Raw genomic sequence first — 72,089 nt, forward strand, 5'->3', positions numbered from 1 at the left:
AATTCTTACAGCGAAAACATTGTAAAGTTACCTAAAATTAATGCAAAGTAGCATTTTCCACTACATTTTCCACTACTTTGTGCTACTTTGCATCAATGGACAATCCTGAGCATGGTACATGGACATTCCCAACCAGCTATACTGTTTGACACAAAGCCCTTATCTACTTATATTTGTAGAGGGGACGTTGTGCCAAAACAATATGCAGATGGCATATTGAGGCAGGTGCAAAGTAGAAGGTTTATGTTCGCCAAACTTTTCCCAATTTGCTTTTGTGCTGCACTGTACAGCACACATACTAAGTGGGAAAGGTTTTTAAGTGAGTTTAGCCATAGCTTTTTGCGCTGAAATTCCATCCTTCTAGTACAAGTTCCAGTCAAAATCCCCACACACACCTTTGCACTATGGTGCAAAAATGCGTGCATGGTTAAAGGCAGCCCAACTGTGTGCCAGCACTTTAGAAGAGAGCAGCAACATCATTTTTTTTTTTCTGCAAGGAAAAACAGCGTATACAAATCAAATATTTCCATGACACAGTAAGTAATTTCGTCAAAACAAAAAATCATGAGAATAAAGAAAGTACATATACAAATAATAGCATTATCATTTCCTAAATCCATTCCATAATGGGTGCCCATATCTTTGCTCCCATAACCCTTTCCTTGTCCCTTTAATTTTATACACAGCAAGTTCAAAATTATACATCAACAATAATTTATCACGCCAACTGAAAAAAGAGGGTGGCTCGGGATTAATTCAGTCTCTTATAATACAGGACCGTATTACAGCCATACAAATAAAAAGAAAACAAATCGTAGCTTTTGGTCTTAATTGACCCACAATGTCTGAAGCGCGTCCTGTTAGAACCAGCTCACCTGTTATACTAATAGTACGTCCCAAAATTACAGCTAAAAATTGTTCAATACGAACAAAAAATTCAGAAATTTTAGGACATTAAAAAACATATGTACCGTGTTAGCGGCAAATTTGCCACATCTGTTACATTTGGTCCCTGTAATTAAGCTTCATTTAGAGACCTTCCTCTGGGTATATATAAATAATGTATAGCCATGTAATACTATGACCTCATCATCCCCGTGATAAGAACTCGGTTTGCCAACATAATAGATTCACGAATATTGACTCCAGATATCCCAAGCTTAGTTTCCCATTTTGTTTGACAGTTTTCTAAATCACCCGGGAGTTCTTGAATCAGACAAGAATAGAAAAGGCCAATTTATGTCTTTTTCATCATGCTTTCAATAAGGGGAATTTTAATCATTTGAGACTGTGATGCTGATCCTGAAGTCTGTAAAAAACTACGAATTTGAAGGTATTTAAAAAAATAATTTTTCGATACACCAAAATCAATTTGTAAATCTGTGAAAGAAATTAAATGCCCCTCTTTAAACAAGTCCCCTATACAGCATATTCCTTTACTACTCCACCTAGTGGCAATTGGGTCCCGAAAGATGTAGGGCAGTAAATTAGATGCAGTAAATGGTGTGTATATATTAAGTTTTAAGATTACCAAATGGCGCCTAACCATTTTCCAAACCATATAAGCAGCTTTAAGGGTCTTAAATTTGGGTTTCTTAAAGTAGCTCGGTTCGACAACCCTCAACAAACATCCCTTTATCTCCTCACCCATTGCAAGCTCATAAATAGATGGGGCATTACACAGAGGAATTGGCGCTTTATCTCCGACCACAAGTGGACTAATGAATTGTAAAGAAGCGGCTAAATAATAAATAAAAAAATAAGGGATGCTCCACCCCCACGCTCTTTAGGTAGAATCATTTTTTTATGAGCTCTGCGTTGTCGTTTATAACCCCACAAAAATCTAGTGGTTGCCCTCTCTAATTATTTTAAACATGCAAGAGGAAATTCAATGGGGATTGTACGAAACATATATAAGAATTTTGGTAGTATCAAAAAATTCTGCACGTTGGCTCTGCCGTATAAAGATAAGTGAGGGTGGTTTAGTCTTTCTAATGTCAAATTGACTTTGGCCACTGCAGGGTTCATATTTAATTCAGGAATGTTGGATACGGGAAGTGAGATCTTAATTCCCAAATATGTGACTTCAGGAACTCTTGCTATAGTAGAAGGAGGATTATCCCCAACGTACAAAATCTGAGTTTTAGATAGATTCAGCTTATACCCTGAAAAGGATCCAAACTGTATCGCTAAGTCATTGATGGCAGGTATTGTAGCCTCTATATCAGTTGAAACCACAACTATATCGTCCGCATATGCTAGGGCTCGATAGTCTGTATGGGCTAAGTGAATTGGTTTAATATTTATGTTACAGTTTAAGCGGTTTAAAAAAGGATCTATGTAAAAGGCAAAAAGTAAAGGTGAGCACGGGCACCCTTGCCGGGTAACACGAGTAATTGGAAACGGGGAAGATGTTTGGCCACCCAAACGTATTGAAGCACATGGAGAATGATACATAGCTTTTAAGGCTGTTAAGATACCTGGACCAAGTCCCTTGCTAGTTAGGGAGTCCCACATATATGCCCAAGCAACCCTGTCGAATGCTTTCTCAGCATCCAACAGGGTTACTCCAATAGTAGAGCTAGTTGCTTGCGCCCAATCTACAATTGTGATTAGGCGACGTATATGGTCAGCTATGTCCCGTGAGGGAATAAACCCATGCTGGAATTTCAAAACAAGCGGTGAAATAATACTAGAAAGACGTGACGCTAGGATTTTAGACTATACCTTGCTGTCCGCGTTGATCAGCGAGATGGGCCTAAATGAAGAGGGTAACAAAGGAGGATTGTCTTTTTTAAGAAAAACAGAGATTACTGATTCCTGCCAAGAAGGTGATATCTTCCCTTTTTGAACCTCCCAAAAAAGTACAATCAGTTCTTTTTTAAGAACATTTCGGAAGGCCCTATAAAATTCCAAAGCAATGGCATCAGGTCCCACAGCTTTACCTGAAGCCAATGATGATATAGACGATTCAATTTCTTTCCAAGTGATTGGGGCGTCCAGCTGCTCAGATTCCTCTCGTGATAGACTAGTGTTGGGTAAGGGATGACTAAAGTCTGTTACACTTCTTTTAATATCACCAGTGATATCCTCTGTATACAATTTATGATAAAATTCACGAAAGACCCAGAATATCTCTGATGGACTGTCATGAAGCTGCCCTGAGTCATCCCTAATCTTATCTATTATTGCAAAGACCTCCTTCTGTCGAAGTCTTTTAGCTAAAAGTCTCCCTGAATTTTCTCCTACCTCATACATTTCAGATCTAAAAGCTGCAATTTGTTGAGCTAATTTTGTGACAAAACTTTGATGTATTCTTCCTTTCTGTGTGGCTAATTTTTTTAAAATTTGATATATATTTATCCCTCTACTACATGCGGTCATCAACTCAATTTCAATATCTTGCAATTTAGTTATCTCCATATCTACTGTCTTCCTGATTTCACGCTGTTTATTAATTGAGTAACTTACAGTTTCTCCCCAAAACCATCTGAATTGATGCTGAGCCTTGATTAATTTCGAAAAATTCAGGGATCCACTTCCCATATACTCAATATAAAGAGGATCGGATAGTAACTTCCGCTCAAAAGTCCAAGGCCTAGGGGGTGGTCGAGGGTTAACATCCAAATCGAGAACAATGGGGTTGTGGTCGGAAATTATTTTGGGGAGTATTTTGAACCTGATATTTCTAGCAGTATTGAAGAATCCAGTAGTTACAAAAAATTGTCTAAATAACCTACATCTGTTAACCCAAATTCACCCATGATCCCTTTAGAAGCCTTAAATACATTTTTCTTCTTGTCAGTGTAGATATAATTGCTGGAGCTGTCAACTTTCCCATCCACATGCAAATTAAAATCCCCGCATAAAAGTAAGGGAGATGGCCACGATGCAAGCTCTACACTTTACTGATCCAGCATATCAGAATCGTCTGAGTTAGGGCCATATATAGTGCAAATCGTCAATATTGTAGCCTCGAAACAAAATTCACTAATTACCCAACGTCCCAGAGGATCCTTTTTGACACGCCTGCACGCCCCCAGCCCATGTCTTTTTAATATAGCAACACCTCTTGTGGTTACCCTGTCGGGTGCAGCCGACTAATTCGAGACCTAGGTCTTTAAGACAATTCCTGTTTTTCCAAATTATATGAGTTTCTTGAATACACAAGACATCGATTTTCAAATGTTTCAAGATTTGAGCCATTATACCCCTTTTCCTTTTGTCATTTAGGCACAGATGTTCCAAGAGCATATTTTAAGTCTACCCATTTTCAAAACAGAATGTATCATAGAGAATCAAACCAACAGTACTCACATCGATTAATGCAACAAAAAAATAGTATAAATTGACAAGATCTAGAATTCGATTTACACAAAATATTCCTTTACTGTTTTTCCTTGCCCCACACTCCCAGCCCCCCCCCCCTCCCCCCTCCCCCCCAGAAAAGGCATAACTTAGATTGGGAAAGTAACATCTTTATAGGTGGCTTGGAGTTTATTTAAAGTAAATGTGATGTTACATGTCTCAGAGGCCTTGTTGCATTTTCACATGATTATTGTTTCTGTACGAAAGGTCAGCTTTATCAACGCTTTGCTCCAATGCAATATTACACAAAGCAACCCAAAGTAGTGCAAAGTGTTGATTTGGGAAATTCTTACAGCGAAAACATTGTAAAGTTGCCTAAAATTAATGCAAAGTAGCATTTTCCACTACATTTTCCACTACTTTGTGCTACTTTACATCAATGGAAAATCCTGAGCATGGAAGAGAGCAGCAACATCACATTTTAGTAGATATAGTACTGTCCTCCTCGCTAACTTTGATGCAGTGCAGAGCAGAATTTTTAGTGGTTGTGCGGCACTATGTAAAACAATAGTATATTTGTCCCATGATGTATAGGGATGGGTGTAACTCGCAAAGTTTGCTTTAGCATAATTATGCTAAATTATAGCAAAATTAGGCAAGATTATGGAGAAGTATGCAATATTTTCTTAGAACAAAAAATACACCCTGGCATCCAAAATTAACCAGATGATGCATTTTGCGCAAATAAAATATCTCTAAATGTAACATAACAGGAACAGAAGCAGCCAGCAACTGTTATTGATCTGTATGTGTGCTCTTGGGTGGGTGTTTAGCCACTAATTAATGCAAATTACGTGAATGAGGGTAAATCACACAGGGGCATACTATCAAGAACAGCGATAAAATTATCGCCGCTTTAGCGGCAGGAAACTGCCGCTAAAATGGCGATAATGGGCTTGATAATATGTCCTTGTGATTTCCCATAGCAGCCTAGGTTCTGGTGTTAACCTGGGCATCTATGGGAATTCACAAGGGCATATTATCAAGCCCATTATCGCCGCTTTAGCGGCAGTTTTCTGCCGCTAAATCGGCGATAATTTTAACTCCGTGCTTGATAATATGCCCCACAGTTTTCAGTAATTTTGTGTCACAAAAATCACACAAAATCTCCAAAAGTACTCCAATTACTCTGGCGTAATAAAAACTTTGCCCAGGCCTAGTAGTGTATTAAAATCTATGACAGTAGCTTAGGACTGAGAAGACAGGCATGTTTAATATTAAGATGAGACTTGCATGATATACTCTTTTGTCTTTTATAATTATTTATGCTCAGTTGTCATGTATTTTTGCACTTTTCAAGTAGTTCATATTAAAAAGGCAGAGAATGGTTTCTTCCAGGCTCTGTAGTGGTTATTTTTCAGTGTGGTTCAGGAGCTATAAACAGACCTGCTCAGTTCTGTATCAGAGGAACTGACAGGATACAGTAGCAGTATCCTCTGAATACTTCCTGAAATATCAAGAGAAAGCCTGTTCATCATTCGGTGTAACTGAAACAAGTACAGCATGAGATAATTGGCCCAGGAAACAATCAGTCTCTTCCGAAAGCAATGGGAGCAGCAAGTGAGCGTGCTGGCTGATGCAGTGGATGATATAGGGCCCATCGATGACAACTTGGCTGTTTTAGAGAACCACACCCTTAAGGATGCGAATAAGTTTGTCATTACCCTGCAGGACAGGGATGTTGATGGTCTGGACTGAACAGCTAGTGCAATCTGTGGGTGGAGCAGCTGGCACTCATATTCTCTGTGTCATTAACAATCAGGGCAACTATTCTTAGTTATATTATTTGTAAGATAATAATATACCAATTTGTTGTAAAATATCGTGTGAATGTACTGATTTTGGAGTAAAGGGTGGGGCTCCTCAATGTACCTGTTGATGAGAGAATCTCTGACATTTTTGTTTAGCTCTTGACACGCTCCTTCACATGGAGGGACGAGAGATACCTGCCAATTTACCTTTTCGCTGAAAAAGTCAGTTTCCTTTTTTGTCTTAGGTAATTTTCCAGGTGTGACCCCAATAATTTAGAGGCACTCAACGATACTGTACTTCATCCTTCTGATTTAATATCCCATTTGTACAGGATTACCTCCCAAAATACAGGGCACCTCAGAATAGCGACCATAATTAATTCATGGACTGGAAAGCAGGTGCAAGAGAACCCAAAATTTGGCAAACATTGATCACTTAACTAGAAAACTCTGACAGTGAACCACTTCCATTGCCCTTCTGTGACAACACTTCAATAGCTGACTTGGTGGGAGAGAAGGCCTCATGAACCAGACACCCACTGTGGACCTCATTAACAAGACATCCACTGTGAACCACCATGCAGAGAGACAAAACACTACACGTTTATCATTCAGATGTGTTGTGCTGGAAGTTGTAAGAACACCTCTGTGAGGGCAACCCGCTCCCTCCAAACAACTCATCCACACCAAAGTGGTTCGGGGACAAAATCCCTAAATAGGGAATCTCAACTGGATGAATCACAATCACAAACCGATGTCTGTACAAAGCTTCTCGAGGCTAAGTATTGGAAAAACGCCTAGCAAATAAATATAAATTAATGTAATATAAAATAATCTATGCTGCTTGAATATCTTATCTATTCACTTGTGCCTAAATACAGCACTCAAATAAAATAGAGACATGTCTATTACAAAATTATATTTATTTCAGAGCTATGTCCTATCTACCAACACAATAGTTTGCACTCAGGCACATATGACCTTGAAACACTCATTTCTCCACTTGAACCTGAATCAAATTGTGGGAGAATAAAGGTGGTTCTCTTAGTGGATACTGTCTTATTGACCGATTACAAATGGGTCAGTGATTTCTGGCCCCTCCGTAAACCCTTGTTTCACTGGGAATGGAATTATGCGTTGGATCAGGGCTTTAAGTGGGCCGAGTCCTACCGGTGCTCAGATCCCTATTGGGTTTTCCATTTTTTCCCTCACAATCAGGCTGAAAGAAATCTTAACTCTGCAGCAGTTCCAACCTTCACTGCCTTTGATGTAATTCCAAAGAGACTTGTTATAGTAATTTTAGTCTCAACATTTCAGAACAGAAGCATTTTAAGCAATATACACAACAAATCTATAGTTGTTGGTTATGTAACTTATGGAACTAACAACCATTGACAAAGCCAATAGTCCTTCCTGGCTTGTTGAAGTTGTAATGTTACTTGTATTATAACTCTGATTGCAATGACAATAGCAGCAACATATCAGTCGGGCAGCACATATTTTTAGGTTTTGTGTTTTAAAGCCACTCCCTTAACTGTCTTGGCCATGCCTGCTTTGAGAAAAAAAGGGGTTTTGAAAGAGGTATTGAAGAGTTAAGGGTACATATCAAATCAGGTGATAGTGGAGAAAATATTTAAGAATAAGAAAGAAAAAGAAAGAAAAATAGCAAAAAGAGGAAAAGAAAACATGAAGAGAAGAGGAGAGAGGAGGGGGACGGGGAGAAAATGAGATAAGTAATTAAGGTACAGATGGGTGTGAAGATAGGAAATTAGTAAAGGGAATCCAAAATAAGTCAGATTTGCTTTTCTGAGATAACATTGATGATGAGACAGTACAGATTCTATGTTCATTGCAAATAAGATTCCACCAAATTAAAGAACAGACTTTAGCGTTATATTTCCAACAAGTTAAAATAGCTTTAAATGCAAGAGAAATAAAAGGATCAAACAGTTTCAACTTTGGTGAGGTGTCGGAAAAAACATTGGACATGGATCCATGAAATACATTTTGAATTGATTATGGGATATGACAATGAAATATCTAAGCGGACGTAGACCAAATGGACTTCCAGAGTTTAAAAACATTGAGACAATAATATATTAAGTGTAACAATGTGCCATCCAAGGAAAGACAAGACCAACAAAGGGGAGATGAAGAGGAATTATTCTTATGAATATGAACCGGAGGGGGAACAGCGTTTACAATGCAATTTTTACCACGCAGTGCCTTTACGACGCAACTTTTACAACGCAAACCATTACAACGCATTGCGCTTGGGGCGCTCTAGGATAGGGAATAGGTTTAATTTACTATCCAACACCTTCCCTACTATCCACGGGGACTGGAGTTGGAATAGTAAATTAAACAATTCACTATCCAGCGCCCCAAAGCACTATGGGTTGTAAAGGCTTGCGTTGTAAAAACCGCGTTGTAAAGGCATGCATGGTAAAAGCATGCGTTGTAATGTCATACATCCGAACCGGAGTGCAAAACAAAGGGGAGAGGAAGAGGGATTATTCTTATGAATATGAATCGGAGTGCAAACCGCTCTGTTGTAGAGAAAAAATAAAGATTGAGTAACGTTAGCAGCTCTTGAGGTAGTGAAATTTTTTTGCCATAGTTTGTTCTATCTGTTAGTGGAAAGGGATATGGAGAGGTCTTGTTCCCAAGCTAATTCTATGGTAGATTTTGGTCTATCAGATATGGGAGTAGACAAAAGCTTTTACATAACAGAAGCTTTGGGAGTGGAGTCAGGGAGGATGGTGTTCAAAGGGGTCAGGGATGCAAATGAAATGGGATCATCAGAAACATTTTTGGATAACAAGAATGGCTGAGGAGCATTTGATATTTGTGAGTACTGGGGAGAGTAGGATAGAGGTAAATTATAACATTGTTTTAATACAGTGAAGGGTATCACAGAGTTACGGAATACTAGTTGATGGACATAAAAAATACCCTTTTCTTTCCAATGTTTGAAGTAGAACGATTTGTGTTGAAACTTAATGAATTTATTGTACCAAATAAAAGAGACAAGTAATGCTTGCTGAAAGGTAGCACCATTTGTAAACAGTGAATGTATCAAATCTTGGGAATATTTTAAAATGGGAAATTGAGAAATGAAGGTACAGTTGGACATTGAGCAAATGTCTGGAAAGGAGAATTTGTGTAGTAAAGAGTGCTCAAAAGTAATCCATCTAGGTATCGGTGAGTCTTGATCCTGCTTATTTAAAGCATAAAAGTGTCTAAGTAAAAAAGCAATATGGTATCATTTAAAATTAGGGAATTGCACACCGCCTTCAGTTTTTGGTTTAATTAATTTAGATGAGGTAATACGAGATGGCTTATTATTCCACAAGAATTGAATACAGAGAGAGTCAAATAGTTTCAAATAGTAATTGGGAATTTTAAATGGTAACATAGAAAGTAAGAAAATAATGAACGGAACAATCATCATGTTGATTGTTTCCAATCTACCCCACCAAGATAGAAATAGAGGGAACCAATAATTAAATTAATTTTGAATCGTACGTTTTAGTGCATTAAAATTGTATGAAAGAGTGTGAGGGGTAGTAGGGGAAATCTATACACCCAGATATTTAATTTTAGAGGGACACCATTTGAAATTAGAAAGACCCCTCAGGTTTTGATTTAGATATGAAGGAATTAAAAAGTTCAAGTAGACGAGGAGCAAAAAGAGAGGAGAAAGAAAAAAGTAGTTCATTAGAAAAGCCGTCTGAATCAGAGCTCTGGCCCTTCTCAAAGATTCAATGGCATCAAGGATATCTTGAAGAGATATGTCTTTGTCAAGGAGAGTCATAGCATCCGGCACAGAGGGGGGAGAGGGAAGATCATCAAAGTAATACTGAGTATCACAATCAGAGGGGTGTGTATCATCCATATGTAGAGAATGATAATAGGATGGGAAAGCATTAACAATATCTGAATCAGAATGCAGTAAATTATTGTAGCAGTGTTACGAATAGGACCAATGCTTTTCTTTTCCGTTTTGATGTTTAAATAGTTGGCCAACATTTTACTTGCTTTATTTTGACCCATGTGATATTTGGATTTTATTTTAATTAAAATATTGCAAGCATCTATTGTAACAAATTTATTTAAATCTGATTTCACCTTAATAAGGTCTCAGAGATGCGTGGGACAATGTGAAGAAAGAGTGCTCGAGAGATTTGATATGTTTAAGGATAGAGAGATACTGAGAGTTCAATATATTCTTCTTTTTGGCCGTCTATGCAATGGTAAAAGCCCTAAAGGATGCCTTAAAGGTGTCCCAGTTGCTGTGGATAGAAGTATCACTAGCTTTATTGAACAGAAAAAACTCATTTATGAAAGAAGTAGCCTCAGATATATAGGAATGGTCAGACAGGAGTAAGTTGTTAAATCTCCACTGGGCATGTTTGGAGCTGGTAAGGGATAGATCAAATGACGAAGAGAGAGGGGCATGGTCAGAAATAAAAATGGATCCAATTTCTGAAGATTGAACAGAGGGTAGTAGGGACTTTGAAACTAAAATATAATCAATGCGCAACATAGTATGATGAACATTTGAGAAAAATGTAAATTCATATTTAGCAGGATTGCAGGTCTTCTGTACATCAAAAAGTGGATGAGAGGCAATAGCAGACTGAAATACTTTGAGACTTATCAGATTTGAATTTGCATTTTGATGTTCTGTCCGAAAAAGGGTCTCGCCAATTGTTGAAGTCTTCAGCATCAATAATATTGGGATTGGTAATGGAGGATAATTTTAATTTAATCACATTCCAAAAATCATTGTCAGGTTTAACTGGCCCATAAATATTTAAGAAAGTGATTGTTTTATTATGGACCTTGACCTGAAGTATTGGCCATCATCCATTCTTCACTGGTGAGTACTTATCAGTGGTCCGCATGGTGGTACGTCCGTGAGGTGTCATTACGCCCGCTTCACATTTTTTCCACTGATTAAGAGGAGTGTGACTGGGACCGCAATTTAGTATCCCATCATTTTCTGAAATACTGTCAAAAAAAGTGTGAGAGTAGGTTTTAAGAATTGTGCATATATGAATACTACAGAATAGAGCATACCGAGTGTTATGTAGAAAACTACAAACCTCTAAATAGGACTATATTGAGGAGATACGATACATTAAGATCCCTTAAGTCCTAGGACCCTGGTCTTTTTGTGGATTATCATCATCCATTTGTGTCAATTCAGTAAACAAAATTTGAATTTTTAAGGATTTGCAACATATGATTGCAACCCCACCCTTATGGTTGACCGCAGGTAAAAAAACAACTTGGCCCACCCATTGGCATTTACGTTTCAGAGATTCAATATAATGACAGTGGGCTTACTGCATAAAAGCAATTTGACAATGTAACTTTGATAAATGAGAAAGTACCTTCTGACGCTTGACAGGGTGACCCAGACCACAGACGTTCCACAACACAACATTAAGCATGTAATATTTTGAAGACAAGGGTACAGGAACAATGATGACACACTGCTGAGACAACAATGAGAATAAAAAGATATCATTTGTCAATAACAAGGTAAGACAAATGCATTATAAAGAACATGAGACAATAACAGAAAAAAAGCCCATATGAAGTTGTAAAAAGAAAAAGAAGAGGAACAAAGTGATAAAAGGAAAAGGAGAGAAAAGGGTTACAAAAAGGGGAACACGAGGAAAATGGGACAAGTAGAAGGAAAAAGATACAGATCAAGAAGAAAAAGCCAGACCTGAAGCAAAAAGAGAATAAGATGAGAAACGGGCATGTCGGTACTGAGAAACAAGAACAACAGCGGAGAAAAGAGGAACAAGTATAAAATAGAAGTAATTTGGCCACATAACCCATGTTTGGATAGCAAAACTGGGGAATACAACATTTAAAAACAACAAGCCACGTAACAGAAGCAGTAATATAACAGGTTTAAGAAGAATAAACATATTGTGTTCATAGGTGTTTCAGAGATGGAGTGTAAGAGCAGCCTTAACTTAGCTGTCTATGTTTGAAAAGCAGAACTAGAGAAGAAAAAATTAGAAGCAACAAGCCATGTAACAGAAACAGTAATATAACGGCTTTAAGAAGAACAAATATTTGTGTCCATAGGTGTTCTAGTGATGGATTGTAAAAACAGCCTTAATAGCCGGACCGTCAAAGGAGCGGGAGACACCTTCATAAGTAATCTTACAGAGACAAGGATGAAGAATGCCATAATGAATATTAAGGGATCTCATTTGAGGACGAAGTGATAGAAATTCCTTACGTCTAGCATGGGTTGCATTTGAAAGGTCCTGAGATATAAAGATATTATGACCAGACCAAACAAGACGACGTTTCTCTCTAGCGCACTTCAGAACATGCATTAGATCTGTGAATTCCAAAAAGAGCATTATATTGCCACGCAGTCTAGTAGAATGCGGTTGAGGGCAACCAAGACGATGTGCTCATTGGATATTTAAAGTTGTAGAAGACTGAAGATTCAGAAGGTCGGACCGTAAAGACGTAGATTATTCCTCCTGTCGCGATTTTTGAGGTCCTCCGTGTGGAGTTTAAGCTTTTGTATTCCAGTAGAGGAATTTTGGTTGTTACGTCCTGAATTTGGACCACACATTGTTCAATTTCAGTTATTTTGCCTTCCACATTAATCCATCTATCCTCAATTAATTGAAGTTTTTCGTGGATGGCATTCATGAAAGGTTTGAGGACTGTTAATTCGTCCAAGATTGTATCAAGAACAGGAGTTGAAGGTGAGTGAATAGGAGACAGAAGATCATTTTTAGCCCTTTTAGGTTTAGTGCCAGAGGAAGAAGCCTAGGAAAGATTAAGTAAGTCCCTAGACATTTTAAGAGAGTGTGATTAACATGAAGAGATCCTTTAGTCAGTAATAAGCCTGCCCATACAATGAGTGGTATGACAGTATAAGTAGCAATACTAGAACAGGCACTGCTAAAAAGTGACAGGGCGTAGAAGGGAATCCACTGAATGAAAAACTTGTGAGAGGCACTTCACAGCATGTGTATCAGCCACACAATTCCTCATAAACCATCATAGGAGTTGCAATAGATTTGACTCGGTGACATGTTATGTTAAAAAAATGCACCAGGTCATACATACTGAATGCTCCACATGAATACAAGTTCCAAGTTCGAATTTTATGTTCCCACGAGAAACTTGCGATCGCTCCAATCTGCTCTTGCCAGAACCAGACGCGTTAACATAGCAAGGACAGGAGGTCGCTCGTTTTCCTATCTGGCAGCCAAGAAGTGGAACGAGCTTTCTCAGGACCTAAGACTTACCGCCAACTACCTTCAGTTCCGGAAACAATTAAAAACATATTTATTCCCTAAACCTTAAGCATCAGCCTTCTAGCCTCAGTTGCAGATTTATCAGTACTGGTATCAGCGCCTTGATATCCCTCTGGATGAGTGTTGCGCTCTACAAATAACATAAATAAATAAATAAATAAGCAAAGTGGATCTCAAATACTTTCCTCATTAATGTTATGGAAAAATATCATAATAGCAAACCGGTACAAGTACATAGGCAAAGTTAAGAAAAATGAGCATCAATGTCCAAGTTGGGGGAAAGAAGCCATATCTGAGAAAAAAAGTTGCAGAAATTGTTGAGGTAAGATTACCAAATAGCTCACCCAAAGGTATGAAGCTGCTTGGATATACGAAGTAGATACTCACATAAAGCTCCAAAATGGTGGCCACTCACGAGTGAGGAGATCCAACATCGCAGCACTAAATGATGAAAGGAGGGCTCCGCGGGTCCCAATCTTATTTAGCTGCACACCAGGAACATTAGGCGTCAGGGACCCGCCTTGTAGGTTCCAACTGATGAAAGATGGAGCTCAGAACGGTGCCGCCATCTAGTTACGGCGCTCAAGCCACCCCCTCATTTAACTGTTGAGTTTAAAAGCATTCCAAAAAACTTGGGGCCTCATTTACGAGGCCCCTGTGATCAATTTTGTACCACCGGAGCGTCACTTTTTTGACGCTCTGGAGGCGCAATGTGCCGCATCATATTTACAAGACCACGCAAAGCCACTTTAGATGGCTTTTCATGAACTTGTAAATATGTGCCCCTTTCACACAGAACAATGCATCTGTGTGAAAGGAATCATAAACCTTTGGAATGTGGCCAGAGGGAGGTGCAATAAGTAGAAATACTTGTATTTCTCTTCATTTTTTCCTCTTTCTATGTGTGCTGCAGCAGCATGCATAGAAAGTGGAAATGCCATTAATGATTGTTTGTGTGCAGGAAGGTGTTCTTCCTGTACAAAAGAAATCATCCCCGCAGCTCAGGGACCCTTGCAAAATGACACATGGATGCTTCCACTGGTGCATGGAAGCCAATTGTCTGCCAGCGCAGGGGAAATAACAGGGATTGTGTTGTTAATACGATGCCTCCTTGTGCTTTGAAAATGATGCAGCTTGGCGCAGCTAAATGGCTTGCGGCACTGTGCTATGTCATATTCTTGTAAATGAGCCCTTGGAATCAGGGCCTAAGTATGTAAAATATGCCGGTTTCATTATGTCCTTTTACCAGGAAGGTAGCTGCTGGTGTATTTACAACCATCCCAATCTGACAAACAACAGGAGCTTTTTGAATCTCAAATGCCAGAGACAAGAGTTGTTTTTACTGCTATTATTCATTGATTACATATGCTTTTATTTGCTGTTTGAACCCCATGTGTCATTCTCCTGAATATTGGTAATGTGTTCTCCTTTTCAAATACCACATTTCGTTTGAAATAAAATAACCTCAAACCATATGAAAAATGCATCACTTTGTGCAGGTTCAAAGTCACCAAACTTAACACAAACCAGCACAAAGTTTTGATTTGTTATTTAATTTATAGTCCAAATGTTTATTTACATTGGAAAGTTGTCTAAAAGTGAACCAAAGTAGCGCTATGCACTACCTTGTGCTTAGCACCAAAACAATACGCCTTCTTGAGGTAGGCGTAAAATAGATTTTTTTTTCTCCAAACTTTTCATCACACAGCATTTGAACAGCACACATACAAAGAGGGAAAAGTGCAGATGTGTCTAGGAATGGTATTTTGCACTGGAAGGGTACATTTTGCACTATGATTTGTGCAGTGTTGATTCAAATATTAGTAAATCTGTCCCTCGTTGTCATTTGCTCGCTATCAGGCTTGTGGGTGTTTACTAAGCCGTTCCCCAGACACTGCACAGCCTGGTTACCTCATTTGTGCTTCTCCTTGTTGACAGTCTAAATTACAGCGCCGAGATGCACTGTGGAGGTTGTTGCACGCTCTGCACCTAATTTTAGTCATTCGGGTTGCTCGTTTCCTTTCTCAATCTAGCATGAAGTGCGCCACCATGTGGAAGAGCCACCCACATAGGATCATACACCAATCGATTTCTAGTGCATTTTAGAGCGAATATAAAGTATCTGATACTCATTTATACTATGAGCTATTATACATTGGTAAAGATGTATCAGTGTACCAATAAGTATTGGGCTTTTAGTAAAATGCGCACCCAAAATTGAAATAAATGAATATGCCGCAACACGACCTGACGTCCTACAACTCACCCAGTCCACCTTAAATGAAGAACACTGAAAAGGAAAAAAAATCAGAGGTAGAGCTATTCCCCCAACTTATCCTACACTGCCATCTAGCGTCTATCGAGCAAAACCGACCGAAGAATTTGACAAGATTGGTGCATTTTCCGAGCTGTTGCTTAGAAATGAATGAAAGCGACTCACAAGTGTTTCCATCTCCATTGACAATTTACTCCACAAACGTAGGTGCCTAAGTTTCAATGTTGGGGTGAAATCCCTCAACTAAAGAGTTGTGGAAGACTAAGTCCACTGACGTTTCTAACGAGAAAGCGGTTTTGCCAGCTGAGCCGGAGCTGCACCCCACAGCTCCAGCGACTTGAGACCCCCACGGGTGTGTAGAGCGCTCTAAACCCCCTGAGTGATTGATTGATTTATTGATTGATTGATTGCCAGCTGGAAAGCTATATCGCTTTAGCAAGTTCTCCCGCCTTTGGTACTAGGGAATCGGGTTCTAGTCCCGGCGTCGGTTCAACATACTGTGATTCGCGGTAAAGCAGTTAATGCCGGTGCCTGAAAACAACATGAATTTGACCATGTGTAACTTAATCGGTGCTCTTGTAACGTGCTCCGATGCTCTTGGGCCGAATATGCGCTATATCGTACAGCAAAAATAAAATAAAAAAGTAAAAGGAAATACAAGACGCAAACCGTTAATATGATTGATGCGCAAAATATTCCAACAATGTTATTGTTGCATGCAAACAAAAGGAGCACGTTCAGGTCGTAAAAATAAAGACATTTCTCATAATTTACAAGAAAGTCTTTCTATGCCCCAGGAGAAGCAGCGAATGCACGCTTCTTCTTTTTGGAAACGAATCAACAGTTTCAATATTCTGAGTAGCTCTTTTAATAAATAATTCGGATAATAATGCCCCCACTAACACGCGTGCTTAGATTAATTATTTCCACGGCAATTGTCTTTGAATTCTAAAAATGGCATTCAAAACTGCAGGTGGCGCCAAAGATATACAAATATAGCTTTACCATCGAACGGACCATCTTGAACCAACCACCAGGTGTCAGGATTCTGAACGAGTAAAAATATAAGTAGGAATAGAAAATGGTTAAGAATGCATACGTTTCTTCGCTTCTCCACATTTAAGATTGTCTGATAACCTATTTCCACAAATAGTGGCGTCTACCGCCCTTTTCTGTAGGTCCCTTGTGTCACCATAGAACACTCTCTGTAGAGAGAGAGGGACGGAGAGCAAGAGAAAAAAACAGGTCGGGTACCTGTGAGGTATGGTCCAATGTTTTATTAAAGGGCTCTGGTGACATAGTTAACTAGAAAGTGGCGGACAAGCAGTTTGTAAATGTCATCAGAACCGTAAGTTAGCAATAAAGCACCACAGTACGTCCCATTATCTACGTTTTGTTCGACATATTTATTTAGGGGTGGTTAGCCTAAAAATGCTGTTTTCTTCAAAGTGTAAGGAATAAAGAGCATTGATCAAAATTACAATGTTTAGTTATCGATGTATCTTTCATAAATACATTGTTGTGAAAACAATAAACAATAGAGAGGCCCAATGGATTTATATCATTTAATGGCCACAGCATTAACCGTATAATGAAGGATTGACCACAATTGCTTTTTAAATTGCCACATAATTTGCAGATTTCTCCGAAAATGTTTTTTTCCTTGCTCCACGTATTGAAATTACGAGTGACAGAGAATGAACTCCATTATTCTCCCTTTTTCAGCATGATTTACATTACTGTTCTTCATAATTTTGGCTTCGACGCTGTATATTGCTAGTTGTCCTGACATTGATAACGTTTTGGAGAGCAGTTTCGCCAATGCACAGCGGGGGTTATGGGCAGCAATGGCCTTATGACATTGTCGCACGCCTCCTGCAGGCCGTTCAGTGGAATTGCAAAGGATGCAGACAGTGCTAGTGACTACATGGATTATCAAGAAAAAAAAAATACGATTAAAGCCAAACCGGAAGAAAGGGGAGGTGACAAATAATTGCAGGCTAGGAGTCTGTTGCCAACAGCACAGCATAAAAAAACAATAAAATATTTATCTATATTGCAAACGTCCATTATGTGGAGATGCCAAACCCATTCAAGATATAAAAAGGCTTGCATAACCTATTCCTAAGGTCACCCTCAATTCAAATTCAGAAAAACTTTGGGCCTCATTTACGAGGCGGTACTGGCACTTTTGCGCTGCGGGAGTGTCAATTTTTTGGATGCCCCTGTTGGCGCAATGTGCCGCAGCATATTTACAAGGCCTTGCAAAGCCACTTTGCGTAGATTTTCATGTCCTTGCATATATGTGCCACCTTCATGCAGAACACTGGGTGTAAGGTGCTCTCAATGGGTGTGATTGCAGGTGTTCCCACGCAACACCCATGGAATCTGACGCATTCCCAGATTTACAAGGAATCGTAAACCTGGGAATGTGTCAGATTCTAATGCCAACTCAGGAGTGGAATTAGGGAGGCGCAATGAGGAAAAATATCCTTATTTCTTCAAGTTTTTCCCTCTTTCTATGTGTGCTGCATTGTGCAGTACTTTAAAGAGGAGATAGCCTCCATTTATTGATTTTGTGCAGAAAGGTGTCCCTTCCTGCACAAAATCAATCAACCCCAAAACGCAGGCACCGTTGCAACATGGCACAAGGGTGCTGCATTGGCGCTAGGCTGCTTTTTTGCGCTGGTGCACGGGTCGGTACAGAAATGCACCGTATTCTTGTCAATACAGCTCATTCCAGAACTTTTAGAATGATGACCAGACCATAAAAGTACAATATAATACATGACAATGCAACGATATCAGAAAAAGTTAAAACAGTACGCATAGTTAAAATTAATACAATTAAAAACTAATAGATGCTTTGGCTGCTCACGTTTCAGCAAACATTAGGATTAAAATAATATAATAATAAGGTCAAACTCAAATTCTATAACGCACATCATTGGCACGTTGGCACACACAGAGCATCATTCGAGTGTCAGCGCGCACATTGTAATCCATGCCAGGGTGGGACAATGAGGTATGATTTAGATTTAGACAGACCATACCCAAACTGAAGCACAGGCACCGAGTGACCAATCAAACACTGATACAGACTATAAGTAAGCTGCAAACAATACAAACAACTTTCCACAAATGTCTACGAAGGACTTTGTAGCACTGTCAAAGAGGTGTTGGGAGATGAAGCACACTTACATGCCAACCACTCAAGTGACTTGCATTTAGTTAGCTGGATGGGATTTACATCCATCTATATTTTCCTAATAATTACTGGATTCCCACCCCCATGGTGACCCCTCCTTCGGGTAGAACAGTGTTCTTATCAAAGTCAGCATTTACTCAAGTCACCAAAATGTCCAGATCTCTCTTTAGTGGGGATATCTCGTGCCATTTGCTCACCACCCTTTGCTCACCCGACCGACCCCAGTAAAACACTTACAAGTGACTGTTGTCCACTGCGTAGCTTTATTATTATTCCAAAACGCCATTTCACTTGTGGGTAAAACCTCCCACGTTGACCTTTTATTAAATTGACCTTTATTAAATTCACACATAAATGACGCGCTCCATACATATGCGCCACAGGTTAAACATGTATTTACAATTCAGCATCTCTAGAGGCGTGTTGTACCAGCAGGACACAACACCACCCCCTTTCCAAGCACCAGCTACTAGGGTAGGGCCAGAGAGTCCAGGACCACCAGCAGGACGGCCAACTCTCCCGCCAGCCCAGAGCCGCCATAACTGCCTCCCCTGCTTCAGGGGCATCCATTTTCCGGCCAAAAAGAGTTCCCCGGCCTTTTCTCTTATCCGGGACCCCGCCACTCACTATTGAACTTAGGGATGGGTGGGTGGGCAACTGTTGCTCCGGCTAGCCTCCCTGTGCTGAAGGCGAGAGACAAAGAGGGCTACTCCCTGGGGCACTGCATATTTAATACCTTGGGGAGGGGAGGGCTCCCAGACGCCCACCTGGCATCTCACATTACTGTGAGACCCTCCCCATGACAGTAGCCTGGAGAATCGAAACTCTCCGTAGTAGCCTGGAGAATCGAAACTCTCCTGCCAGGCACGGAATCCCACTAAAGGCCCCCCTCCCCTAGCCGCGGGGGTGGCCTCTCATAGTGGGGATATCTCGTGCCATTTGCTCACCACCCTTTGCTCACCCGACCGACCCCAGTAAAACACTTACAAGTGACTGTTGTCCACTGCGTAGCTTTATTATTATTATTCCAAAACGCCATTTCACTTGTGGGTAAAACCTCCCACGTTGACCTTTTATTAAATTGACCTTTATTAAATTCACACATAAATGATGCGCTCCATACATATGCGCCACAGGTTAAACATGTATTTACAATTCAGCATCTCTAGAGGCGTGTTGTACCAGCAGGACACAACACCACCCCCTTTCGAAGCACCAGCTACTAGGGTAGGGCCAGAGAGTCCAGGACCACCAGCAGGACGGCCCCCTCTCCCGCCAGCCCAGAGCCGCCATAACTGCCTCCCCTGCTTCAGGGGCATCCATTTTCCGGCCAAAAAGAGTCCCCCGGCCTTTTCTCTTATCCGGGACCCCGCTACAGGGCAAGAAGCCCCTCTGGCGCTCTTGCCCTCCCCCCACACTAATGCTCTGTTACTCTTCCAAGGTGTAAGGCAATGGCCCCCAGAATAGTTTGCACAAACACTTCCAACCCTGCCTTGGACAGGCGTGTCCCCACTGTCCGGTACTTATCTGAGGTCAATGTCTGCAGCAGGCTATGTCTGACAACATGTATCCGTGACCCCCTCAACAGTTTTTCTACTTCCCTATTCATTTTCTTCACCGAAGTGTTCATTGCGGGTGATGGAACATCACCCCCCCCATACTCTCCGAGTGAGCACCTCCGACCAAATAATTATAGTGCCCGGCAATACCCTCCTGATCCATGTAAGTAGAGAGAACAAGGCTTCCTTGGCTCCCCTCCTGCCCCCAGGGATCATGCTTTCCGCCCCAGTGTGAATAACCAGCACGTCAGGAATGGGCAAACCTTTGTTGAGCGCAGTCTGCAAATGCGCAGAAACATCCTCGGCCCGCTGCCCCTCAATCCCTAACCAATTATGGACAATCCCCAAGGCCCTTTGCATCTTGTCCACCCCGGACTCTCCGAACCATTGCCCTGCTTCGAGTATGACCGAATCTCCACACCAGCATACTTGCGTCCTCTGACTTGCCACCACTGCGTGCGAGGCCCAAAAAAGAATAGAAAAGAAAGAGGTGCATAAATACCAATCTGCTGCAAATACCGACACTACCTACACCAGCTGTGGTCGCACATAGCGCTCAAAACACGATGAACTCCACCTGCCCATCTTTTTAATTGCGCTCGAGGAGAGTCCCAATTCCGCTGCTGTAGTGGCCGCCCCAATACGGAACGAATGTGATGTGAAATGAGCTACGTCCTCACCCAGCAATTCCAGAGCCCGCTTACATATTCGTGTGAACTGGAATCTTGTCAAAGGTGTACCATCTGCGTGCACCAACAGTCTATCATCATCACATCGTGGCCTGATCTGCAGGAACCTCCCCATCAACATCACCGGGCAGTAACCCGCCCCCTGAACTGCTCTCAGTTGCACCCATACACCTTTCCCCAGCGGGTCTGTTTTTGACCTCCGCACTCTCACCTGCAGTAATTCCGCGGCCACCACCACATCCTCCATGGACATTCCCCCTTGTTTATCCATCTTGGAGCTTGGCACTAGCTCTGATATCCGGAATGCCCCAAAGAACGCTAAAGAATAGGCTAGTCGCAACAATTGCATCTCATAATGCGACCAACACACCTGTGGTAACACCCCCAAAATATCCACCAACCTCTTGGAATCTATCGGTCTCCTGGTATCCTTCACCCTTGGAGCCAGCCGTTCCCAACTTCTCATAGCCCTTCTAACTCTAAGGTCCTTAGTGGGATCCGCTACTCCTTTTATCCCCGCAAAGAAAGCAATTGCCGACAATTGTCTCCGCACCAGAGTCAAGGACCTTCCCTCCTCTCTCTGGTTAACTATGAACCTGAGAACCCCCAGCGGTGTAAACTCCCCTGCGCCCCCTTGGCTCTGTAAGACTGCCATGTAAACCTGCCAAGCCCTTTCATACCTACTCTTAGTCTTGGGCGCAACCGATGCCGCAATGAGATCTGAAGCAATGGGGCACCAAGCTTCCACAGGCTTTCCGGGAATGCCGTCATCTGACCGTCTGCTTGTGGCCATCGTACTCTGAATTCTGTCAACTTAAAACGAGACAGCGAGTCAGCCACTGTGTTTACCACACCTGGCACATGCTTGGCAGTAAAATGCACATTACGCCTGAGACACCCCCGCACCAACACTTTTAACAAACGGAGTACCCACGGGCATATTGCCCTTTGGTTGTTCACCGCCAGGACCACTGACATACTGTCTGACCAAAACACAATTCGTTTATTTACCCGCAATGTACCCCATATCTGAAGCGCCACAATGATGGGAAATAGCTCCAGGAATGTAATATTGCAAACCAACCCTCTCCTGAACCAATCCTCCGGCCAATGCTGCATACACCACCTTGTTCCTAGCACTGCCCCAAACCCGACACTGCCCGCTGCATCTGTATAAAGCTCTAATTCTCTATTGTCCTGTGCCGGTTGTTGCCATATCACTGAACCATTGAAGTGCTCCAAGAAATCCCTCCATGTGACCAAATCCTCCTTCACTTCCGCTGTCATCCTAGTGTGGTGGTGTTTTCCCCTCAAACCTGACATTGCCCTGGCTATATTCCTGGAAAAGACCCTGCCCATCGGTATAACTCGCAGTGCGAAATTAAGTTGACCCACCAACACCTGCAATTGATGCAGGTTAACCTTGCGTGCCCTTAAACATTGGTCCCGAGACCCTTGGAAAGCCTTAATTTTGTCCTGCGGTAATCTGCACACGCCTTCCACTGTGTCTATCTCGATGCCCAAGAAAGTCAATTGTGTTGCTGGTCCCTCTGTCTTCCCTGCCGCCAACGGCACCCCCAATGCCTCCGCCATCCGCTGAAAACCCACCAATGCCTCTTGACAATCTGACGAGCCTGCTCGCCCCATAAAAAGGAAATCATCCAAGTAATGCACGATCTCTTGCGTGCCCACCGCTTCCTTTACTGTCCATTCCAAAAAACGACTGAACGTTTCAAATATTGCGCATGCAATGGAACAACCCATAGGCATACATAAATCCACAAAGAAATTACCATCAAATGTAAAGCCTAGCAATCTAGTGTCATCTGGATGCACCGGCAGGAGGCGAAAGGCTGACTCTATATCTGCTTTAGCCATCAGTGCCCCCCTCCCAATCTCTGCAGTTTCTTAATCGCAGTGTCAAAAGTGGTGTAGCGAACAGTGCACACATCTGGATCCAGCCCCTCATTGACTGACTTGCACGATGGACTCGACAAGTTGTGTATGAGACGATATTTCCCCACTTCCTTCTTTTGCACCAGCCCCAATGGTGAACAGACCAGGTCCTGCCTTGGCAATGTCTGGAAAGGACCCGCCACCCTCCCCAACGCAATCTCCTTTTCAATTTTTTCCCTAGTCGCTTCTGGGTTCCTTATCACTGACAATTGGTTGCGAGGGGGAGCTGCACTTGGCACTGCGGCAGACGGGATGTGAAAACCAGTTTTAAAACCTTCATACAAAAATTGTGCTTCTGCCACCCTCTCATATCTGGCGAGCAGATGTGCTAATACTGGCAGGTGTATGGGAGTAGGCAAGTTCTGATCTTTATTGGGCAGGGCGAGGTTTTGGTTGAGCGGTAGCTGTGGGAGGGCGGTGTTCCTTGGGCTTTCCCCCTTTCTTGAAACACTTAATCTCTGGGTGCCCGAACATCCCACAGAAGGAGCAAATGTGCTTGAACTTACATGCTGTTCCTCTATTACATTCATTCTTGTTGAATTGTCAACATGCTTGCTTCTTGTCCCCGGCTCCCCTGTCTCCCCAAAAGGGATGTGTTGGTTTGCTAACTGGCACCGCCGAATAAAACTCCCCATGCCATATATTAATATTCCGCCGGTCCCATGCTACTTCAGGCCCCACTGCTTTCATCTGCCTGAACTTTGTATCATATTGCAACCAGGCCGTCCCCTGAAATTCTGAAGCTGCCCCATGAATCAATGACATGTAGCTTATCAATTGAGCTGCCAATGCAGGGAACCGCTCGACCATAATCGCTGCGTAAATGGCAAACCCAGTCACCCAGTTCTTCAGTGACCATTCCACCCAAACCTTCTTTTGTTTCAGTTCCCCATCTTTACCTGACCTGGACTTCCCCGGGTCCACACCCGCATTAATCAAATCGAAGACATCCACATATTCCCCTTTAAAGATCTTCTCCCTTGTATCTGCAGGCACATGCCAAGTTATACTTGCTGACGGTGACACTGCCAATGAAGCTGAACCGTATAAAACTGGGCTATGTAGTAGAGGAGTGTGCCCCGATGCCACCGTCGCCGGGGGGGGGGGGGCGGTGGTGCCACCGCAACTAGCCCTGCCCCCACAGCCCCTGCGTTACTCACTGGGCCCTGAGCCATGGTAGCCACCACCATTGGCGATTGCAACACTCCCCCTGACTGGACCCACACCTGAGCCACCCCTCCACCTTGTGTCGCCACCACAGGGGCCTGTATTGTTTCCACCAGAGTCCGCGATGCCGTATCAGACGCGGCTCCCCCCTCCCCCTGCACCCCCGTATTTGCCTGGCTACCAGCCCCCCCGGCTGACCCTGTTGTCATTACCGCACTCTGTGTAGGCCCCCCCATAAGGGACAACCCGCCTTCTTCTGAGCCTGTTTGCGCGCCCACATCAGTCACCCGCATAATGTCCATGACCACCAGGGGCTGGCCCACTGCCATCGCCTCACCTGGAAGGGTCGCTCGCGGTTCCGAGACCCGCTTGGTCTTCTCCTGATGTGAGTCTTTAAAGCGAATAGTCGTCCGCCGTACGCGTTTTGGCAGGGGAGGCTCCTGCTGCCCGCTTGTTCCTGCATCCTGGGATAGAGTCTTCAGGGCCCAATCGATACCTCCTTTTTTTGCGACCTCCCACAATGCCGCCAACGAGCGGAATTCCTCTGTTGATGCTGGGGCCTCCTTGCCCCCCCGTGTCCTTTTGGGCGGCATCCAGTCTACTAAGAAAAAGAAAGCACAATTATTCACTGGTCAAAACTTCCATGCCCCTTCAACAGGCCTCGCACCGGCACGCCTCTTTTTCCCATGCCGACCATGCCCCTTTTAACCGTGCACCAGAGATACTTACCGCCCTAGTGCCCCCGTCTACTGGTTAAGTTCCCCAGGGGTATCACGCTCACCCCCCCAGACCATGACGTAACCTTCCATGCCTATCAAACCCCCATCTGGCATGCCAGCAGATCCAATTTGGTTTCATGCTTGATTGTCTACATGAACACATATCCACCATTGTCGCGCTCCTTCCTTAATTTATGCCCACATTAGGCCCCCACTATTATTAACATAATACGCTGTCATAAAGCGTCTTTTTGTTAATTGAATTCCATGTTGACTCACTAGCGGCATTATGCAGTAAATCTACCTATTGTCACTTTTGGCTCATGCAACTTAACGTTTTCTTTTTACCCTATTTATTCCTCTTTAATCATTATTGTGCCATATGTGAAGCGCTCTGACACTTTCCGGTAAAATCAGCGCTATATAAATCGCATGCAGAGCCACCTTTGTGCAACCCGCCGCGCTTCCTACGCTGTGGCTATTGTGACACACTCTGACACCTGTGGGTAAAGTCCGCACTCTATAGAAGAGAATTAAGCGCCACTGCTGTGCCCGAGCCCCGCTTCTCTTGCTGTGCCTATTCTGAGGCGTTCTGACACATTTGGACAAATTGAAATTGAAGGCAGTCACTCCGCACGACCGGCCCCGCCTCCACAGCTGTGCCTATTGTAACGCGCTCAGACACCTTCGAGTAACGTCCGCGCTATAAAACATAAAGCACGGCGCCTCCTCAGTGTCCGGGCCCACAGCTGTGCCTATCGTGAAAGCGCTCTGACACCATTCCGCTATACGGCCATAAAACAGCACCACCGCTGTGCAACCGGGCCGAATCGAAAACAACTACTACCCCCCACATACACAGAGACAGGCACACGCGCTCCAACACCTTTGGTTCGCGCTCTGACACCTCCGTAATCTTTGCGCTACAAACTCGGATCCACCGCCACCTGTGTGCAATCGGGCCGCGCTTCCATGTATTAAAATAAACAAATAACCCGCCTCACCCATTCACACATTTTTTATTACATTAGTGGCCGGCCTCGAACCCTGCTCTTTTCTGCCCGAAGACCGGAGACTCTCTTTGTATGCCAGACGGCCTGCCAGCATCTATTTTGCTATTCTAGCATGTATTTTGCTCACTTTTAATGTTCTCACGTATCAGTTCTGTTCCTTTGTGAAGCGCTCTGACACCTTCGGGTAAAGTCCGCGCTATATAAAAATGCATAAATTAATAAATAAATAAATATAAACACCACTCCCCACATCTAAGCAACGAGCTGCGCCCCCGTGTCCGCACTGTTGCTGCCCTGCTATGTTTGCCACGCTATGGCCTCTCACCTTCGGATTACACCAGCGCCGCCGGGCCTGTCCTTTCGCTGCACAGCAACTGTTGCTCCGGCTAGCCTCCCTGTGCTGAAGGCGAGAGACAAAGAGGGCTACTCCCTGGGGCACTGCATATTTAATACCTTGGGGAGGGGAGGGCTCCCAGACGCCCACCTGGCATCTCACATTACTGTGAGACCCTCCCCATGACAGTAGCCTGGAGAATCGAAACTCTCCGTAGTAGCCTGGAGAATCGAAACTCTCCTGCCAGGCACGGAATCCCACTAAAGGCCCCCCTCCCCTAGCCGCAGGGGTGGCCTCTCATTCCATGAGGTGGAACATATTGTAAACATGCACTATCATAGAACATCTGTTAATGCAAGACACTTTCAGGACTTTTGAATTTGCCATTCTTATTGGATTCTTCTATATGGCACTCTATTTAAAGATGTTCATGATATGATTTTGAAAGGGTATGAAATCCTGGGTCCAGACTTCCAGTCCCTGCTTTCCTGATTGAAAACTTGGAATCCCTCGCTCCCTTCCAGGTTAGCCAAGCTATCAACCCTCTAGTCAGATCCTGATTCAACTTCTGGGGAAGCAAAGCCTGCTGAGTCAGACGTGGCTCAGATAATAATGACATGGCATGAATGATTTCACACAGGGGAGGCTCCTCCATTTGAGCGGAGGAGCATCTTCCCGCAAGCCCCAGAGCTGAAAAACAAAATGATAATAAAGTTTATCTGTTACAGTTTTATTTTTCAGCAAACCGTCCCAAACTAAGTGTCAGGATGTGGCGGGGCCAGTGCTGCTGAGTGGCAGTCACAGGGAGCTGTGTGCTTTAAAATCTGAATGTCTCTTTGACCGGCCTTCTTGGGACGCCCAGCCAGACATGCGTATTCTAAAGTTCTCTAACCTAGCTGTCTTAGATAGCTGAGTTAGAGAAAGGGCAGGCCTCCAGTGCTCTTAGGACCGCCGAGAGAGCCTGCTCTATCCAACCCTGGCACTACTTTCATGCTGTGAGAGCAATGCCAGGATTGGGTAGTGATGTAAATATGTAAATGTAAATCCGTATTTGTAGCGCGCAAACTACTCACCCTTACGGGTCTCAAGGCCCTGGAGGCTGTCGTGGAAATTAAGTGAGCTATTGCCCAGAGTCACATGGTGCTGAGCTGAGCTGCCACCTGAGCTGGATATCGAACATTGAACCCTGTGCTCCGAAGTCAGCTGCCCTGGGCGCTGCACCACATCTCTGCACTCCTGGTCCGGATCTTCCAGGAGGAGACACCTGAGGGAGGACAATGTTGCACAGCAAGTTAGAGAGGTAGGTCAATTAGTGAAAAAAATTAATTCAGTGCCCCTCGCCTCACAAACCTTGGTACAGGCAAGCCGCCACTGAATTTCAGATGACTTTGAGCAGCTGTTGTTCTTAGGGCTTAAAACCCCCATATCACTGGTAATCTTAATTTCATCTCATTTTCCTCCTTACTTGTTTGGTAAAACATTCGACTCAGGTAGAGCGCTAGCGGCTTTGCAACGGAAAACTACCTTTACAACGAGGTCGTTACACCGCGGTATGTTTACATCCCGGTCATTACAACACAAGTTGACTTGCGCTGGATGGCGCTCTAAGCTAAGGAATAGTATGATTTACTATTCCAACACTTCCCTACTGTTACGTAGGCTGGAGTTGGAATAGTAAATCATACTATTCTTAAGTCCAGTGCCCTCTAGCGCAAGTTGTTGTAACGACTTGCATTGTAACGAACGCGATGTAAAATACTGCGTTGTGAATGTATACAATGTAATGTCATACATTCCTTTGCAACCATTCGTGCCCGCTATTACAGCCTGCACATCAAAAGAAGGTGCAGTCACATCGTCACTTCTATTATTATTATCATCATCATTATTAGTAGAAATAGTATTAGTAGTAGTAGTTGTAGCAATAGTAGTAGTAGAAGTAGTAGTAATAGTAAGAGTAACAATAATAAACATTTCTTAGTCTAACATAGTAGTGCTACGTAAAAAAGTACAATATTCTATACAAAAAAGATCAACTAACAGTATAGCCCCAATAAAAGTATTAAATACTCCATTAGAAATGATGATCAAAGGAGGGCTATTCAGAACATAAATAGCTTTGGGAAATGAATTCCTTGAGTTCCTGATGTTTTTGTAGGTGGCCAGTGTGTTTTTTTTTCCGACTGGAAACATTATCTGCCTAAGATGGTCAGTGTCTGGGCCAGTTACTTAGGAGCTCTGGAATGTATGCCTTTTTCTAACCTTTTTATAAAATACAGCCTGTTTCGTACTGGCTTCTAACAACTAACCAGCTGAATGAGATCAGCTGTGAAGTAATGTGTTTGAATTTTTATCTCTCTAATGAGTTGGTCTCATTTAGGAGTAAGACGAGGATGCGTGATGGCCCTGCTCTTGTTCCTCATTTATTTTAATGATTTAAAAGCACAATTGACCAAAATGGGAAAAGATCTGCCTATGATAAAGTCCAGAGGTCTGCCAGTCCTTTTATATACAGATGATGCAGTCTTAATGGCAAGAACTGCTAATGTTCTACTGCTTCTTTTAGGCAAATGTGTTACTTTTATGGGTAAACTGGATCTTAAAACTAACCTACAGAAGTCTTTTACAATTAGTATTGGTTGCAAAAAATAAAATAAAAAAAACAAATGGACTAATTACGACTTTGGCGGTCTTGGAGCACACCACCTCACTAGCACCCCGCTCAAAGACTGCCAAAGTCGACCACTGCCAGATAAGGAGTTATTTCGTGGTCTGGCGGGTGAACAGCTTGGTGGTGCCGCGGTGGTGCAGTAGAAGGGCTTTGCTTTAGGGCCCCCTTTGTTTCCCCACCGCAAGCAGTTTCATGGCGTGAGAATTGCCATGAGGTTACTGGCGTTGAGAAAACTCAATATGCTTGACAGTGTTGCAGTGGCACCAACAAGCATATTGCAGCCCCCAAAACCACCCCACCAACACCACGGATCGTAGATTCTTTGCAGTTGTGGCTGTCCTATGGATGTCTGACTGCTGTACTCGTAATATAGCAGTCGGACAGCTTGTGCCGCGGTCCCCGACCCCCACCTCAAGTTAATCATTCCTATGGACTGCCAAACTCATAATCAGTCCCTAAAACATTTTATTGTGGGGCCAGAAATCCTGACAGTAAAGACATACACATATCTAGGCCTGCCCTTTGACCAAAATATATCCTGGTTTAGTTTGTACATGTTAGATTTGGGGCTCTCTAGTTGGCAGGGGTAGATACCTTTGACCAAGTAGGGACCCTTGCTTCTAATCAGGGTAAGGGGGTACACTCCTAAAATAACCCCTGCTCACCCCCTTGGTAGCTTGACACGTGCAGACAGGCTTATCTCAGAATCAGTGCGTAAAGAATTTGTGAACACATACAGTAACCCAGTGACAAAACTATAGATGGACACCAAACAAGATATAGTATAAAAAGAAGTATTTTTATATAGACACAAGACCACAAATGACAAAAAACACAATATTGTACTTAAAAAAATTGTAGAATTAGTTTAGTGCTCTTTAGATGATAAATGCGACACTTTGAGTTCAATGTACCTTTGGATGCGTAACGCTATACAGCGAAAGTGTTGCAGGGAAGGTAATGCGTCGGTTCCTTACATGCAAGAACGGTAATTCGTCTGGTCCCTACTGATGAGTACGGGATGCGTCCGTTCTCCTCGGCGTGCGGAGGTGATGCATCGCTTTCTTACTGCGCTTTTGTGGCGATGCGACAAGCAGCGCCGTGATATGATAAAGATGCGGTGCAATGAAACAAAAATGGCATATTTTCCTTGATGCAACACAATGCATGCATGCCTGATGGCCGTGCAGCGATTCAACGATTCTTCTGAGCCGCGACAGATCCTGCGACACGCTTCTCCGGTGATGCGACAGCGACACTCTTCTCCGGTGATGCAAGACGCTTCAGCGATGCGTCAGCTGCAGCAGCAGCATCCTTCTTCAGTGATGTGATGACAGTGGCTGCGGTAGATGTCTGATGCGAAGGGGACACTCTTCTCCGGCGAAGCGATGTGTGGCACTTCTACGAGGCGAAGCGACAGCGGCAGCGGCGACACGCTTCTTTACTGATGCGACACCAGCGGCTGCGGCGGCGACATGCTTCTTCTTCGTGAGTCGCACTTCCAGCTCCTTGCGACACACAGTCCCTCAGAAAGCCCGACTGCAGACACTTCCAAAGAACTCTTGGGAGGCTGGTGGATGAAGTCTGTTGTCCCTGAGACTTCAGCAGGAGGCAAGCTCTATCTCAAGCCCTTGGAGATCCTTCACAAATTGAATGAAAGTAGCACAAAGTCCTTTCTCCTTTGTTTGGCAGTCAGGCAACCACTGCATGCCAATCCCCCAGACAGCACTCAGCTTAGTGATAGTCTCTTCCTCAGTTCCTCTGGTTCCTCTCCTCAGCAAAGGTTTCTTCTTGTTTCCCAAAAGTGATCTAAAGTTCTGGGGTTTGGGTCCCATCTCTTATACTCATTTTACCTTTGTTCTCTGAAGGCAGAGAGGCCTTTGCATAGTCCAAACCAGTTCTGGTCAGTCCTGGAGCACTTTCTTGACAAGACTCCTTCTTTCCTTTCACAGTGTAGGCCAGGGACATTAGACACACCACAGGAGGTGGAACCAGCATTGTGGAGGGAAGTCACAGCCCTATTCAGGTCCCAGGTGCAACTCCTCCCACCCATCTACATGCAGATCCCTCTATTCAGCCCTGTGCTGACTCACCCTGTCTCCTGGAAACCCCCAGCCCCTGTCAAGCAAACTCCAGACAAGAATACATAACCTAGCAGAGGCAGGCTTGGATAGTTAGGCAAGAAAATACCTACTTTCTAAAAGTAGTATTTCCAAACACAGAGTCCAGGCACACTAAACTCAAATTTCTACCTCGGTCTCTGAGTCAGTTAGCATTATAAGATGTTATAATCAAACTGCCCAATCTGGCCTATGGGGATCAGGTAGCCTTGCAATAGTGAAAAACGAAAATGGCTGTAATTGACTATCAGAGCATGCCACACACATCAGGGCATGTTCTACCTTTTACATACAATGCACCCTGCCCTTGGGCCAACTGAAGAACCACTTACTGGGTCTCGGCCGCGGGGGAACAGCCCAAGTCTTCCATACCCTCCTTATATAGAAAAAGGAGACACAGGAGCCTTCATCTGCAGGAGGAACCACATTTTATTCGAATAGCCCGGGCTATGGAACATAGTCCCAATCCCGTCGGGGACAAGACAGATGAGGCTGCTGCTTCACTCTGCAGCTTACAGCCCTTATATACACATTTCCCACCTTAAGAAACCAGTTTAGGTGGGGGCCTGGCGCCCCTGAGCCAAAATGCAGTTACACCATTCTTTGTTCAGGCAGGACGGGAACTGCGAAAGATGGTACAAAAGATTGCGAACAGGTCTTGCAAAACCGGATATGTACGTGAGAGAACAGACAGATCTTGAACAACAGGATATGTGAAAGAAAAAAGTTCTGGGACGGTGGCGTGACCAAGTCTTGCAAAACAGGATGGATGTGTGCAGGAGTTCAGTTTGAGGGTGGTGAGGCCAATTCTTTGTTCCCTTTTTCGAAATTGGCTCAACCACAAGGAGCAGGAAGGGCAGGGTGGTCGTGACAGTTAGAATTTCACCCGACATCAGCAGAAACGAACAGGAGGGTCGTGCAGAGGTGTTTGACACAAAATGACAATGCAAAAATAATGGAGTCCTGACACAAAATAAATGCCAACAAGAAGTACACTTTTTCTCAGACCCTCCTTTTGCCATTGAGTGGCAAATACTTCTAGGAAATGTCGATATTCATGAGATCATTTGTTTCTTGTTGGAGCATCATCTTCATATTGGTGTTGTGAATGTTAGAGGGTTGAGGCTTGAGAGCCTGAACACATGTTGCACAGAGCATTGTCAGGCACTGAATGCATAAACAGCAGGAGGCAAGGGCAGCTACTCCCAAGGCAAGGAAGATGAGGACCCTCCATCCCCCTTGGGAAAGGAGGCCCCAGATCCAGCCTGTGAGGGACCAGTTACCTTCATCCTGACACAAAATAAATGCCGACAAGAAGGACACATTTCCTCACTACCATAGGGGTGACTAATATGCAGAAATGGAAGGTTTAAGGACTGGCAAATGGGTGCCCTTGCCCAGTCAACATAGCAGTACCAGACTGCACACAGGCTCTGCAATGGCAGACGAGAGACACACTTTAAAGGCTGCTTCCGTGGGTGGCACAACCAGTGCTGCAAGCCCACCAACAGCATTTGATTGAAAAGCCCTGGGCACGCGCAGTGTACTGTACTAGGGTCTGACACGTAAACCAAATAAGCCAATCATGGAGTCACTAATCCATACATCAATTTACAGTTGGGAGAGAAAATGCACTTTAGCACTGATCATCAGTGGTAAAGTTCCCAGAGTCATAGAACCAACAAAAACAGGTCAGACAAAATACAGAAGGAAGGCAAAAAGTTCAGGGATGACTCTGCAAAAAAGGCCAAGTCCAACACAACCCCCTTCCAGCCAAGCGTACGGGAGAGCAATCAATACCGTGATGGGATTCCCTACTTTGGGTGATAGAACATGGACCCTGGCCCGCCTCAGCAGGAGCATATTCCAGTTCTACGCTAATCTGAACCTTTTTGGATCCCTTTGTCCATACTCTAAGGGCCCAAAATACAGGAGGAAGGCAAAAAGTTCAGGGATGACCCTGCAAAAAGGGCCAAGTCTAACAGTACATTTCTAGGGTTGCGCGGTCACAAAGAGTTGTTGATTTGTTTTTCTTATTTGCCAGAAGGACAGACAAAAACCAATCAGAGAAATGATCAATCTATATAAGAGTAACTGTATTTCTGTAATGAGTTAATGAGCAGAAATGTGAGGCTATGAAGGTCAATGTTGGATTGTTCCCATGAGGCACAGGGTCAAGACTGATTTGCATAGAGTCAAGCTAGCCGGGCTGATGAGGGCTCTTAGCCGGAAACCGGTCCCAGGTTGCTTGATTCCGGTCCAGGGAAGACAGGGCTTGGTACTTCGGGCTAAACTGTTCCCATGAGGTACAGGGTCAAGACATATTTGCTTATAGCTGTGTCAGAACTGGGTTGGTGAAGTGAGCTAAAGAATGATGATGGATTCAGCCCAGATCTGTGTCTGGGCTGAGTGTCTGAAAAGCTGCAGCGCTCCGTACATCATCTCCTTGTATTTGCTTTGCTCACCCTAAGTTGGCAGGGTATGCCCAGACGTAGGTCCCTTGCTCACTTTGCCACTGGATTCAAGCTAGCCTGGCTGATGAGGGCTGTTAGCCCAAAACCGGTCCCAGGATGCTTGATTCGGTCCAGGGAAGACATGCATTGGCAGTTCGGGCTGGACTGTTCCCATGAAGCACAGGGTCAAGACTGAATTGCATATAGCTGTGTCTGAACTGGTGTGGCGAATTGAGCTAAAGAACGATGATGGATTCAACCCAGATCTGTGACTTGGGGTGAGTGTCTGAAAAGTTTCAGTGCTCCATCCATCATCTCCTTGTGTTTGCTTTATGCCTCTTTGTCAGACTAACAAATCATATTGTCAAGTAGAAGCAGTGGAAGAAAGGACACAGAGGCTGTTCCAAGCATTGTTGACATTAAATTGCAGTCTGAGTCCAAGTGTCACGTGGCTCCATCTGGTGGCCAAGCTTCTGCCTTTGTGTTGGAAATGTTGTTGTTTAAGGAAACTTCCCGAATGACTCATGGTGGACTCTGTGTTGATTGTCCCAATACTAATTGGAGTGCAACATCTCACCTCCCTTGGCTTTTGTCCAAGGAAAGAAGAAAGGGGTATTGAAATGAAATCTCATGCCTCCCAGATTAACATAATGGCAAACAATTGGGTGGCAGAAATTGGAATTTAGGCTGGTGATTATGGTTGTCTTGGGGCCTCTCTTGTTGGGCAACACAATGGTAAACCTGAGGCCACTAAGAAGACCGACAACTTGCCCTATACTCCTCTTTCAAATCATTTATTTGAATAACCATGTTATGTAATTCAAAGTGCAAATGCAACTGTAATTAGAATCCTCTTCCTATTTTTCCGATCTTTAAAATAGGGGCTCCCCTTACTTCTGTAGTTGTGTGCCTCCAATAAGATCCTTCTAGTACTAATTTACCAAGAGCGTATCAAGATGGATTTTCTCCTGTGAACAGGGCCCCATGGGCATAATAGGGCAAAAAAAGAAAAGAACTCAGCACATTATGAAATGTAAGTCTAAAAAGCTTAGGTTTAATAATGTTCTAGAAGAGTTCGCCCCATCATTGAGCTTCATAAAGTGGAAAGGCCGAAGAAAGCCATCATTCATTTAAGTTGGGAGCCCTCCTCCCCAGTAGTAACTAGAATTCCCTCTTCCCCTAATATACTAGAAGTACCAATTATAGACCGCCACGAGCTGGAAAAGGGGCTCATGGATATGGGGGCAACTGTCCATAGTAACTGGGGTGACATGAACATGGGTATAGTGGAGGATGATGCTGGGGATGGGAATGTTGATTTGGTGAGCAGCAGTAAAAAAGGTTGTATAGTACCCCAAGGGGATAAACGTTTTCTCTCAGCTCCACCTTGTAGGGAATCTTCTTTACCCATGGCTCACAAATTTGTGAGGACACTTAATGGGGAGGCTCCTCTTTTTTTCTATCAAGGCATAATAATAAGTCTGTTGAAGGACTTGGTTCTAGCCATCTTTCTAACACCTTGATTTTTTTTTCCTTGTTTGATAGGGAATTGGTCCCACTGAATAGAGGTTTTATCATGCAGCTCCTAATAGAATTCGAGGCCCTGTGTCTGGTGTCAAGTTCAGATATTAATCGAGTGTATTTGGATCCCCTTGCCCATTTCTGAGTTCTAGGGTCACATTTAGCTCTGGGATTGTTGTTACGCTAATCCTGACTAATGGGGACCATTTTTGGAAAAAGGGTATCAATGTTTTTCCATTTGAAGTGACTATGGACCCTAAGCCTGGTAGCTTTAGATTGGACTCCCAGGAATCCATTCAGGATTCATGTTGCAAATCTGAAGGATATTTCAATCTCAGTCGGTAAAGATGCAGGGAGGAGAGTGATGAACATTTTGGGATATTAGGATCAGTGGGTAGGAGATTCTAGGAAGGGAGATGAGATATTCCCCTGGAGTTGGGTAGCAGGTGTATTGAATGCTTAAAAAAACACAACATATCCAATCTTGCAGATGTGCCCCCCCCCCGGGTAAAATTCTTTCCTGGAATATGGCAGCTTTGGACAGTCCAACTTTAAGCTAAACGTTTTAATGTGGTGTTGTCTATTGATAATTTGTTTACAGGAAACCTGGATATGCTCTGATTTTAAATATGAGATTTACTTTTATGTTCTTATGCAGCAAAACCCATGGTAAAAGGTCATGCTAATGGAGGCATAGCTATCTTACTTAGTAGTAGTATAAGTTGGAATCCTAAGATGTTTGTCCATTCCTCAAAACTTTGCATCTGCCTAAAGTTAGCCCTGTGCAATGTAATAGGAGGACAATATACAGCTTTTCTTTTGGTAAATGTTTACATTCCCGCTAGGAGGTCGCCTGACTCTTCAGTTGAGTCTATATTCTCTTTTGTACATAATATTAGTGTCTTGGAAGAATACACATTAATAATCATTGTGGAGACTTCAATGCCAAAATCTTGGCCTGTTCTTCTATGACGTTCAGAAACACAGAGTTGGATGAGGTATGGAGAATATCAGAAGCTCTTTCACCTGGTAATATTAGAGCACATAGCTTCCTCTTCCTCTTCCATAGCTAGGTCTATGCTTCCTGGATTGTCTGAGATCCAATGACCTCATTAATTTAAATGGCAGGGTCTCAGAGGACTCTCCAGCCTCTTTCTCTTTTCATTCTTCTTGAGGGCAATCATCAATTGATTAAATGGTGGTATCCTAACAAATGTTCAGTTCCTGTTCTCAATTGGAGGTATTGAGGATGGATTTAAGTGATCACATTATATTCTCTCGGTGGCTTTTGATTTAGAGCTTAAGATGCTTAAGTCCTGGAATTCTAGGAATGACACAATTGCATACAATAAAACAAATGGGAATACTTTTGGTCAAATAATAATATGCTGGATTTGGCGCTCATGTTAAAGTAGTGAGTTTAGGCCCTTCTGCAGCTACACTAGAAAACCCTATTGCCTGGTTTGAAAAGCAGCTGTCCCTGTTTCGATCATGTGGGAGTCAAAATAGAATTACTAGTGTTAGCCCCTCGGTGTTTACCCCTTGGGTGGTTAAAAAGATAAACTGCAATTTAAATTCCCTACTAATGAAACAATGTAAGCAGACATCATTATTGAGGCAAAGGGAAATCAATTGGTTAAAGCGGGTGAGAACTAGATCGAAGGTGTCTGAATGAAGAAGGAAGGAGGACCAGGAATGGATTAAGCTGAGAGAAGGAGCTCTTTATGGTGACTTGCGTAAATATTGGTCTTTAATAGTCAAATACTTTGATCCCAGAATTAAGGCTGAGGCCATTCCCATATCCGACGCAGAGTGTTCTCAATATATCTCGCAGTTATATGCCACTAATTTCAGCTATAGGACTTTGCTTGAGTCAAACGATGAGCCTTCCTTATTGAATGTATATGGCCCGGCTTCTTGTGAGGACGTAGAGAGTTTTATTAAAGGCGAAAGGTACTCTGTGGCAATGTGCCTTGATGAACTCCCAATTTATTTAATCAAACAAGAAGTCACTGCATGGGCTCTTTTTCTGTGTACGTTTTTTAAAAATTGTTAACTGCTTGGGTCATTTCGTCTTCCTGGAAAGGATGTGTTGTTGTGCCTTTGCATAAAAAGGGTCCTCAAACGTCTCCTTCTATTTTCAGGAAGATTGCATTATTGGATGCAGTTGGGAAATTGCTGGCCAAGAGTATTCTTCTTCACCTTCAGGATGGGGCATTTGGTAACAACTTAGGGCCAGATGTATCAACAATGCATTTTGCGATTCTAAAATAGTGAATTTTAGTGAATCGCTATTTTAAAATCGCAAAATACAATGCATGTAGGTTTTGCAAAAAAAATAGCGATTCCCACATATTCCTTAATAGCGAATCACAAATTGCGATTCGCTATGAAGGAATGCCTTCCCATTCATTGGCCTATAGGAATGAATGAGAAGGCATTTGCAATTTGCAATTACCAAATTGGTAATAACAAATTGTGAATGCAATTGCAAGGGTGCCAGGGGGTCATAAGCCCCCCCTGATGCACCCCCAAAAAAGGTAAGTGTGCACATGTGGTGCACTCACATGCCTGGATTTGCGAATAACCACCAACTTGAAGTTGGTGTTAATTTGCGATTCCTCAAAGCAAAGTCTCTTTCTGAAACTGCTTCTTGCATTGCATTTAGGGAATCGCAAATTGCAAATCCCTACGTGCATTCGCAAAATAGGCAATCATAAAAATTGTGATGGCCTATTTTGCGAATGCCTTGTGGGTTGTTACATCCCAAAAGGCTTTTTATCTGTTCGCAAATTGGTTTGCGACCGGTACAACCTCTGATACATCAGGCCCCTAGTTCCAGTTGAGCAGATTGGTGTCCGTCAGAACTGTGGAACCTTAGATAAGATCGCTGTCCTCCAAACACTGATTGAAAAGTATCCTGTGGGTAAGGGAATAGTGTTATATTCTGCCTTCATCGATTTCTCCACAGCCTTCGATAGGGTTGACCGTGGAACGCTGTGGAGGAAATTGTTTGCACCTGGGATCCCGGCTCACCTGCTTAGGTTGATCATTGCTCTGAAGTCTTGAACATGGACTCAGGTACTGATGGGAGCGAACCTGAGTCTGGCCAGTAAAATAGAAGCACATACTGGTTTGAAGCAGGGGAGCTTACCTGCTCCCCTCCATTTCTCCCTTTACACTTATGATTTACCTCACAGAGTTGGACAGCCTAAATGGAACCCACCTAAATTAGGATTGATGAGTGTTGGTTGTGTGCTCTACTCTGATGATGTTGTTCTGCTGGACTTAACTCCAATAGGTCTACAGACTAGTCTCTCTGAGCTGGGAAACTATGCTGATGAACACTTTTTAAAAATAAACATCTCTAAGAGCAAAGTTATGGTCTTTAGGTCCTGGGGGTGCAGAGTTAGGAATGTTTTGCACTGGTTCCTGGGGAATGATAAGTTGGAAGTGGTGAATTTGCACCCGTATCTTGGTAGAATTTTTCTAGTAACTGCATAAATAAGGATTATATTAGTCAGCGCAGAAGTAAGGCATTAGCTCAAGCTTCAGCCATTTGCAAACTATATAAGTGTAGTGGGCAAAGGCATTTTGCCCATGTTTTGTAAGTTTATAAGATTAAAATTCAGCTTTCATTGAGCTGTGACTGTGAAGTAATGGAAGAGCGGTCTTGGTCCTCTTTCGAGAAGGTTGAAGGGCATATTTGGTTCCAAATCTGTCAATGGGATATTTCAACTGTACATTCGACCTTCTGGTTTGAATTTGGGCTCTCCTCTACGAACATGTTTGCCATGGTAGCTATTTTAGGGTGGGGGAATAACATACTGAATAGTGATTCAATGTTCTATCTGGGCTGCATTAAAATCAGATTTTTTTAATAGCTTAAAGGAAAGAAGCTCTGTCTTCTCAAATTATATGAAAGCTTTAGAGATGTTTGAAATTGGTCAAAGTTAGGTGGTACCAAAGCTTATCTTGAATGTTCTGACAAAAAAACCATTCTATGACGTAAGGTGGAAGAGGGGCATGGTAATTTGTGCTCAGCATGCCTCGAATGAAATTGTAGTGGAAAGCAGCACCAGTAAAAAAACACAACTATTTGTTCTATGGAACCTTTCCAATGGTGTGCGTAGAACTATTTTTTTTATTAAGGCTGAATATGCTTCCACTGCAAATTATTACTGGATATTGGGAAGTATTACCTGGGGACGAGAGGTTTTGTGATCTTTGTTGGAATTATGTCCAATATTTAAACCAGGTCATATTTGTTTGCCCTGTCCTACATTCATTGCGACGTCAATTGCTAAGACCACTGTTTATAAAGTACAAAATAAGGGGCCTATTATGATTGCGGAATTTCCGCATCCTCCGGGCCGGCGGAAGCCACCGCCGGCCCGGAGGATGCGGAAATTCCGCAGCGGACCCATCAAAGACCCACCGCCACATTAGGATGGCTGGTGGGTCTTGGTTTCAGTCCACAGCTTTTCCGTCGCGGTCGGCTTACAACCGCGGCAGAAAAGCCCTAATATGGTGGCGGTGTCTTCCAGACACCGTCCACCATATTAGGATTGCTGGCAAGATATGCTTTTCCACGGCGGGTTTTCCGCCGAGGAAAAGCATACGGATCTTCACTGCAGGGGCCCGTTGCGGGCCCCCTAGGTGAAGGGGGGGTGGGGGGTGCACATGGGGGGTACCTATGGTACCCCCCTGCATTTGTATGTAGAAAGCGGCAGGCACCGCGCGGTGCCTGCCACTTTCTACATACAAATGCAATGCGTGCATTTTTAACATTGCTGCGGGTGCAGCTTGAAGCTGCACCCGCCGCAATGTTAAAAATAGAGGATGTGACCGCCAGGGTGGCGGTCACATCCTAATAGCACAGGAGGGAACGCCGCAGCCCATGCGGACTTTCCCTCATCCACGGTGATCGCGGACGGACTCAAGTCCGTCCGCGATCATAATCGGCCCCAAACTTCGGTCGCGTAGGCCCGGAAATGCCTTCTTGCACCTCGATCATAAAGTAGTATGTTCAAAAACTGTTTACATTCTTTTGTATAGTATAAATAGAAGTACCTTACTAGTATTACTCCTTATCGCTGAATGTATTGCATAAATAGATGTACTGTATTAGTGTTGTACTGCAAAACATGTACCGCCTTTTATTTGCTGCAACATTTATCTTGTATAGTTTCCTGCATTGTCAAAGAATAGTATTATAATGCTTAATCTGATTCAATGGTGCATTTGCAATTTTCCTGTCCGCAGGGCCTTTTATCGAATGTAGAGTATGGTTGTACATTGAATGGCCTTCCTTTTGTATTTTATAATTCTGTATACTGCAAATTGTATGAGTTGCCTTTTTTAAGACTTTTTATATTGCTGTGGGCCTCTTTAAGTCCCAAATCATAACAAAAATACTTGACTAACTAGACTACGTTTTACCTTAATGACATTTCTGGTTGCTTTTCCTAGAAATGTAGCCTGGGGATCTTTATTGCTGAGGTGCACATGCAATAATATTGCACAACACACTTTATTGTCCTTTGCACCTCGTACACCCATGCCAGGAATCTGTTTTTTCCCCCTATCGTCCATTCCTTTTTTTTACCAACTCTGAAACGGACGCTTTTGCACTTGTTCAAAAACTGAAGAATATGGAGATATTTGAGGCTTTGGTAAATTTTGTGAATATTGCCTTGAGAGTAAGAAATAGATACCCCTCAGTATAATCCCCCCTACTTTACTTAAACTGGGATTTTTAGGTGTGTTGATCATTGTGTAGAGTCACCTCTGTGTTTTAGATGGGGTTTTAACCAGGTTTGATGATGTATAACAGTGCAGGTTGTCTTAATCATGAAATGTCTTTCTTTAATTGTATTTTATCATATGTTTTATGATATTTATTGCTCTGTGTTGTGCTTTTACTATTTGCTTCTGTATTGAATGAATGATTTAATCTTGTGTGAACTTTGATCGCCTGGCGACTGAATAAAGTTTATTGGCTGACTGAGTCAGGTTGATGCATGTGGTATTGTATTAAGAGGAGCTCTAAGGATTTTTATAATTTCACAAAGCAGGGAATAACAGCTATTCAGTCTGGAAAGCTCTAAAGTCTAAGTTACATGTTTGAAGTCTTCTTCTAGGATGAGTTGTTTAGTTCCTTTTATTAGTTTCAGTTGATATTGTCCTTGATTACCTGGTTTATTTATTTGTGATTGTAGCTTGAGGTGTACAAAACTCAGTGATTTAGAAAAATGTACAGTTTCCAGATAGAGGTCAAGAATGTGCAAATTATGAGAAAGAGTGTGGGCACCATGGCGAAAATACAGAGAACTAGGGGTGGGCACATAGATGCTCGTTGTATGAGTAATGTGATGTTGTCTTTCTTCTCCCTCATATCTGCTTCGCTTCTGATTACTGTGGTCTCTCCATTTGTGGTCTTTTGGCACTCTTTTGTACTGTATGGTCTCTCGAGCTTTGTTAATAAAAAGAATTAAAACAAAAATAGTGTGCAAATTGTTGAGCTATTGCCGTACCAGAATGTTACAGTGTTGTGCACATTGCATTTTGAGATGTTTAGTATGATGATGTTATATTTCATGTATGCAGCCCCTTCTTTGAGTGGAACAGCTGGAGCTGTGATGTAATTTGACAGAGAGATCTTTATGTACAGCTGAGAATCATAAGCAAAGAAGTAACATGATTTGTTTTATTTTTAAGTAGTGAGGCTAGGGGCTAGTACACGTTGCATTGAATCAGCGGTAGTATGGAACAATGTGAGGCACGTCAATGAGTTAGAAAAGTAAACAGCTATTTTTATTACTGCACCTATGTTTCAAAGACAAAACATGAACCAACTGAATAATGTGTCTTCTATGGCCATTCTTTCTTTCAGTATATTTAGTAATGTCTGATGGCTTACTGGGTCAAATACAGTGGAACGGTTGAGAAAATGAGGAAGCAATAATCCTCAGAATCAAGTTTCTTTGCTGCATCATTGAACAGTTTTTGGTGTGACTGATTCCATTATGCATCTTTCTCTAGAGGCAGATAAACATTGATCCAGATGTTGGTTGTCAGTGATGAGCTGTTTGATCTGCTTAGCTATCCAAGTTTCTAATATTGGTGCAAGAAATCAGAGGTTCAAGATTGGGTGAAAGTTGTTAATCTCCTCGGTGTCTATTCTAGTTTTCTCAAACACAAGAGTACCTTGTTCAATTTTGAGGTAGTTATGGACTTCTCCTGTCCTAGAGATACATTGATCAGGTTGGTCCATTATAGTGTTAAGGATTGACGGATGCCCTTTAAGGTTGTTCAATGAATGGACTATGAGAAGTTACAACAGCTACATTTTGGCAAGGGTCTGCAGGATTTCCATTTGTGATAGTTCTCTGCTTTTAATTTAAAAGTTGCTTGCATCTCTCCATGAACCTGCTGACAATCAGCCTATGGGTCGGTACAGTGTGTTGTTTTACTAACTTGTAATCTTCCTTATTTGTTTTTGCAATGGTTGATGTTTTTTCTGATTGTTTGGTTTTGTTCCTATTTGTGCTGACATTCCATTGGGCAGATTGTTTATCGTTCAGTCTCTTTTTGAGTTGCAAGAGTGTCAATTATGTTTGCCTTGGTATCAGCGTAATGTGTAGTGATTATGCTGACAACTTAATCTGTGGAAATTGTAATGTGGCAAAGACGGAGTGCTCAATGCTGCCATGTTTGCTTTTTTTGAGATTTTAACCCATTGTTTGGGTCTTCAAGGTTGTCCTCCCATGTAGTGATATTGCATGAGGAAAGGGTGAGGGGGATTTGGAAATGACATGGCATGCGAAGTTCTGTCTTGAACATTTAACCTTCTGTTATGTTGAAATCTAGCATGGAGCATTTCATGCCTGTAGTATGTGATGAGTATGGCATAGTGATAGTCGGTCATGTTCTTTAACACTGAGGATGTGTGGTACTGCTGTATCATTCTCAACCGCCGGCATAAGTTTACTAATCTAAGACTATGCTGTTCTTTGGGGAGAACAATTCATTGCTTATGAACGCAATGAGTCGATAAACATAGGGTGCGTTTGTCCCCAGTGGGTGACATTTGAAGTGAATTTTGATAGTGTTAGATTACTTTATTTCTACTGGTAGCCTTTGGAATCAGGGGAATTGTTTGGTTTTTGTTTTCTTGCATAATGCTGTCTATATAAATCACTGCTAACCCATCACCAATTCTATATATTTAGGGCCTCATTATGTGGATCTGGCTAAGGGCAGCACATAAAGTCATCTTACTGCGCTGCACTACATCAAAGTGAAAGGGCAGGAATCCACTATATATATATCTAATATGGTGCATTAGTGTCCTTTCTCCCGGTGTTGGCGCTGTGTCGGCAGCCTAGCACCAACACCGGCACCCTAGCACCATGGTGCAAGGATAGCTGTGTTGTCAGCAAAATTGTTTTCGTGCAGGAAGGGGCAGCATCCTGCACAAAACAAATCCTGGGATGCTTTTTTTTTTACATTATGAGTCTTAGTTCTATCTGCAGTTTTGATTTAGAGTTTGCCAGCTGACTTATAATTGTGTTAAATAGATTTGAATAGTTTCATTTTATGGGGCAATGTCTTTATTTCAATAAGTTTTGCTTCGGATGTAGTTGTCTTTCTCCTTGAGTTCCCAATTATTTGGTTGCTGTAGGATCCGGGGGAGTTGTATGATCTAAGCAGATCTTCAACATTTTCTTTTCTGAGGAGGCAATAGGACCTGTAGGATGTGTATAGGTCTCAGCTGTGCAGACTAGATTGACCTGGATACCTCATCTATCATTGGTCTGTGTGATATTTGATGTATATTTTGACTAGAGTTTCGAGTCTGGACAGGAATATTCACATGTTTCAAGATGTAGAAAATTGATCTCACGAGTCTGTTATCCTGTTAACCTCCTTCCCTGTCTTATGTGACATCTTAAAGGGCTAATTATATTGTATAGGTTTTTCTTTAGCATTGTTTTCTCTATTGCTAGTTGTTAAGTGCTTCTGCAGAAGGACTACTGTTGATGGTTTAAGTTTGTGAGCTTTTGGATTTCTCCTTTCTTATTATTCTGGTTGCCTGTTTAGAATATCAAAGTGTCTGTTTCATTCTCAATCTTACGATTTGGTAACCACTTCTATTTAAAAGTTAGTCTAAAATGACTTGTTGCTATCTTTTGATGCAGGAAATGGAACATGATGTCTGATGCTATTGTCACTTGACTTTGAGCCTGGTGGATTAAATGTGAGAACATTTTTTTGTAATGAAAGTGTAGATGAAATTTTGAAGATTATCACCTCAGGCTTGGGTCATTAACTTACTATTGTCATAAATGGATATGGGTATCCCAGCATTAAATGGGGAGTAGGGGGAGATTTTCAGCATATGACCATAGCTAGTTTTGGGCCTTTAGATATTTGAAGGATATCTGAAGGAAAATCGAGAAAAACAGATTAGTCTGCTTAGAGACGAATAGAAGATCTGTACTCAGTCCCCCTCTACAAGGACAGTGATACTGGCCAACAAAGAGTATTTATGAGAAATCTAGGAAATACATTTTACTTTAGACGTTCAGGATATTATCTCATTGTAAACAAATGAGTTCCCATTTTCTTTATATGATCACAAACATGAAATTGGGTTGAGTTGCTATGTTATTGCTTAAAAGTACTTGCTTATGGCTAGAGGGCTCTTCCATAGGATGCACTTTTTTGTTGGTGGATCGAGAGGATTCCTTTGCTAGATGCACTGGCTACATGATATTTATATAGCTGTCCATGTAGGATTACATTGCTCTGATGTCAGGCACAATACATGTGTGTATGACGCTGTCTAAGTGCACTAACAAGGTAAAGTGGAGGCCAACCACAGGATGAAGCATTTCTGGTGAGATTTTCCAACAGTGATAGCCATACCAGACCTTGGATGCGCAGTGTGGGCTGTGTAGAGTGGCCAATGAAGATGCAACTTTGTGGATTATGGAACAAGAAGAACTAGCTGGGTTCTCGGCATGGTTGATATAGGCAGTAAGGCGTCTTTCACACCCATTGTGTGCACCTCTAGCATGGGTCATAATACCTGTTAACTAAAAATCTAGAAGGGGAGACAGCCATTACAATGCAACTGTTAGCCTTTACCATGTGTGAGCTACAATGCATTTACCTTTACAATGCATTTTTTTAACAACGCATATGCCTTTACCACTCGTGCCTTTACAACAAATTACATTGTAAAGGTATGAATGTTAAAGACATATGGGTGGTATTGGGGTGGAAGGGGAATATGTGTGATAAGGTTGGTGAAGGCATATGTGTGGCAATCAGCGTCTGTAAAAGGAAACTGAGCAATCCTTCTACTTCCTCTTTATGACCTGCTCTGTGCCTCAGACTTGACGAGCTGCCTCATCGTAATGAGGCAAGGAAAATTGGGCCTGGGGCTACAGCTTTAGGACTTTAGGCTGAGGCGTTGTTTTTTTTAAGGACTGGGGGCTGAAAGAGTTTTGCGCCAGTGTCCGGTTTTAGGGTTCAGGGCAAGCGCCGGGTATTTTTCAAAAGGCCTGGGAGGCAAGGGGAGGTCAAGCCAGGGGTATGGTTTTAGGACTTGCTTTTTAAAGGATGGGGGCCATGTGGGGGGGCGCCTTGGTTACGTTTTAGGGCTAATGGTAGGGGTCAGATACTTTTTACAAGGGCTGGGGGCCAGGGTAGGTTGCGCCAGGGGTCTTTTTTTAGGGCTCCGGGCAAGAGCTGTTTTTTATTTTTTAAAGGGCTGGGGGTGGGGATTGCGCCGGGGTCCGGTTTTAGGGCTCAGGGCTATCATCAGTGAAAACCTTTACCATGGAGTTGCATTTAACATTCTTGATTTTACAGCAAAATTCACTCGAAAGGCATGCGTGGTGAATGCATATGTTGTAAAATATGTGTGGTAAAGGTTATGTGTGGTAATGGCATTTGCGTTGTAACACCCGTGTTGTAGTGGCATTCGCATTGTAACGGCCACGTGGGAGGGGCATACATTGCAACGGAATGCGTTGCTCCGTCATACATCCATCTAGAAGGGTTCCAAATGAGGGGAGAATACGCAGTTGCAATGTGCCCAAGGGGCCTCTTTTTTCTTAATAAGAGCTGGGTGGTGTGATGTCTCTAATGAGTCGCCTGTAGCAGGAGTTCAATCTCTTCATCGATTTAGGAAATTCTTCAATGTAAGAGATTATAGTTTTTTAAGTAAATAGTGCCTGGAGATGGGATTATCCTGCCACCTGGCAGCGTTCATTTAATTTCCGCTTCTCTGCACACTATTATAGCATCCATCTCATATGCCTTTCTGTCAGTCTCCTTTAGGGATCTTGCTGACAAATCTTACCTCCTAGCTGCTCTGACTATGCACCTGTGGAGCTTTGTGTTATTAATTGCAGAAGCCAGCAGCTGACAAGTGTATACTTAACAGTGAACCTTCATCTGACTCCTCTTTCTAGGAATAATTGAAAATAGCAATTAAAGATTTATGAAGCCTCTGCATATTCTCTGGTTGTCTGGAATACCCCTAAAGTGACCTTTGTGTACATGGGACGAGTATTATTAGGAAATCGTACATCAGACAAGAAAGAAGTGGGATACATTCATGAGCCACTTAAAATACCCCGCGGTATTCCATGCTCAGGAAATATTTCTGCTCAACAGACAAGCTGGGTTGACTTTTCTTCAGATTAAAATTGTCAGAAAATAAATAATATATGTTATGTTCTCGGAATGAAAGCCAAGTAGTGAACTAAAGTTCATAAATGTACTTAGAATATTGGAAAGATTTGCCTACTACAAAGAAAAGAACGCAGACAACCAAGGTGACGCAACTTGTGACATCACTGCACAATGACAAACTGCACAGTTATGCTAGCTACCATGTGTTCCTTTAATGGCCAAGGCTGCATAGTCCTGAATCCACTTCAGGCTTCACTAACTCATTGCCAGACGCTCTGCTGCTTTATCTCACTCTTCTCCTTTGGTGACTTTTTTGTTGTCTTTCTCTTTGAACTGTGTGTGTTTTTCCCTTCCTGCTCTTGGGAAATGTCTGATGAGGAAAAACCAAAAATGAGTACTGGACACCAGCAACCACCGGCTCAAATCAAGCACTGCAGATAACATTATGTATTTTTAATTGTTAGAATTTCAGTTTGAAGTGAATACCCCTTGACTGGGTGAACGGACTCCACCAAATACCTGGGCATTAGTCTCCATCAGGAAAAAGAACAGATAATTTGCCCCAATTTGCGCAGGAAGGGACACCTTGCTGCACAAAACCAATCTTGAGAGGCATTTTCTATGTGCAGGATGCAGCACACATAGAAAGAGGAATTAACGGGCAGAAATAAATATAGTTCTCCTTGTTATGTCTCCTCTGGGGATGTATAGCATTTTGACACATTTGATATCCGGTATTGCGCCAAAATCTATGGGAAAATGCATGGGAACACCCACGCTCCTCCCATGGAACTCTTTCCCAGGGCAGCGTAATACAACACAGCGATTTGCGCTGCGTTGCATTATACTGAATTTATCAAGCCACGCAAGGAGGCCTTGCGTGGCTTGATAAATCAAAGGTATGCAATGCGTCACTCTTGTGTCCCATTCCATTGCATGGCGAAAAGACGATGCAACTTCTACAAGAATATGCCCCTTAATCAGGTAGTATTCTAGGTATTGTTACCTCAATTGTTTTCCTAAGTAGATATTGCCTCCATAATAATGTATTAATTTATTTTCTATTGTCACCACTTTATTACTGCAAAGGTAATGCTTGTTTATATGTTTCTTTCTGAAGATCTTCTGGACAACAGAACTAAACACCATGAAGCTGCCTCGAGTGCAACCCCTCACATACATCTTATGTGCAAACCAAAGGAGACTGGCGAGGCTGGGATAAAAGGAGTAAGAAAAGCAATTGAAAGTTACTGAATTAAGTGAGATTTTGTGGTTTCATCTCGTATAAATATTGGGCATATTTACAAGACCCTATCGCCACAGTTCCGATAGGGGCTTTGCCTTATTCACAAGGCAGCGTTCAGCCACATAACAGGCTTTACGCCACATTGTGAATAAGGCCCCCCCTGTCACACTATAGTTATTGTGAAAGGAGTCGGCAATGGGTGTTGCCGTGGGCGTTTCACTGCAACACCCATTGATTTTGACGCTGCCCCATATTTACAAGTGCAGCCTAAATAAGGGTCAGCTCAAATATTAAGACCAGGGAAAACCTGGTCTTAAACAGGTGCAACGAGGAGTAATGTTTAATTTCTCCTCGTTTTCTCTGTGTCTATGTGTGCTTCATTGTGCAGCACACATAAAAACAGCACAAGGACATTGATTGTGTATGTGCAGGAAGGTGTCCCTTCCTGCACATAAACAATCATTTAATAAAAAATTACATTTTGAAATTTTTATGTGTGCTGCATTCAGTAGCACACATAGAAGTTACAAAACGCCATTTAAAGATTGTTTATGTGCAGGGAGGGACATCTAAACAATCTTCCCCTCAATGCAGACACTCTTGCACTATGGTGCAAGGGTGCCTGCATTGGCTCTAGGCTGCTAAATTTAGCGTCAACGCAGGGTGAAACGCAGGGCTTCACCATATTGTTGTAAATATGGTGAAGTTCTGCGTTTCTAAAGTGACAGAGCATGTTCTTAGCGTTCCTGGCTTAATGACACGCTCTGCCACTTTACTTTAAATGACGGTTTGTAACTTCTATGTGTGCTGCTCAATGCAGCACACATAAAAGTTGCAAAACAACATTTTTTTTATTTGTTGTTTATGTGCAGGAAGGGACACCTTCCTGCACATAAACAATCATTGGCATTTTGTTGTTTCCGTATGTGCTGCACAGCACAGCCAACATAGAAACAGCAAAAACGAGAAGAAATTAAAAATTTCTCCTCATTTCACCAGGATAAAACCAGGTTTGCCCTGACCCATATTTAAGACACCCTTATAAATATGGGGTGCTTTCAAAATCAATGGGTGTTGCGATGGAAAGTATAGCGTGGAAGGGGGCCTTATTTACCAGGCAGCGTCAAGCCATATCAAGTGGCCTATCGCTGCCTGGTAAATAAGGTGAAGCCCCTATCGCCACCACAATGTCCTAAAAAGTGACGTTGTGGTGGCGATAGAGACTTGTAAATCTGCCTCTCAGCTGTTAGGCTGTGGCGCTATCACTGCATAAGTCCAGGTTTCCCCTTATGTCACTGGATTTCATCTCTAATGGTTGCCTCTATTCTGCAGCACCAGGCTTCCCTTCCTCTCCATAGATTGTGCAGGCTCTTCATCCTGACTTGTTGTACCTTTGTGCAATCAGCATCCTGTGTCTTTACTCTTGTTGCCATTGCTGTCACCCTCTCCTTGCAATAGTAGATCACCATCTTCTGCAGCATTGCTTCCTTCACTCTTACAAGCTTGAATCACCTAAAGCCTTCCACCTGCTACCAAATCATTTTTCATACCTCCAAAAATATGCATTCCTTTCCCCTCTTGAACACGTGTCTCTTTCCTTTTGTGGTGCTCTATCTTCTCTAGTACACTGTCCTTTCCAGAGCCATATTCATCCTTTCTACTTCATCCCAGCGATATTATCAAGAATCCATCTTAATGTATGTTAATGTGTGCCTCCTGCAGTCAGTACCTCGCCCTCTGCTGTATCTGCATCTGACAGCACCATATACTGCATTCTGCAGCGTCTTTCGCCTTCCTTCTGCACAGTCATCCCCTGTGGAGTATGAAATGTAATGTTTCCCTTTTTCTTTTTTCCATTTTCTTACTGTTCCTATACTGTCCTCCTGGAGCACTATAACAGCCTCTTGCATTCATATTAATTGACACAAAGAGAGTGCCTCGTGACACACAGATATTGTTTTGTTTTCCAATCCACACAACTATTATTCTTTCGCTTTGGTATTAGGAGCAGGAAGGGGCACCTTGTTGGCAGACTTACTAGTCTGCTGGGCAAGGTTTGAGATCTAACACTGGTAACACACTGTTCATTAAATTCTGCCAGGAAGCACACCAGGAGACTCTTTGTAAGCAGAGTTACTATCTTTCTCCATTCTTCTGCAATGATTTGCTTCTCTACTTATCAAGCTAATTCAAAGTATGGAAGTTTTTCTTTAGCAAACAGCAGCAGGACTATGATATGACTACATGTGGTGTAAGATCATGCGTTAACAGCAGACGTGTAAAGAATGTCTGGTAAAATCACTGGTGAAAAATTGCAAATGCTAAATCCAACTAATTTCAGGTTTAATTGACTTTCATCTAATTACAGGTTTTAATGGCCAACAGCAGAAATGGAGAAATGAGCCCAAAGAATCTCCTCCACCCAAAAGCAAGAGGTAGATGAGTTGTACCCATACATTTGTAAACCAAAATTAGAAGACATGCAGGTTTTCTAATCTAAGAGCTGTAATAGATTGCACACATATCCCATAGGTTCCCTCTCCAAGGACCGAGAGCAAGCACCCAGAAACTGAATAATGCAGCACATCTTCAGTGCCCAGAGGGTGCGTGATGCTCATCTTGGCTTCATCTACTGCTACACAAGATTGCCAAGTTTAATTCATGGCCCTAACAAAGATGCTCCCAAGGGCCTGAGAGACACATAACCTTATGTGTTGACACTGGTACCTGACATTGGGCAAATCAACACTTTGATGCCATATGTGGCAATGATATGCCCTGAAAATTTAACAACTGTATATTCCTCTTTTTAACAATTGTCTAGGGAACATTCCTTCAGTTACACATAGGCACTAACGAACATTAAACAACAGAGAAATCTTAAGTGGATGTAGGGGGTAACTTTGTAATAAGGAGGGTAGAATCTGCTTCTGTGTTTTACATGCTGTCATACAATCATAAAGAAGGGTAGAAGAACCTCTTTTTTTTAACTCAATGTGAAAGAGAACACCGTCCTAAAACAAAGAGAAGCTGTAGTTTGGGTGAAATATGTGTGTTTGTTTTTCATCTAGAATTATAATCTGTATTTTCAACTCATTATTTATTGTTACCTAATGGTCTGGCATTAAGTGGGCATGATGCTTCATTCCACTGCTGTCTCACTAGTTTAGAGTTTAGAAAAGTTTGAAATCATCTTGCAATATCAGGAAAAGTCTCTATTAAGTGAAACTCAGGTTGCCCACCATGAGACATATTTGATTAATTTATTCTGAGCTAGCTTTATTGTAGTAGACCCTCTAAATTCAGATATAGGTCAAACATGTATCTTTCGCTCACATTCGTGGTTAGAATTGTTGTAATCCATTTATGAGAAAGGCTGAATTTTATCCTTCAGAACTTTTTGGGGGTATTTTTGTCTTTAAATACCTATTGTTAGGGTAGTAGTGTGGCAGCAATATATAACTGTTATCATCTAACTTGTTTACCATTCACCTAAAGAAGTCATCTGTAATCTGAAAATTAGAACACTTTTGCCTCATTTAAAGTTTGCCTGTGTGGGAGCACCACCACAACTTGATGTTGCTACTTGCCAGCCAAACTCCTGGTTCCCCTCCTTTAGTCCCAGACAAAGAAAGCCCTGTGTTTACACCATCAGATACTCCAATAGCTTAGCTGGCATAAACCTTTGACCTGACAGCCATGTGGTGGATGGACCTTCAGGTCAAAGTGGTTTGTTACTCTGCCCCACTTACTCATTTACCCACCGTGGACCACCATGCATAGCATAGTGGTCTTAGCCAGAGAAACACACAATTGGGCTTAGCTTTAAACCCACTCATGTAGCTGGGCCTCTTTTTGACTGTATACTCATCTCCTGTGAGTTACTCTCAATAGGTGACTCAAGTCATCACCCAGAAAACCTCTTTGTCTGGGTGGGCTCAACCCACTGAAGAAGGAAACATTAGCTGGAGGAATTTGTAGTGGGATCTGTGCTGTGTATAAAATTGCCTTTTGTCCCCTCTGTGCAAATTATTATGTTTATGGGTACTCTGGCAAGGTTAAAAATGAAGAAGATGCAAGTGGGGACAAATTAGTGATCCCCTGCGTCTAGGAATGGGGTCTACATGTTTCAGTCACCTTAACTCAAAACGGGTCTCGTGGCTTTCTGCAGGTCCTATGTATAACAGATACCTGTCTTCTATGTGTAAAGGGAGTCTCCTACACTGTTTGTAATCTGTAAATTGTGGTCAAGCCTTTTCAAGGTGTGAGGGATAAATACATAAATTCATGCAAGTCAGAACTTACACACCCTTCGGGTTCATTGACCCTAATGATACCCGTGGTTAATGAAAGAAACACGGAAAAACATTGGAAAAGCATTCATAGTTCCAGGATAGGTTGTCCTGGGAATAAGGATCATCTCACCAATAGAGGGCACGGTAATCACTTCAGCATGATGGCCGAACATACAAAGTATAAATGGTATCAACCATTAAGGCTATCGTATATCTTATATGTACAGTGGCATTGATGTATACTAGGTGTAACCTACATCCATGCAAATCAAAACAATTTCTATTAGTGCACAGGTGGGAGATCATACCTTGAAACGGGCCATCCAAGGCCCCTAGGGAATTTGAAAGAGGGCAGACCCTGTATTCACTTACTAGAAATAGAACAAAGCAAACTCAGGTTTTAGAGTCCCTTGCGGTCAAAGATATGTGCCACAAAACCCCTTGTGAGCTGTGACTTAGGGCCTGATTTAGATCTTGGTGGACAGGTTACTCCATCACAACAGTGATGGATAGCCCTTCTGCTGAAATATAAATCATGTAGGATATAATGGGATTTATATTTCGGCAGGCAGGATATCTGTCACTGTTGTGACAGAGTTACCTGTCTGCCAAGATCAAAATCAGGCCCTTAGTTCGTCAAGGGGGTCATCCTTGCAATTTCATCCAGCTTGTAGTCCTCGTATTTTTTAACTGTGCCCAAGTACCCAGGAACTCATTGATGAAGCTAGTGAATTCTAGTGTGTGTGATCTATTTTACAAATAGGAAGAGATTCCATGGTTAGGAGGGGTTATTAGTGTTTTCACTCCCCATTGGCTGTTTGTTCGTCTTGTAGGGGTCTGTATAAATGAGGGGAAATATGTACTTCTATCCTCTGTAATCCACCTATAAATAGCTACATTCAGCAAGAATAAAACTGGAGCCAATTTAATCTAGAAGTCACTTCCACTTGTCTTTGTCAGTCACTCAGGAATCTGAAATCTCTACGTGGTAACAGCTCCTAAAGTCTAGTTAGCCCCTTTTAATGAAGATTTGTGAGGCACTCACTCACACTTTGCTATGAGAGGGAGAAAGCAAAGCAGACTAAGTACATTGATTGGTTCTTTCCTCGTATGGCTAAAACAAATGAGAAGTTCACCTATTTGAATGTTGTTGAAGAAAACATATTCTCCTGATTTATGAGCAGACTATGGGCCAGATGTAGGTCGCCAATTACCGGTCGGTAACGGCCGAAAATCGGAAAAATCGGCCGTTACCGACCGGTAACCATGAAATGAGATGTAGGAGCCCAATATTTACCGATTCGGAAAATACGAGGCGGAATAAGACCGACTCGGTAAATATGAGTCGGAATAATACCGCCTCGGTAAATATGAATCGGTAAATTACCGAGGCGGAATCTACCAAATTCTAATATACCGAATTCTTATTTTCCGAATCGGTAAATAAGAAACGGTAAAAACAGGCCATGGAGATGTAGGAAAGCCCAAAAATACCGAATTTGCTGAAATTCGGTATTTAAGAGTCGGTATTTACCATGGATTGAATGCAGGTGGTAACCAGGGGAGGGCCATAAAAAGAGACCCAAAATGCACCTCTGGAACCATAATGGCGGCTTTTTACGTCATAGCAAGACGGCAAAGACTACAGGCAGCAGGAGAGAGAGAATGGCAAAGGGAGGAACAAGTGTACAGGCAGAGGATAACACTGTTCCAACTGACAGAGCCTGAAATACTCCAGAGGTACAGGCTACATCCCCAAACCATCAAGGACTTGATCAGGGACCTACAACCACTCCTGGAGCACCCAACACCCAGGGCCCACGCCATCACACCCCATGTCCAGGTGCTATGTAGCCTACACCTGCTGGCCTCTGGGAGCTACCAGAGTGTGATAGCTGCAGTCGGTGGTGTGTCCCAGGGCTGCCTGTCCCGCTTCTTCAGGAGGTTTCTCGACGCAATGATGCAGAGGATGGGGCATTACATTTCATTCCCTGCAACACCAGCAGATTTAGCCAAAACCAAGACAGACTTCTATCACCTGGCACACTTCCCTCACGTGATAGGCTGCATCGATGGTACCCAGGTCCCACTCTGTCCACCTGCAGCCACAGAGCACATATACAGAAACCGCAAGTCGACGCACTCCATCAACGTCCAGGTCATATGTAACGCAGGGAATCTCATCACAGACATCGTAGCCAAGTTCCCCGGAAGTACCCATGATTCATATATATTCCAGAATAGTGGAATATACACACGCCTACTTGCCGGAGAATTTGGAAATGGATACCTGCTAGGTAATTCACATTGACACACCATGACACTCACAGCAGATCTACGTCTCATGTACATGCAATTAATGTCATTCTTTCTCCCCCCTAGGCGACAGTGCATATGCCCTGCGGTCCTTCGTGCTCACTCCCTACCTCAACCCATCCACCAGGAGTGAAAGGCGCTACAATGTGGCTCACAGATCTACACGAAACGTAGTGGAGCGCACATTTGGACTCCTTAAGAGCAGGTTTCGCTGCCTCCACAAGAGTGGAGGGGCACAGCAGTACACCCCATTAATCTGCTGCAAGATCATAGCGACATGTGCCATGTTACATAATCTCGCAACAAAGGAAGGCACAGAGGTGGAGATCACACATCATGAGGACATTGACGACGACTCAGAGGAGGCAGAGCCCCATGCTACGGTGGCAGCAGCAGCTACAGATGGGAGACTGAGACGGGAAGAGATTACACAGCAATATTTCTGAGTGAGTAACGATACACAGGCAGGCAAAGTAATTTGTGTAAGTAGTTTAATTTGCACTACGCTACTGCATTGATAGCACACATTGGGCACACAATGTCAAACAGTCCATGACTGTGTTGTCACGGTTAACACCACCGTGACTTCTTCCTTGGGTGGAGGGCAAAGTCATTGTTTGTGGCCACGGACCACAGGGCGGGACTGCTGTGGCTGGGAGTCAATGTTCTCAGTGTGGCCAGGCTCACTTCCCCGACGCCTGCCGCTCCGACGTAAGTCTTGCACTGGAGTGCTTGCACCACTCCTGCTGGTGGACCCCTCACTTTCCAACACGTAAGTGTCGCCTCCAGTGCCAGTCTGTTGAGCGAGCACGAGCTCCATTGCTGAGGTCATCCTGGCCGTTCCTTCAGATAAATTGTTGCAGCACTGCACTATGGCATCCTGCATCGTCACTGACCATCTGCACAGCACGCTGGTAGCAGTGGCAAACCTGTTCAGGGCCTTTGTCTGCTGACGCACATCCACACGGGCCTTGCGTCTCTCTAAATGGTCCCTGTCCAACTTGTCACACAGGACAGTCATGCACTGTGTAATGTCAGATATGCCAGACGCCATAGACTGCATGCTCTCTGCCATTTCCCCTATGCCCTTGCCTACTGCATCGAGCTTCTTGTTTGTTGTGCGTGCCTGCCTCTGAACCCCCTATCATCGCTTTTGCCTGCAGGTGCTGAACTTTGACCTTGGTGGCCTCCAGTCCGCAGAAGACACCCTGAATCTGACGCACATCCTCTGCCTCCCGTGGCCTTCGCCCTCGGACACTGGCCCGCGTAACTCTGGGAGTGGGCAGCTCTTCGTTGTTGCCTGTTTCCTGTGTGTTACCCTCCACCTCCTCCTCCTCAGATGTTTCAAGTATTCTGCGAGGGGGCACATCACGGCACCTTGCCCTTCCCAGCACTGGGGATGGTGTTGTGGGGGTGGGTGAATGTCCAGCCGCTCCTGTCTCCTGACTCTCGAATAAGAGAGGGGACTGTGGATGTGGTGATGTAGGCTCCTCTGGTGACATGGCTGCCTGCTCTTGGTCCTTCCCTCCGTGTGATGTGCTTGGTCCTGCTCCTTCCCTCCTCTTCTCTCTATCCTCTGCTGTGCTGCGCATTGACTCTCCTGTGGACAGACATGGACATTGTGTCAGTGGAGTTGTTCACCTGTGTCTCATGATAAAACACACTTCTATTGCACCTTTGCCTGTCTCTCATTTGCCTATGCTAGTTGTCTGTTGGTCCCCTTGCTGCAATGCATGCTGACTGCTCTTAGGTATCTACACATGACTACATTTCCCAGGATGCATTGCAGGACATTAGTTAAACCTGTTCTGGAGTCTGATTTGGGCACACAGAGTGTGTGAGGGGAATAGGTACATGGGTAAATGACAATGTACTTGCATCTTACCTTGTTTTTTTGCGCCTCTTGCTGAGCTGTCTGCGTCCCCGATGCCGTGGATGCATTCCTGCTCAAGGGTGGATGCCACCATCTCCTCGATGTCGCTGAGTCTTGGGGCTCGGTTTCTTCCTCCCCCTGTTGCATCACTTTCCTTGCGGTGGGCAGCAAGTTTCTTCTTTGTAATTATGCGGATGTCATACCACCGTTTTTTCAGGTCTTCAAGGTCACGGTGGGTGACACCAATGGCATTTACCTTGCCTTGTATTTCCATCCAGGTGCTGCGCTTGATGGATTCTGCTACATGCAGAGATAGTTTGCCAAAAATGTTGCTGTAATTGCTTGCCACCTCTGATACAAGCACATGAAGTTCTTCTTGGCTGAACTTCTGCTTCCTCTTGTGCTCTGCAGCATCCCTCTGTGCCTCCTGACTCTCCATGGCGCTGTGTTGGTTAGCTCAGGGAAGCCTGCTCCACACTCTGTCCTCCTGCTCTCCTGACTGTTGGTTTCTGCACCTGCATGGGCGTGGCAAGTCCCAGGTACTGGGGAGGGGTGCTTGGATCTGATTGGTTAGTTCCCCAGTGGATTTGGATTTGGGTGTGGTTGGAGTTCCTGATTGGTTCACAGGCTCACATGTTTGTCAGTTTCAAATTGCCAAATCGGATTTTACCGATTCGGTAATTACCGAGTCGGTTTTTACCGACTCGGTATTTTCCGATTCGGTACTACCCATTCATTCCTATGGGCCATGGACCCGTTGGTGTGATTGGGTTTTACCGATTCGGATTTTACCGAGTAGGTAAATTCCGACTCGGTAATTACCGATATCGGATACCGACTGATTCCGATTCGGTAATCTTTACCGATTTTTTATCTACATCTCATTTTCCGATTCTGAAATACCGATTCGGTATGACTCGGTATTTTAGAATCGGTAAATGAGATTTCCCTACATCTGGCCCTATATATCTCTGTTTTCTGCATATAATGACAGACAAGAAAGGCAAAAGCAAAGGTACAGATATTCCTCACTATCGCAAACCTCTGTGGGAAATCAATCAGTATTTTTACCATCTACTACATTTAATGAAGAGAGGATTCTTTATATCAGTACAAAGCTAGAAGGAAAAATACTTCCTATCCTAGCTGATGCCATCACAAATAAGGAATTGTACCGCCCTATAACAGTTGTGGATTATGTTAACCCGATAAATGAAGTACTGCCACCATTCTTCTAATTCATCAAGAAATCTTTGTGCAGCAAGAAACATGGGGTTACTTTGCCAATAGCTATTGGCAGAACTAGTGACACTATTCAACAGTTCTGTGAAGTCAGGAGCTATGCCAATGGCAAGCAAGGAGGCACTTCTTAAACAACTAATGAAGAATTTGTCTTTAAACATAAATGAGTTGACTTCATTTTGTCTTTCATCACTCCTCTCAATCTAGGAAAGGTTTTGGAGAAGTGTGTTGTTTTCTGCTTGCAGACACTTGCCAAAATAAATTAACTTCCTGACGCTTTCCTTGTGGGTTTGAGCCAATACTTCAAGGTCTGAGCTGTCAAATCTTGATGGTGGTCTTGAAGTGCTCATATTAGTAGCAATATACGCAGCTTTTTATACCATTAACAATGTCCGTCTGGCAACTAGACTGTTTGAAGTAAGAAAGTTTAATATGGTGTTGACATGGTTTGACTATAATTTACAGGCGGCAGAGATCTCTACACTCCTGGGCATATGGATTATTAGTAAGTGTAATGTGTGAGGGACCAGTGGAGTGAAGAGAAAATGAAGAATACATATTAGTAAAAGGGAGAGTGTGAGGAAAACCTAAGGAGTCGTATGGGAGGGGCATGCTACTACAAAATGTACACTCACAAAAGATTAAGGGCCATATGTATCAAGCTAATTAGTATTCGCAAAGGCCGAAATTCTGTGAATTTCGGCCTTTGCGAATGCTAATTAGCAAAATGGTATGTATCAAACATGTTTGTTGCAAAATAAGGAATAGCAAAATTTGCAATTCCTTATTTTACGATTGCACTTAAGGAATCGCAAATTTTGCGATTCCTTAAATGCAATGTATCAAAGAAAAAATATTTAAAAAATGGCATTAAGGATTCGCAAATTACCACCAACTTCTAGTTGGTGGTAATTTGCAAATTCTTTTCAAAAAGCTTTTTTGCAAAAAACAAAAGGTGCCATATGACGCCCATACATGCCCTCAGGGCATGTATGTGCGCCATATGCCCCCAAATGTCTTTTTCAGGGGTGCAGCAGGGTGTTCTTGAGACACCCCTGCACCCTTGAAGAAATTCCTAATTTGCGATTAGCTAATTGCTAATCGCAAATTGCACCTTCATTCCTATGGGCCTCCTGGCCCATAGAAATGAATGGGTAATTTGCGATTAGCCATTTGCTAATCGCAAATTAGGAATGGTAAAGAATCGCTATTTAATAGCGATTTTGTACATACATACCGTTTTGCGAATTCCACATAGCGATTCCTTAGAATTCGCTATCCGTAGTATGATACATATGGCCCTAAGACAATTGCAGTTCACAACATTTTCTTCTAAAGCTACTGCAGTCCTAAAGGAGTCAAAAGTGGTGTACAAGGGCTCCAGATCAGTCTTGGTTTAAGTCAAGTCAGTGGAGGTAGGGAATTACATTTTTAATAATTATAACTTTTAATCATATTAATTAAATTAAATTAGTTAATTATTTAAAATATAATAAACATCCACATAAAAGCGAAGCAGGGAACCTGCACCTGTTCCCAGGTTTAAGATCGGGAACAGCTCCTTTATATATGGAACACTCTAAAACAATGCTGACACTCTACATGTGTACGCCGGTTTTTCCTCCACATTGAGCTAAAAAAGTGACAACACATTTTGCCATTTATGCAGAACATTCTTTTAGCGTTGGATTAGATAACGGTATCCACACAGAGCTGAAAAAGGGAAAAGTCTTTCACCATTCCAAAGGATTACAGATTTGGATGTGTAAAATACCTTCCAAGACATCCTGTAATAACTTAAAGCAGTATTTAACCTGCATTCAGTTTTTCATTTAACTCCTTCGCTGCGGCGGCTATTCCGCCGCAGTGCTAAGCCGTTGGGTGCTAAGTCACCAGCGTCGGCTGAGCTGTGCTCATGATGGAGCGGTTCCGTCACGGCCCGCCCCGCTCAATAGAACGCTCAGCGCAGGCGCAGAATTCGCGCCACGCAGGCGTGCCGAGCGGGCCGTGACGGAACCGCTCCGTCATGAGCACAGCTCAGCCGACGCTGGTGACGGAGCGGTTCCGTCACCAGCACCGAAGGGGTTAAGTACGGTGTGCTATTATATGCAGTCACCTGAAAGGGAAAGGCCAACATAATAGTCACAGAGTATTTTGTCCTTTTTAGCCACATCTTAGACCCATACCCCGACACTCACTGAAATAACAATGTGTCTTTCCTGCTATTGGATTGCTTGTCTGCTTTTTGATGCCTGAAAACGCAAAATGCCTTAGTACTCTTGTAAGTAGTTTTTTTATGTCAATGAGGGCAGAACAAACCAAAACAATAGTAACAGAGGTATCTCCTTGAATCCAAGAACTTCATACTTAAACCCCTTATCCTATTTAGACAAAGAGGAGTAAAACATTGCAATATCCTCCATGGTCCTGCCCAATTATTGTTGTTCAGAGTTAACTTCTAAGCAGGCAACCCATTTCTCGGTCTGACCCTGGTTTACAGATTGTGACAATTTGCTGCAAACTGCTTAGTAATTGCTACTAGAGGAATGTGTGTTCTAACAAAACTAAGTATGAAGGTAAATCTTTTACTGGGCTTATGTCATCATACCAGTTTCCAAGCAAGTCCTACTTTTAATCTTGGTTTCACTATAAGGCACATGGCAACATTTCAATGTTTTTATGACTTTTTGTACCATCTTCCAGAGACTTGCATCTGCATTCACTGACTTCTATATTGTTGATTGGTCTTACTCACTTTAGCTCACATTTGACAAATATGAAAAGATAGAGGAGAGATTGTAACATGGGTAGAAAAAACCATAAGCAGCAAATGACTTACATGATTGTCAACCCTTCATGAGAGAATATCATCAAGCAGTCTAGGAAGCAACAAATAAAAAAAACTCGTTTTCTATCTTTAATTAATCAAGTAACAGCACAAATAAATGAGCTGTACAGGATATAAGAAATATTAGAAAGGAGTTAAAAATATAAAAGAGACCCACTCAAGCCAACAATTGAATTGGGTGAATCTGAAAAATCTGAATTTTAGTTTTTTTAACAAGATTTTCAAGATTACAGTAGATACACTAAAGGTGCACGGGAAAACATAATTTACATCAGTTGAATTCCCTATCTTCCACTCATGTTTCCTTCTTTTACATCTCTTGAGTGAATACATACATCTGCTTCAAATATCAATTTTATACCCAGTACAGCCTCCATAATAAAAACTGTTTTTCGGATTCTTTGCTTGAAGTACAAGAATAATAAAACCTCTTTCCAAGAAGGAGTCACTTACATAACGCAATGATCACCTACTTCAAAGAGACCAATGGGTACAATCTGAATTTAGTAACCTACAGACCCATTTAGGAGTTCCCATTTATTAGTAAAAGCATGGAGGTGGAGGCAGCGCTCGAACTATAATAATTTGAAGACTTTCAAAATGGTGTACATGGCAGACAGTCAAGTATAAGACCTTGCAGAGAGTGTACACCCACAACTGCTGACATCAGAGTTGACCTTCTCTTCTACATCAAAGCAGGTCATTCTGAACCTTTTATTTATCTGGACGTATCAGCAGCATACAATAGAATGCATTACACAATTCTACTGGAATGACTAGAAAAACAATCTAACAAAAAGAGGGTTCCTTCTCCTGGAGAAGGAACCCTCTTTTTGTTAGATTGTTGACCCAATCCTTTTCCTGCCAGAAAGGGTAACTCCCTATACCCATTGTTGATGACTAGAAAAACAGTCAGAAATAAATGGAATAGTTCTTGATTTGTGCCAATTTCAACAAAATATTAAGAACAAGTCAGAATCAGATCCTTCTCTTTAAAGGTCAAAAACAGTCAGGGATGATTAGGTTTTACATGAGATCATTGGCACATTAATCTGTTGTATTTCTATCTAGGACCCTAATTCGATATTCCCAATTTATGCCCTTATATGGCTAAAATAAATAATATCCTTATAAAGGCATGAGAATCAAATCCATATTTAGTCGTAGCCCATGCAGATACCAGATCTCCTGCATTCTATTACCCAGGTACGGAGCTGACTAAACCCTTAAAGAGAATTCTTGATTCAGATTCTTGGCAAAACCAACTTAACTTAAACTGCTACTTACTTACTCCTTCCCAAGTATTAGGCTTAGGTCAGGTACACCGGGATAGGCGTATTTAGAAGCACCAGTTGAGTACGCTCAGCCCTCCACAGGGCTTGGTCGCCCCACTCACTGCTGCCGCTCCTGCCTGCCTTTGCGGCCTCCTGCCTGCAGATTCCTTCGCTCGCTGCCCGCTACTCCTGGGAATTTCCCACTGCTCCTGGGAATTTCCCGCTGCTCCTGGGAATTTCCTGCTGCCTGCTGCTTCTTGGAATTTCCCGCCGCTGCCACCCTGCGGCCCCACCCCCCTGTGATTCCATTCGCCGCCCCGCTCCGGCCACCCAGCTGCTCCTCCCTCCCGGCTCCTTACTTATGATGCCCCCAGAGAGACCGCACAGCGGACGCGCGCAGCGGGAGCGCCGATTGAGCGCCGAAGGTGCGCCAAAGGTAAGCCCGTCTGCGCCCGTCCGCGCCTGGCCCGCGCCCAGCGCCAGGACCCCTGGCCCTCCCCGCCGAGGCAAGACGACCCGACTGACCTACGATGCCGCCACTCTCAACGCATTCAATGCCGGCCGGACCCACGCCTGCTGCCGAGCCACCCCGAGACGCACCCACGGACCCTTCACCTGCTGCACCTGCAAGTTCACCTGCCTCCGAACCTGCCCCGCACCCGCCAAGACAAACACCAGCAGCAACCACCTCAAGTGCATCCTGATCAACACCCGCTCAGTCCACAGACACGCCGTGGAACTCTGGAACCTCCTCGACGCTACATCACCGGACGTCGCCTTCCTCACGGAAACCTGGATGAACGCCTCCTCTGAACCCGACATCGCCATCGCCATCCCGGACGGGTACAAGATCATCAGGAGGGACCGCATCAACCAGACCGGAGGTGGCATCGCCATCGACCACAGGAACACCATCCGCATCACGACCGACGCCAACGACTCCTTCGCCGCAGCCGAACATCTCCACTTTCAGATTCACACCGACCCTAAGACGACCCTCAGAGACACCCTCGTCTACAGACCCCCGGGACCACGCACACAATTCAGTGAAGACATCACAGACTTCATCAGCCCGCACGCCCTCCCCTCCACTGACTACATCCTCCTCGGGGACCTCAACTTCCACCTGGAGAACAACAAGGACCGCAACACCACCGCCCTGCTGGAAAACCTCGCCAACCTCGGACTCAAGCAACTGGTCAACACCCCCACCCACTACGCCGGCCACACGCTTGATCCCGTCTTCTCTTCCAGCAAGTACATCACCTTCCGCCACGCCACCGGACTTCACTGGACCGACCACAGCTGCGTCCATTTCAGCTTCAAAAGATCCACGACCCACCACCACCCGCAACAGGTACCTCACAGGAATTGGAGCAAGATCACCGCAGACCAGCTCACCACCTCCCTCAGCCAGAGCCCACCCGCCAACACAACGGACCCCAACGAAGCAGCCCGCAACTTCACACAGTGGCTGACCGCCTGCGCCGACGACCTCGCGCCACTAAAGAACCCTCCCAGCAGACCCAGAAGTAAGAAGGCATCCTGGTTCACCGACGACCTCAAGGACTCCAAGAAGACCTGCCGCACCCTCGAGAAAGCCTGGCTCCTCGACCGGACCACCGACAACATGACCGCCCTCAAACACGCTACCCGCAAGCACCACCAGCTCATCCGCACCACCAAGAAGAAATCCCTGAAGGAACGACTGGACAACAACGCCCACGACAGCAAAGAGCTCTTCACTATCGTCAAGGAGTTCTCCAACCCCAGCACCGGCACCAACGACATCACTCCGTCACAAGACCTCTGCGACTCCCTCGCCTCGTTCTTCCACCGCAAGATCGCCGACATCCACAACAGCTTCGGCGCCCCACCCACGCACCCAACCGTCGAACCAACGCCCCCCACCGCCACCCTTCGCACCTGGACCACGGTGACCACCGAAGACACAGCCCGCACGATGAACACCATCCACTCCGGATCACCGACCGACCCCTGCCCACACCACGTCTTCAACAAGGCCGACTCCACCATCGCACCCCAACTCCGGAACATCATCAACGCCTCCTTCAACACCGCCATCTTCCCGGAGAGCTGGAAGCACGCCGAGATCAGCGCCCTCCTGAAGAAACCTACAGCGGACGCCACCGATCTCAAAAACTTCCGCCCCATCTCGCTCCTCCCTTTTCCTGCTAAAGTCATCGAGAAGATCGTCAACAGACAGCTGACCGCCTTCCTCGAGACGAACGGATCCCTCGACCCCTTGCAGTCCGGCTTCAGAGCCAACCACAGCACCGAGACCGCCCTCATCACCGCCATCGACGACATCCGGACCCTGCTCGACAAGGGGGAAACAGTGGCCCTCATCCTCCTGGACCTCTCCGCTGCGTTCAACACAGTCTGCCACCGCACCCTAGTCCAGCCCCTCAGCAACATCGGTATCCAAGAGAAGGCACTGGAGTGGATCATCTCGTTCCTCGCCGGAAGAACACAAAGAGTCCGCCTCCCCCAGTTTCGCTCCGAGGCCACCGAAGTCATCTGCGGCGTCCAGCAAGGATCTTCACTCAGCCCCACCCTCTTCAACATCTACATGAAACCTCTCGCAGCCATCGCACGCCAGCACAACCTCAACATCATCTCTAACGCCGAGGACACCCAGCTGATCCTCTCCCTCACCAGAGACCCCGACACCGCCAGAACCTGTCTACACGAAGGGATGAAAGACGTCGCCGAGTGGATGAAGGACAGCCGCCTGAAACTGAACTCGGACAAGATGGAAGTCCTCATCCTGGGATCTTCGCCCTCCGCCTGGGACAACTCCTGGTGGCCCCCAGCCCTGGGCACCGCATCCAAGCCAACCGACCATGCACGCAACCTGGGCTTCATCCTGGACCCCTCCCTCTCGATGACCAGACAAGTCAACGCCGTCTCCTCATCGTGCTTCAACACCCTGCGTATGCTTCGCAAGATCTTCCGCTGGATCCCGACCGAGACCAGGAAGACTGTCACCCAGGCACTCGTCACCAGCCGACTGGACTACGGAAACGCCCTCTACGCCGGAACCACAGCCAAGCTACAGAAAAGACTCCAGCGCATCCAGAACGCCTCCGCCCGACTCATCCTGGATGTCCCCCGACGCAGCCACATCTCCAGCCACCTGAGGAACCTGCACTGGCTCCCCGTCGACAAGAGGATCACGTTCAGGCTCCTCACCCACGCACACAAGTCTCTCCACGACCTGGGCCCCAAGTACCTCAACGACCGCCTGACCTTCTACACGCCCACCCGCCAGCTACGGTCCACCAGCCTCGCCCTCGCAGCCGTACCTCGCATCTGAAGAGCCACCGCCGGAGGAAGATCCTTCTCTTACCTGGCTGCCAAGACTTGGAACTCCCTCCCCATCCACCTTCGGCTGACCCAGGACCATCTCGCCTTCAGGAAACAACTCAAGACCTGGCTGTTCGAGCAGTAGCATACCCCTCCCCCCAAGCGCCTTGAGACCCTCCCGGGTGAGTAGTGCGCTATACAAATGGCATGATTGATTGATTGATTGATTGATTGATTGATTAGTCAATGTATTTATGTATGTATATATTTTATCCATTTTAAAGTATCATATGGCTAAGAAACCATATCAATGCTTTTACAGTATTATTTCATAATACTCCTTTTACTGTACTCATTTTACTCTATGATAAGTATTGCAATTGTGGCAAATCATTTCTCTTGCATTAGAAAGAAGACTGCTCAATAAATAACACCTTTTATTGAAAACGCCCGTCTCTCTATTTCTCTGCACTCTGGTGAAACTAAGTATGCACGATTGACTGAGTGAAATAGCTGTCTATTGTTTTCACACGACTCTAGAGATACACTCTTATTCTGAGGGAGCAAAGTTGACATGTTTTATGGTTGTCAGAAGCTAATCCCTTCTTGTCTATCCAGGGAAGTTAAACTCCTCCTTGTTTATTCGAGAAAGTTTCTAATGACCTCTGAGCTAGCTGGCAAAACTAATTAAGTCTAATATAGTCAGTAGAGACCTAGTCGACCTCAGTCCTATGTCTACACTGCTGTTTATATTATTCCAATGCGCAGAGCCTATTGGGAATATAGAAACTACACTACAAATCTGCCAATACAACGTACAATTGTAAGTGTATGCAGATTATTAGAACCTATTGTATCTCCCCCTGAGTAAAACACAAATGTTTTTAGATGAAGAATGAAGGGGAGCTGTCTTTGTCTGCATGAAAAAGAAGCAGCATCTTCAGGACCAGAATGACTTCAAATAATATTCCACTCTACGCTCAGTCAGCGCAGCTAACAGCCGAATCCTACTCTTACTATAAAGAACTTTGGATCATGTGTTGTAGAAAATCTCTAAGTCAAAAGGGTGGTAAAGCCTCTTACCATTACTTCATTATGCTAAAATCGCCAGGGATTTGCTGTTGATTTCTTCAACATAATTTATGCCAAAGGCCATAAGAAAGAGCTCTTGAAAGTACAAACACTGCTAAACTAAGCTAAACTTCATGATACCCTCAGTTTAAAACATCTGCTCAGTTCAAGCTGGCACTAAAAAGCCTTTACTGACTTCCAATAACACAAACAATAATAATGAAGGTCCATCATTCTGCTTTTAAAGCCCTGGATTGCACCAAAATAAATACTTATATACCTTAATTATTTTCCATCTAAACACCCAAATATAACTTGTGAACGAACAAGACAAATTGAATTGCTCAAGCCAGATTTTAGTGTAAGCCTAGTGGAAGTAGAATGAGCCACCTGCTAGGTGGCAAAAGCACGCACATCTCCCAAAAAAGGCAATGTTTAAGAAATAATTCAAGATAAGTCTGTTCACAAAGGCTTTCATCTCTTAACATTAAAACCACCAGCGGTACCATACCTCTAAAAAGAAAAAGCTGGATTGAGGTTAGCCTGACATTTGCTGAAGTTAGAAAATGCTTAAGCTTCCATACACGGATCTTCGATTCCCCAGAATCAGATTGGTGACATCAAGAACTGCATCTCTTGAATTATCAGAGCAACACAGTGGCAACCTGTCAGAAGCTACTAAAAGAGGTACATAAATAAATTAAACCAATAACTGATAAAGGCTACACCTAGCTTAACAGTTTTATCTGTGTTTATTTTTCCTGGCTAGTCATATTGGGTTAACACATTTTTACTACTTTTATGAACTTGCCTAAAAACTTAAACTCTTTATTCTCTTTGCCATCTCATGACAAAACCCTGCCTACAGCCTCCATTTCTGCTGATGCTAAAAAAAAACTATCACATACCCAAGCCCCCTGTTCTTTGCAGTTAACTCATTCATCCACAGAGAGCCATGAGACACCTACGGCCTGTGTAAACCAGCTTGTTTTTCATCTTCTGCTCCCTGCTTGGTAAACATCCTTGACGCCGTGAGCAGGACATCTGGACAATGGTCTGACTGACCGAGCCTTGATCAAGCTGATTGAACAATGGTCTGAATGCCGAGCCTTGATCAGGTCATCAACTACAAACACTGCCCTGATTGAACAATGGACTGAATGCCAAAAGAGTGGAATAAAAATGTATATAAGGCTTGTTCGCTGTGGAGTTAAGCAGAAGCCTCCTGTGTTTTGTCTCTGACTAGCTTGGGACTCTGTTCCATAGCCCGGGCTATTGTAATAAAGGTGGTTCTCTCTGCAGACAAAGGTTTCTGTGTCCACTTTATTATATAAGGATGGTAAGAGTAGACTCGGGTGATTCCCGCACCGCCAAGCCCCCACTCCTCCTTGAGGTCGGCTTTTCTTGGTTCTACACTTTACTGACTTCCAATGACATAAACAATAAAAATGAAGGTCCACCATTCTGCTTTTAAAGCCATGGGTGGCACCAAAATAAATACTTATACACCGTAATTGTTTTCCATCTATACACCCAAATATAACTTGTGAACAAACAAGACAAATTAAATTGCTCAAGCCAGATTTTAGTGTAAGCCTAGTGGAAGTAGAATGAGCCACCTGCTAGGTGGCAATAGGACGCACATCTCCCCAATAAGGCAATATTTAAGAAATATTTCAAGATAAGTCTGTTCACAAAGGCTTTCATCTCTTAACATTAAAACCACCAGTGGTACCATACCTCTAAAAAGAAAAAGCTGGATTGAGCTTAGCCTGACATTTGCTGAAGTTAGAAAATGCTTAAGCTTCCATACACGGATCTTCGATTCCCCAGAATCAGATTGGTGACAACAAGAACTGCATCTCTTGGATTATCAGAGCAACACAGTGGCAACCTGTCAGAAGCTACTAAAAGAGGTACATAAATAAATCAAACCAATAACTGATAAAGGCTACACCTAGCTTTAACCAGTTTTCTCTATGTTTATTTTTCCTGGCTAGTCATATTGGGTAAACACATTTTTACTACATTTATGAACTTCCCTAAAAACTTAAACTCTTTATTATCTTAACTGTATTGTTTTTCTGATATCATTGCACTCTAACGTATTTGCCCCAGAAGTATGTCTTGAACTTAGCTAAATAGCAAAATAAGGATTTTGTCAGAGGTGAGTTAATGCTCATATAATCATGATTTAGGCCCTTACGACAAGTTTGTCGGTCCAATGGACCGCCAAACCCGTGGTGGCGGTCCGCCTACCACATTAGAACTGTGGCGGTTGGATTGCCACAGGACCTTTGCTGCTGCCAGTGATCCACGATCCCTGGTGGTGGTACAGCTGTCTGAGGCCCTTAATATGCCAGTGGTGCCACAGCGGCACTGTTAAGCATATGAGGGGTTTCCTCATTGCCAATCGTTTCATGGTGGTGCGACTGCCATGAAAAGTGTGGTGCGGAGGAAACAAAGACAATAGTGATATCACTGATCATGTCATGAGTGATGTAATATGTGAGGTCATAAGTAGTGCATTGCGGGGGCGCCAGTTATAGTTAGCTCAGCTAACTATAACTGCTGAATTTCTCTGGTTTTGTACAAGTGATATGTCAGCCTAACTATAACAACACTGTAACCTTTGGTTTTTCAGTGAATTTCTAAGTTTTTTTAAAATGATAATTCCTTGCGAATATGTTATGTTATGTTATGTTATGTTATGTTAAGTAGCTTTTATATAGCGTACGGCTACTCGATATGAGTGTCCCGACGCTTTCCACCAGCAGCTCAGAGTAAAAATAACACAACACAGCTAAAATAAAACAAGAGACATCAAAGAAAACAGTGCAAGCAATAAGCATTAAAACAGACTAAGGATTAAAAAGCCAGGTCTTCAGGCCCTTCCTGAACTGGAGCAGATTGGCAGTGCTGCGGAGCGAAAGAGGAAGCAGATTCCAAAGCTAGGGGGCTCTGCAGCTGAAGGACCGCCCTCCCACGCGGGCCTTCCTCACCCGCGGGACCACAGCTATAAAGAGGGATTCCGAACGGAGGGAGCGGACTGGACGATAGAAAGTCAGTCTCCGCCGCAGATATCCCGCCCCTGATCCATACAGGGCTTTATGCATCAGAGTCAGGGATTTGAACTGGATCCGCTTCCTGATAGGGAGCCAGTGAAGCGTCTGAAGCAACCCAGACGCTCGAGCTCGTCTGCGTAGGCCAAAGATAGCCCGGGCGGCAGAATTCTGCACCACCTGAAGGCGCTGGACCAGGTAATCAGAGAGGCCAAGAAAGAGGGCATTGGCATAGTCAAGCCTTGAGCCGACAAGAGCCTGCACAGTAATCCTCCTGTGCTCCTCAGACAGCAGAGGCAGGAATTTGCAAAGCATTTTCAGGATTCCGTAGCAGGTGCCAGCCAGGCCGAGAATATGCCTTCGCAGCGACAGCTGATTGTCTAACTTGACGCCCAAGTTTTTGGCCACCAAGGAGGACTGTGCCGGAGGGCTCATGTCGGATGGCCACCATTGCTGCCACTCCGGATCGGCAACGCAACCAAAGAATAGAACCTCAGACTTGCCTGAGTTGGCCCTCAGACTGTTCCGCTGGAACCAGTCGAAGACCAATGCAAGACAGTCCCGAATTCTCTCTCCATCAAACTCTTGGTCTTTCCTGCATGTGAAGAGGAGTTGCGTGTCGTCGGCATAAGAGACGATCTGGGCCCCGTATGCCTCCACCAAGGCCGCCAAAGGGGACATAAAGATGTTAAATAACGTGGGGCTCAACACAGAACCCTGTGGAACCCCAACTCCCAGTGGCGGCATCTCGGCGGAGCTCTGGGAAACCCAGACCGTCTGGCGGCGGCCTTCAAGGAAAGAAGTAAACCACCTCAGGACGGTGTCGAAAGCCGCCGAAAGGTCTAACATGACCAACATGGCCCTACCGCCGACATCCAAGGTCTCCCTGATGATCTCAGTAACCTCCACCAGAGCCGTTTCCGTACTAAAATTAGGACGGAATCCAGATTGGGATGGGTGGAGCAGATTGTTAGCTTCCAGAAAGCTCGACAGGACACCGTGGGCATGTTTTTCCGTTATCTTCGCTAGCGCTGGAAGAAGCGAGATTGGCCTGTAGTTGGCCAAAACCTCGGCATCGAGGCCCGGTTTTTTTAGGAGGGGGATCACCATCGCTCTTAACATAACGCTCTGTCGCGACATAACAAAACAAATGCAGACATAATAGCCACCACCACATTCAAAACCTATAACGGACTAAACACATTACTATCTAAATAACTGTATAATAGCATGTACAACTCCCTTAATATCTCCATAACAGAGAGCATAACGTTTTCAATGTAATCTATAACTGCATGCATCATTGTATCAGTAAGTCTCTCAATCACTGTAGAAATATTTCAGTGAATCTTTAACATGGTGCATCAGTCTATCAATGCTTCTGTAACAAACTGCTTGACTGTCTCACTGCATCTATGAGTGGGTGCATGAGTGTTGTCTGAGTGGGTCAGTGAGTAGCTGCATGAGTGTCTGAGTGGGTCTGACTAAGTACATGAGTCTGTCAGTGGGTCTATGACTGAGAGCGTGAGTTTCTGAGTGGTTCTGTGAGTGGGTCCGTGGGTCTCTAAGTGGGACTGCGAGTGCGTGTGTGAGTCTCTGAGTTTATGAGTGACTGGGTGCATACATCTCTGATTGGGTCTGTGAGAGGGTGTGTGAGTGACTGATGGGTGTGTGAGTGTCTGGGTGGGACTGTGCATAGGTTTATTAGTGTCGGATTGACTTTGTGCAAGTGCCTCAATGGGTCTGTGATTGACAGCATAATTCCTTGAGAGGGTGAATGAATGGGTGCATGCATGAGTGTCTGAGTGGGTCTGTGACTGGGAGAGTGAGTGTCTAGTTGGGTCTGTGAGTGGATGCATGACCCTTGAGTGTGTGAGTGAGTGGCTGCATGTATATATGAGTGAGTTTGTGAGTATGAGTGTGACTTTCTGAGTGCATCAGTGAGTGACTGAGTCCAAAAGTGTCTGAGAGAGTCTGTGACTGAGTTGAGAGTGAGTGTATGGGTGTCTAAGTGCATGTGTGAATGTCTGAGTGGACCTGTAAGTGGGTGCGTGAGTGGGTGCGTGAGTGTCTTAGTGGGTCTGTGAGTACATACATGTGTGTGTGGGGTTCTGTAAGTGGGTATGTGAGTCTATGAGTGGGTCTGTACATGGGTGCGTTTGTCTCTGAATAAGTATCTGAGTGGGTCTGTGAGTGGGTGCATGAGTGCCCAGGTGGTTCTGTGAGTGGATGTAACAGTTTATACGTAGGTATGAATCTGTCCATATTAATCTATGACCGAGTCTCTAAGTAGGTACATGAGTCTCTGAGTGGTTCTGTACATGGGTGCGTCACTCTCCAAGTGAGTCTGTAAGTGGGTGCATAAGTACCATAATGAGTATGTGAGTGAGAGCATGAGTATCTGAGTGGGTATGTAACTGGCTGTCTAAGTGTGTGACTGGGTATGTGAATGGGTGTATAAGTGTCTGGGTGAGGTTCTGAGTGCATACATGAGTGTGTGACAGTGACCTATGTGTGTGTATAAATATATATATACATATATATTCACATGTACACCAATATTCATGAAGATGCCGCAATATTGGTGATGTCCCCACGACGGTGCACGGGGGTTGTGCTGCCGATTGCATTCCCAGATAATGGGGAATAACACACAAATTGTGGTCCTTATCCTTACAGCACCAAAATCCACATGTTCCCGTA

At 43.8% G+C, this 72,089-nt stretch overlaps 1 protein-coding gene across 1 annotated transcript; it reads right to left on the reverse strand.

Moving 5' to 3' along the window:
* Positions 1–21,002: 21,002 nt before the first annotated feature.
* Positions 21,003–21,956, reverse strand: LOC144773908 (integrase/recombinase xerD homolog). Its single transcript, XM_078658973.1, has one exon. It carries the CDS (start codon positions 21,954–21,956, stop codon positions 21,003–21,005), a length of 954 nt encoding a protein of 317 aa, XP_078515099.1.
* Positions 21,957–72,089: the final 50,133 nt, after the last annotated feature.

Source organism: Lissotriton helveticus, chromosome 8 (genome assembly GCF_964261635.1).
Source record: "Lissotriton helveticus chromosome 8, aLisHel1.1, whole genome shotgun sequence".
Lineage (NCBI taxonomy): Eukaryota > Metazoa > Chordata > Amphibia > Caudata > Salamandridae > Lissotriton > Lissotriton helveticus.

Coding starts and splice junctions, on each gene's coding strand:
- LOC144773908 (XM_078658973.1), bottom strand. CDS start 21,956: ATGGCCACAAGCAGACGGTCAGATGACGGCATTCCCGGAAAGCCTGTG.